Below are 72,089 nucleotides of genomic sequence, written 5' to 3' on the forward strand. Positions count from 1 at the left end.
TGTCGAGGATGTCAAAAGCTTCCTCGGGTGATTTTTCTAGTAGGGTGCCATTTGCTGAGGCATCCAGCATCATTCGAGTTGGTGCATTTACTCCATTGTAAAACGTCACCACTTGCGTCCAGTCATGAAATCCATGATTAACACATTTGTGAAGTAAACTTTTATATCTATCCCAACATTCGTACATTGATTCATCATTGCCTTGGAAAAAACTTGCAATGTCATTCCAAAGTTGTGTATTCATATTGGGCGGATTATATCGGAGTAAGAAACTCTTGCATAAATCTGCCCATGACTCCATTGATCCGGAAGAAACTCCACTGAGCCAAACTCTTGCTCTATCACGTAAGGAGTAAGGAAAAAGCTTCAGTTTGAGAACATCTTCATGTACTCCTCTTTGTCTAAATGAATCGCATACTTCAAGGAAAGCACGCACATGTTGTCTAGCGTCTTCATTGGGTGTACCACCAAATTGGCCGATAGAGTTCAGCATATTAAATATCACCGGTTTGAGTTCAAAATGAGTGGCTTGTATCTCAGGTGCCACTATGCCAGGATTGAGGTCATCGAGATTGGGTTCAAGTGATCTCGTATCTCTCTTGGTCTTGTAACTTGATCTATAACTACGTTCGACTAAATAATTATAAAGTGACACAAAGAACTTGTTATGGCTAGAAATTTCGTCATTGTCAATCCCCGACAACGGCGCCAAAACTTGATCGCTTGTGATGTATATGCTAAGGCAAGCTAATCTATGCAAGTATACACAATCGATGCAGTATATAGTAGTCTGAGTATCGTCTCCACAGGGATTATATTAGAAATTTTTTCACCACAACTAGAACTAATGCCATAAATTAATCATACTAAGTATTAAAAGCTAAGAACTATAATAGGAGCTAAGAATAATGATTCAATGATTGCAGACAAGTGTGGGTCGAGACAAAGAAAATGCAGACAGATAAAACAAAACAAACAAGTATTGGATTAAATATGCAAACAACCTCACATATTCAACGTGTCACAGAGCACTGATGCTAAACTATTATCTCGACAACAATTATTTTAAGCCCAAAATGAATTATTATGACTCACTAAACTGCCCGACAAGATTACTAGGTATTCTTAGATGGTTGCATGACAATATCTCTCGGCGTTAACTATAGACGTTGTCTTAACCTACTCTAAACCTTTATCCCTTTTAGTCGTTTGAAACTCACTCCTTATCTCTAAGGTAGACAAGTTAGAAATTCACCATATCGGATTCATTCATTTGCTCACATTGATCTCTCTTAATTCTCTCGAATTCAAGAATCACTTTCTAGACAAAAGGCTATCTCTCAATGCTCTTACAATTCCCAGACATGTTTTACTGAAACCCCAGGCGATCTCTCGATGCTCTTACAGTGTTAAGGCAAAATATTTAAACTATGAGCAAAACAGTCATAAGCAAACATAATTCATCATTCATAAACATAAAAATATTGTTCAGGCAAACAAAGTTAAACACCAAGTAAAACATTCATGGTGTTATCAAATATCATCCAAGATTAAACCGTTTAATACAACCCCAAATAGAATTAGAGTTTAGGAACAAATGAAGAATGACTCCCAAAGCCGGGGCTCTGTCGCGACAATCCTGATCAGCACCACGTCTGCCTTGGTGATCACACTCTCTCGAGGCCTAATCACTGCTCTGCTATTGTCTGGCTATGGAGGACACCAAGGAAGACTGGGGGGTAGACGGAGGGAAAGCACTGCAGCTTCTTGCTCACGCCTAAGGTAAAGCTCTTCTTTCTTCTTCCTTGCCTCCTTTTTGCGGCTACGGCTGGTAATTATAAGGAGAATCTCCTAGGGCTTTGCATGCTTTTGGAGTTTCCTTAATTAGCAGTTATTAATTTCCCAAACTTAAAAAGGAAAGGAGACTGTCAGAATAATCAAGGCTTGCTTGCACGTGAAGTAGGTCATCCAGCTGACATGTGACATAGGCGGTTTCGCCACATGTGCTTCAGACAAATCTTACCTCAACGAGATAAATCTTGCTTCTCACGTTCTCATCTGCTCCATTGGCCTTTGCAACTTTTCATTGTCATGACTGAAATGTTCTTCCTCTGTAGAGTTCCTGCATAAACACAACTCAAACAACCCCTTCTCCTCAGCAGCATCAGTTAAGCCAAATAAATCTTGCCTAGGCAAAACTTATCCACCACAAGCAAATATAACCTATATGCAACTAAATACAACTAAAAATGCAATGCATACTTTGTTTAGACGAGCAATAACTTAAGTGAAAAGACTATAAATTAAGTCTTTTTACGGAGTTATCAGTGGGACTTACCATTGACTCCGACAATGGCAACGATCACAACCGACTAAATCTCGACGAAAATGTGAGTAGTTTTCTTTTTTTCGATGAGTTTTTTTTTCTGTTTTTATTTTTCACTCCCTCTTTTCTCTATTTTTTCTATTCAATTTTCTCATTTTTTCTGTTTGTTCGAATGTCCTTTGAAAAATGGTTCCTTCATTTGCTTTATGATTTCCTTTTTTGGTTGCTCGAATCATTAGATCTATGAAGGTAGGGCTTTGATTTTTTTTTCTCTAATTTTAGGTTAAATCCCGAAATTTTGGGATTTAGGGTATTTTTTTTATTTGGGTCAATATTTTGACTGATTGGGTTACTATTTTGCAGGTTGCTGACGACGGCAACTGTCGGTGGTGGCTCAAGTTCCGGTCTGGAGGAACGCATGCATCACACGTGCTGGTGGGAGTTGAATGGACTGATGGCGGTGGCGTATGGAACCTTTAATTATAAAACCCTAGCGGGTTTGGATACTGAGCCTGGACCTGGGTCGGTTCGGGTCTGAACGGGTCGGATCTTGTAGTTGGGTTGACTTGGTGTTGGGTTTGTAATGTAATTGTGCTTGACTTGGTATGTAAAATAAAAAGAAAAATAAATTAATAATAATAATAATAATGATAAAATATTTTTTTTAGATCCGGACAAAAACGAGTGTCTACACCTTCATTGCCTTCTAAAATTGCAAGCGTTTGGGTTGCTTTATAGGATTGGCAGCGTGTTCAATTTGAATCAAACAAGGGACAGATTATTGCATTGAAGAATCAGATTAACAGCTTCCTTTGTGGGTTGATGTCACCTGCGGAACTTGTGCAGTTTACACACCTCAAGAGGGAACTTCATCAGTGTCGAATTACAACAGAAATTTATGGGAAGTATCGATCCAGAATAAACTGGCTAGCACATGGTGATCGGAATACAACGTATTTTCATACTCGATCTTCCAACCGACGCAGACGAAACTCAATTAAGGGGCTCTATTCCGACACTGGTTTGTGGATGGACACTTTGGATGATATTCATGTAACTGCTCTGAGGTATTTTTAATCTCTTTTTCAGACTTCATATCCTCCCCCTCCGGATAGTTTGCTCGCCACCGTCACACCTGTGGTTACAACCGAAATGGACGATCGCCTCCTTACCGAGTTCACAAAAGAAGAGGTTTATGCTGCTTTTTGTCAGATTCAACCCCACAAAGCACCAGGCATTGATGACGAGGTTCTTAATTTTTGTTTGGACCTCCTTAATGGCCATGTATCGATGGATGATATAAATCGCATGGTGCAATTCCTTAAGGGTTGAACGAGAATCAATGTCTCAATTATTTCCAAAGTTATTGTTAACCGTATTCGGCTTTTTTTTTACTGGTTTGCATTGACGATAACCAAGGTGCATTTGCCCTGGTTGACAAATCTCAAACAACGTCCTCATTGCACGTGAAACTATTCATTTTCTAAAGAATGGTCAAACAGGTTCTTCTCGTGGTGCGGCGTTAAAATTTGACATAGAAAAGGCCTATGATCGTGTTGAGTGGCCCTTTCTTCGAGCCATGTTACCTCGACTTGGGTTTGCTAAACAGTGGATTTCATTGGTGATTTCTTGTGTCACTTCTATTTCATACCAAGTCCGCATCAATGATTGCTTATCAGACATTTTTCGGCCAACACGTGGACTTCGACAAGGTGACCCATTATCGTCATTCTTATTTGTTTAATGTGCTCAAGGGTTTATTTTCACTTCTACATTGGGAGCAATGTCATAACCGAATTGAAGGATTGTGTGTGTCATTCGGGGCCTCTGATTACCCATCTCTTTTACGCTGATGACTGCATTCTTTTCCTTCGCAATACGGAGGTTGAATTTACGAGATTTCGCGACGCCCTAGCACTATATGAGAGCTATTCTGGACAAAAAGTTAATTTTGCAAAGTCCAGTGTCTATTTTTCTCCTTCGACACCGGAGTGGTTACAGACTAATTTAAGAGCCATTATGGGCGTGGCTCCCGTGTCGGATCAAGGTATGTATCTGGGAATGCCTCTTCTCATCGGTTGAAATAAAACTCAATCATTTGGATTTCTACGAGATAAAGTCTTCACGAGTTCGAGGCTCGACAAGGAATTTGATTTCATAAGCTGAACGTGTAATTTACATTAAATCTGTGAGACAAGCATTGCCAACTTATGTAATGGCACTATAGCAAAATAGAGTTTTAGCGGCGTTTTTTAATTCTATAGCGGCGTTTTTAAGCGCCGCTAAAAGCACTCGCGGCAATGGCGCCGCAAAAGGTCGAGATCTGTAGCGGCATTTTTGGAACAAACGCCGCAAGAAGTCAAGATCTATAGCGGTGTTTTTGCAACAAATGCCACAAAATGTCATATCTATAGCGGCGTTTTTGAATACAAACGCCGCAAAAGGTCAGATCTATAGTGGCATTTTGTATACAAATGCCACAAAAAGTCAGATCTATAGCGGTGTTTTTGTATACAAACGCTGCAAAAGGTCAGATCTATAACGGCGTTTTTGGACACAAACACCGCAAAAGGCCATATCTATAGCGGCGTTTTTTATACAAACGCCGCTAATTTCAATTCTTTAGCTAAGATTAATTGATATTTTGCATATTTCATTTTTTTCTCTACATCACCTGGATTTAATATCATGTAAAAATAACAACCATAAATTTTAGTAACAAAATAAATTAAAATTTATAAACATTAAAATGTAATGTAATGTAGTTTGACATTGTTCTCTAAAACAATAACATCACTTGTAAAACCTTTAGATACTTCATAAACATTCTACATTTTCTTTACAAACTTGAGAGAAACAATTTTATTGAAGCTGCTATTTACAGACTTATACTCCTCCAATACGGGGTTGGAATAAGATCTCTCCAGTTTGAAAGCGTTCCTTTGACAGAGTAAACCGGCCCACAGCTGGAACCTCCAGTGATGCTCGAGTATCAAGAAAGCAAAGGTAAATGATCTTGCATGAACATCAGCGTGAAGGTCTGGAGGCTCCAAAGGTCAACGAGGCATTGATTCAAAAAGGGAGCAAAAACACCAAAGTAAATTTATCAATTTTAAACACCTTTGACACTACTCAAACCATATAAAGGAAATAGCATTAACCCCAAGTTGTAGAGGATTACAACATACCTCTTTCAGTGTTCGCACAGTGTACAACGATTCAATGGCTATTACCCACAAAAATTACAGCATCAGTAAAAGGGTACTCCCACAGATTCTCCTAAAAAATCAAAGAACCGGAAAGATTTCGGAAAGAGATTACTTTCAGAGTATCGTTCCTGACCATTCCCCAAAACTCGGTGTAAAGTGGACCTAGGCACATCCAAAAACCAAGTAATTAGTCATGAAGGAGAAGAAGTTAATATAAACAATAAGGTTTTAAAGCAATATGTATCCCGAAAAATGAAATTGGAAATAAACTCCTCAAGAAGTATATTATTAGTAAATACAATTAAAAAACTAGTACAAGTAAGAGAAAATAGCAGAGAAAGACGGGGAAGAAGTTAAAACCCATTATCTTATGAACCTCAGTTTCAACCTAAGAACAAGAATAGTTAAGCAGCAAGTGAGGTACTATTAATTACAAAAGACATAAATCAATCCTTACCGGAATGAAAAAAAATATAGATGGAGACAGATCATGCAATTAGATATGAAAAAAAATAAAGGGTGGATTAGAGAGTTCATAGGGAAAACCCTATTAGGTTCAATCCTTTCAAGATTGCTTCATGTGCCTTTTGATCCTATTCATGATCAATAAAATAAACAAATGAATCAGGGAACATATATTTCCAGTTATAACTTTTTACAAAGAATTTTAGGCGATAAAAAGAACTCAAAAAGTGAACTACTTACTCTTTAGTAGTAAAGGAATGTGCCAAATATTTGGAACGTCATAGAGAGTGACAATATTTTCAGCCTGGAAAGAAGTCATATTTCTTAATAACAGTAGTTACTGATTTAGGATATGGAAGAAAAGCAGACAAATAGAATTCATGTTTCATTACCGGAACATGGCAAAACTGAGAGAGCTTTAACTTGACATTATCATCAAGTGCCTATTGCAAAAAAGAGGCAAGTGAATGAATAAGAAATGTCAAATTAGCACTGGTAAATACAGTTGAAAAAGATAAATAAGGGTAGAACCATTGTACTGCAACAAGCAAGAATATTTGGTCTCAAGCCAAGTCCTCTAAGTCCCCGAACACTGTGTTAACAAGCATGTTCCCTCATTGCTTGATTCTTCTGAATTCCTTAAAACAAAGAATTATACCATGACATCAAACCTATAAGGACTGTACATATACAGAAAACAAATAGATAACAAAGAAAATATATTATATCTGAGTTTGAGCTCCGCAGCTCCTAGAAAAGTATCAAATTATTAGAGTAAAGCTTTCAAAGAAAAACATGGACCATAAAACTTTCGAGAGTTTGGTTATATTTTCTTCTATCATTGCCAATGAAAGCTTGACCTCAGTACTGTATAATACAAACAAAAAGAAAAAAATAAAAAGAATAATATATTCAAGGACTTACCTGCATTTGTTAATAGCATGTTTATTGGCCAGGAGTTTAAAGCTTGAATTGATCATCTTACTAGAACACTTCACCATGAAGTTGTTTTGCTATAAAAAAAATTCTCTTTTAAGTATTTGCACCAAAAGCTACTCATTGCTTATACTGAATTTCTTCTCCAATTGAAGTAATTGGAAGGCTAGTAACAATCAAGGACCATGAACTCTTAAATTAGTAATTTGAAATAAAAAATTTATAAATAGAATGGGAGATTTATATTCTAGTCCAAATGAAGGTACATATACCTTAGTAAGGACTGTCAAAACCAACTAGAAAAAAATTATATAAGTATGCCAGAGCTTGTCCCTGCAGAAGAAAAGTAGTTTCATGGTTTCAAAACTTTATAAAACTCCAAACTCAGAGATTTATGATGTACCACTCCAGTCACAATTGAATGATGAATAAGCAAGAGAGAGTTCAATATGAATACATTTTATAGAATGATCTTAAGGAACAGTTCCATATTAATTAGTTCTACATGAGATTAAGACTCTTTATTTAGAAGGATCTCTTGACAATTATGCGTCCAAACTTGAACCTAAATTGTAGGCACTTTACCTGTGATAAATCTAATTTTGAATAGAATTTTAGGAACTGAGCCTGCAAATGCACTACTTGTACAGAATTAAAGAAATTTAAATATCAATCGCTTTAATGTTAAATTTGTGGACCTTGGATTTCAATGTAATTATTACTTCAATAAACCCTAATTCTATAGACATCATAAAATTTTCAACGATAATTTTATTCACTCGGCTAAAATGTAAGAAAGCATCTCAATTTCACAGTTCACAGTACCATCACCCAGTAATAGATAAGTGATTTCTTAACTTTCCAATCATAGGCAAACGACAACAAATTTAGCCAAAATTAGTTACGGTAAGCATAATCCTGAGTAACCAAGTGTAGTAAACAGAGGCAGCGGATTAAACCTGAGTAAACTCATGTAGTATGTCTCTATGTCTTGCAAGTTTCTGGGTCACCGAAGTAGTCGGTGCAGAAGATGCAGCACATCTACTCATACCATCAATCCAACAGTTTCTCAAGCAATGATTGAATTTCAATTTCCATAGAATTCTATGATCTGCTTGACCCGGCCTGTGCGACCCAGTATCTACATAATCTAAATGTAAGTAAATATTATCACAAAGAAGAAGGAAAAACGAAAGAGCAACAGATTCCTAAGGCTTTGGATTCCTAAAACATGAAAAAATAAATTCCCATTAAAAAATCTTATTTATTCAACTTTTAGAATATGTTCAGTTCTTCAACAAATTTGTTCCTAATTTCAATAATCTACCAGGAAAAAAAAAGCAACACACATTCCAGAAAATAACAATAAAAATGAGGAAAACGAGCAAACCTCCTGGGTTGAACCTAGCAACGAGCTTAGCATAAGAAGATAGTTTGACATCGAGATCGCCTTCGATCTTTCGAGCTTCTTTCCTCAATTCCTCCCAACCCGATTCTAGTTGATTCAGGTTCAGATCCATCATTTGGATCTCGGTAGTTCAACTTTGGATTCCTTGCTCTTCAATTCCAGCGATGAGTTCTTGTAAAACTGTGGATAAGAGAATTTAAATCAGAGATAGCATAGAAATGGTAGTGAAATAGATGGGTTTGGGGTTTGGTAGTGAAGAAGATGGGTTTGGGTAAACGACGGGATTGAAAAATGAATGAAAGGGAAAAAATGAAAAAAAGTTTAAAAGGGGCGACACTTAAAATTTGTAAACTTGAGGCGTTTGTAAACACAAGTGTATAGCGGCATTTGAATAAAAACGTCACTAAAGTACGAGTCTTTAGCGGCGTTTGTATAAAAACGTCACTAAAGTACGAGTCTTTAGCGGCCTTTGTATAAAAATGACACTAAATTACAAGCTTTTAGCGGCCTTTGTAAACACAAACGCCATTATAGTACAAGTGTATAACGGCGTTTGTATAAAAATGCCACTAAAGTACAATTCTATAGCGGCGTTTGTATAAAAACGCCACTAAAGTACGAGTCTAGCGGTGTTTGTATAAAAACACCACTAAAGTCCTACTCTTTTGTGGCGTTTGTTGAAAAAATGCCACTATCGATGAACCTATTGCGGCGTTTTTATAAAAACGTTGCTAAAGTTACCATTTTGTGGCGTTTGTTATGTAAATACCGCTATATGTTTAAAATTAATGGCGTTTACTCCCAAAACACCGCTAAAAATGCCATTGTATAACAATTTTGTTGTAGTGTGGGTTGTTATTTAATACCGGGGGTGTTTTATTGGACATCATAACTTTACTTCGTGCTTATTGGTGGACGGGTGAATCCTCATCTCGGGGATGGCCTCTTGTTGCATGGCAAACGCTTTGTCGACCGAAAAGATTGTGGGGTCGTGGATTTCATGATCTTCGACTTTTTAATATGACGATGCTTGGCAAGCAATTGTGGTGGATTTTACAATATCCTCAAAGTCTTATGGCATGACTATTTAAGGTGAAATATTTTCCTTCATGTCACATATTTCAGGCGTCGTTGGGTGATCGCCCCTTATATGCGTGGAGGAGCTTATTTGATGCTTTGCAAGAACTTTGACATGGGTTCCACTAGCGTATTGAGATAAACAGTCAGGTTTCGATGCATGCGGCGAATTGAGGTGGTGTTGATCTGATTCATCTTGCGACTAACTACACGGATGGGATACTACATCTTGTTTTATGTGGGGATTTTATGATTCTGGATGTCCCTCGTTGGGATGTTTCTCGTCTTCGACATGTTTTTACAACAAACGATGCAGACGTGATCTTATAACATGTTATCTCCCAAGTTCAGCCCGATGTGTTTATTTGGAGCGGTCATTCCTCCGACACTTATTATGTCCGCTCGGGTTATACCCGGTTCGTTCGAAGGAAGACACCAGCTATTAATGAATCCAGGCTTTGGTTATTCTTATCACATTTACATACACTACCTCAAGTACGTATGTTTGGTTGTTCTGTCCGCATTGCCCACGTCGGTGCTCTTGATGATAGATGTTGTTTGTGTGGATCTCCGGCAGAAACAATCACTCATGCGTTGAGGGATTGCTCTTGGGTTTCTACAATCCTTATACAGGATGGGTTCATGCGTGCATCGATTATTGGGAACTTCTCATCTTTTGTTGCTTGGTTAGAGAATATGATGCTTAATTTAACTGTTGATCGCTTCATTCAACTTTTGATCTTACATTGGAAGTTGTGGCATCGTCGGAATTTATATCTCCATGAAGGTCAGCTTATACCAGGGTGGTATTTGATCGCTTCAGCTATTGCATTACAATCAACTTTCTCATTGGCAATGGCTGCTTCATCTTCATCGTCATTCGGGCTGCAATAATGTCTGTCTATTCAATGATGGCAGAAACCTTCAGCTGGTCCATTCAAAATAAAGGCTCGGTGGAAATTAAATTATAGACGGAGAGAGGCATTAAGTTGATAGAGGCACCTAGATCGCACATAGCTTGCTTGATTTTAACCTCACCAATTTTACAAGGTATTGAAAACATACCATGGTCTTTATATTTCGGTGAAAGCGGTCTTTGGAAAACTGCTGAGACGTTTGCACCTAAATCCACTTTCTCGACTCCGGTAAGCTTCCTTTTAGTCATACAGAGATTCTTCAAAAACCGACAATACCTTGGAACTTTCCGGATAACCTCAATAAGAGATATATTAAATTCAACCTTCCGAAGAACGTCTAATATTTCCTTTTCCTCAGTTTTTCTATCCTTTTTAACTAACCTCGATGGAAATAGCGGTGGTACGTCATAGGGAGATGGCGTCAGATCGTCTATTTGTTCTTTATCATTCTCTTTCTGGGATCCTGCGTCAGCTGTTTCTTCTTCCCTTTTGGATTTTGAAGTTTCTTCTTTCTTCTGGGATCTTGCGCTTACTTCCTTTGGGTCTGGTGTTTCAACAATTGTACCGCTTCGGAGGGTGATGGCGCTAACATTCTCTAATGGATTCGGTTCATCTTGTAATGGTAGCCTCTTTTGTGACTCTAATCTCCCTACGGCTTGAGTCAGTTGGCTTATTTGTTTGTCCATCTCTTGGAAGTGGGCTCCAGATCGAGTCTGGAATTTTTCTTGGGATAGTGCTAACCTCTCGACAATCGATTCTAATGATGACTTCTGCGATTGTTGTGGTGGTGGAGGTCTCGCTTGATAGCCTTGATTCGGTCTTGGGTTCTGAGCATAACTGAAGTTCTGATGATCCCTCCATCCTGGGTTGTATGTATTACCGTAAGGATTATAAGCTCTTTGGGGAGGTCCTGGAAAGTTTCAGACTGCGTTGACTTAAGCTGCTGTGTCGTTTTGAATCAGCGGACAATCGTCTGTTGGATGATCAGGTGATGAACATATTCCACATAATCGGTTTGGTCCTATCTTTCTTGCAACAAGAGAGTTTACGACTTCAGTTAGCTTATCTATTTTATTTTCTATGGAAGATGAACTTATCTTATGAACCCTTCGATAAGGTTCATTGTTTGTGCGAAATTATTGGGAATTTGCGGCCATCGTCGATATTAAGTCTCTAGCCTCAGTAGGAGTCATATTCACCAAAGCTCTACCGCTGGCAGCATCGATCATTTTCATTTCCAGGGGAGATAATCCTTCATAAAAGTATTGAATGAGTGTTTGTTCGGTTGACCCATGTTGTGGGCAACTAGAACATAACTTCTTAAACCGCTCCCAGTAGTCGTAAAGTGACTCTCTATCAAGCTGCTTGATTCCAAGTATTCTCCTTCGTAGTTCACTTACTTTTGCCGCAGGGAAAAACCTGTCAAGAAAAAGACGAGTCATTTGAGCCCATGTAGTAACAGAATTAGGAGGAAGATAAAATAACCACTCCTTAACCGAATCGACTAAGGAAAAAGGAAAAGCTCTAAGTTTTATTTGGTCGTCGGTTACTCCCTGTGGTCTCATACTGGAGCAGACCATATGAAACTCCTTGAGATATTTCTGTGGATCTTCGTTCGGCAATCCGCGGAATGTAGGGAGGAGATGAATTAGGCCAGTTTTCAACTGGTACGGAGTTTCGCCTTGGGGAAATCAATGCTCAAAGGCACTTGTTTGGTAGGTGTCGCGGCTAACACCCGGATAGTAAGATCAGCCATCGAATTTATATTACCTGAATTTGATTCTTCTTCTGGATTTGTTTGTTGTATTCTTCTTTTCCGAAGTGTCTATGCGTGGAGTCTCCTAGCTTTGGCTTCAATCTCCGGGTCGTACTCCACTAATGCTCTCGGATTAGACCTGGTCATAAATCAAAAACAACAAAAAATTAGTAACTTTGGCGAAGTCCCCCGCAACGGCGCCAATTTAACAACTGTTGTTTCGGTTGTCAAAATAAATTCCTTTTTCTCAATCAATAAATAAAGGAAATTCGCAGTATAGAGAAATAAAGGTCGATTCCACAGGGACTTAGAAAATTTCGAATTTCTTTCTGAATTATTTATGCCAGGCGTGAATATAGAAAATGGGGAGGGGGTTTGGTGAAAAACGATTAAGTAAATAAAAGCAATTAAGGTAAAATAAGGTAATAAAGGTTGTAAATGAATATGATAAAAATAGTCTCAAGCTTTGCTTTGACTCAATTTCCTTTAGATCATCGAATGAGATTTTCTCTTCAGGATTCACGTCGGTTACTTTGTCTACAAAGGCTATCCCTGTGACACTATCTTGTATACCGAATACCCAAGGCAATCTTTGATTCCAGCTTGAGGAATTGATTCTATCAAAATCAATTGTCGTAGATCAATTACCGTTTAAGTTCATGGAGACCGACTCTGATTGTTGCTTCAATAACCGTCAATTCCGATCTCAATTCCCTCTTGGCGAAGCTATCTCGCCAAGTGTGTTCCCAGGAAGTCGAATTGCTTTCTATAAGCCAAATATTCCTCCCACACGTTTAATCGTAACAACCTCTTGACCAAATTCAATCTTTGATTTCGAAAACTGTTTTGATTTTGGAAAAAAATATGCGCAGTGTGATTGAGAGAGCTATTCCGAAGATATTAAGGGACCATTTCAATTCTTTCGTTGGAATTGAATCATCGCAACAACTCTCGTCTTATGAAAAGTTTAGCTAAGCATGACAAAATTCATACTTAGCATATTAAAAATAAAACTTGAAAATAAAGAAAAAAGGGAAAAACTTGAAAAGTAAAAAGAGAAAACTTTAATAAAACTATAGAGAAAAGAAGAATGTAATTTGAGTGATGAGTTTAGGCTTACCCCAAGTAGGTATTTATAGCCTCTCAAAGCCTAAAGGATAAACAAAGAAAACAAATAAAATAATCCTAAAGACAATTGCTTTTTAATTTAAATTCAAACTTAAACTAGTCTCCTAATGTAACCCTGCTCGTCAATCTTCCAGAAGGCGTGCAGAGGAAATCTTCTAGAAACCCTCGCTGACTGGACCTTCTAGAAACTGCCACGTCAGACCACGTCATGCCCAGAGTCGTGCATGTCTCCAACCGTGACCAAATAATAAAAAAAATGCAGAATGCGCCCGTTTTGTCACTAATTCTGGAAAGTAAGGACCTATAAGAAAACAAACATAACACGACCAATTTAGCAGCAATAATTCCACAAAACCGAATAAATAACGAGAAAAGATTGACGATTTTGAACACTCATCAAATTCCCCCTCACTTATCTCATGCTTGTCCTCAAGTATGATTAATCAAGTTAGTCAAAAATTTCATTTATCATTTTTTGTCAAGTTTCACATTCAAGGAAGTAAGGTAGAGACCACAATAACTATTCAAGTCAAGAAATCAATCAATTAAAACATCACCAATTGGAACAAGTCAAGTGTAATTGTAATATTCATTCATTCAATAATCTCGATGCTCATAACTCAATACCTTACCAGGATTCACTCAAATCACTCAATGTGTTTGGGGTAAAGAAACGCTCAATGTTAGAATCGACACGATATTACCATAAGCCTACAAGTAAATCAAATCTCCACTACTAATGAGAACACGATGCATAAATCAAAGGGTCTTTTATTGGTTGTAACGGGGTTTAGGTAAAGGTGGGAAAAAGGCTAATTAATATGGCTAAATATTCAAGGCAATGAACTAACAAATAATAATCTCAACTCCATCAAAACATTAAGCACACCAAGATAAAAAGACGACATATCAAACAACAAATATCTTTTCGAAATGCATTTTTTTTCTCTTTGTTGTTGTTTTGTTTACCATTTTCACGTCTTTTTTTTCTTTTATTTTTTTCTTTTTTTTCGAACAACTCTTTTTTTCTTTTTCCTTTCGAAATGTTGTTGTTTTTTTTTCTTCTTCTTTTTGGAGCATACATCGGATAATTGCTCACTTGCCCTGAAAAAGGTAGAAAAGTGGGATAAAACAAAAAGGCTCGAGTTTATAAATGTGGTAAAAACAAAGAAATGGAAATGGTTCAAAAGTGGGTAACTAGGAGAAAATAACATGGGTAGGCAATTTAGTGGGGAAATATAAAGGTTAATCCTAAGGTGCCCAAATCATTTTTAAGTATCATATTCATGTTTAATCTCGACAGTATTTATCATGCAGGTTCTAGAATACCAATGTCAAATTCGACACACTCAATCCAACAAAATGAGAGCGAAAATGATATGCTCGTAAAGGCTCAAATCTCACCAAATTGTTTCATGCATTGAGATAATCACATTTCAACCAACAAAGGCATGGGATATCACAAAATCACCAACTTGATCACAATTCATGCTATTCGCTATCAAGAATATCCTAACCTAAACAATTATGGGTTCCCAAACAAGCATAGCATTCCAAAAAAATTTCACAAGACAAAGACAATCAATGAAATTTTCGAAAAATCCAACCAACACATACTAACATCGAAACATAAAGACAAGCAAAAGGGAAATTCAATCCTACAATCTACTCCCCATCACTTAAAGCGTTTTGCCTCAAAACGAAAAATTAAAGTGCAAGAAAAGGAATAAAGTACTCCCCGGATTTCATGTCGGTTTTGCTAATGTGCGCCGTTTAATGAAACGGTGCGCACGGCTGAGGCATTATTTTTTTCTACTTTGTTCGACTGTTCACTGCTCAGTAGTCTCCAAAATTAGCATTCGAAATCATAATTTCGTAAATCTTCATCGTTCAAGTTTGAATAAAACAAATTTGATTACTGCAAATAAAAATTAAATAAAATAAAACATGTTCGATCGAAATGAAAATAAAGAGTGAAAATAAAAATAAAAATAAAAATTTAACGGAAAAACAATGGGTTGCCTCCCATGAAGCGCTTTTGTTTAACGTCGTTGGCTCGACGAACTGATTCAGACTACAGGTTCCGTGACAGACACTTCCACTTCATTCGTTTTTTCCAACTAAGAAATTCTTTATGAGAAATTCGAAAATTCTCATAAAGATTACTTTGGATTTTTCCCAAATTAAGAATCTTGTTGAAAAGAATGGTCGTCAAAACATCTTTTTTACCAAAAATTCATATCTTCAAATGATCCATCGATGGTTTCGACTCAATTTTTGGTGCCTGCAAAAGGGAAGGTAAATCTTTAATTTTTAAAGAAGTTAAGATCAAATTTGAATCAACAACTGAAATATTTTTCAACTCCCTTATATCGTCTTTTTTATTATCCGATTCCTTGCATAAATCATCAACAAAGTTAGATTCATCATCAACATGTTTAATAACGCAAACAAAATTAATACTATACACGTTATCCGAATATCTCATTGCTTTATAAACATCAAATTTTAAGATCTCACCGTCGAACTCCATAGTAAGAATACCGCTTCGAACGTCAATTTTTATATTTTTCGTGCTCAGAAAGGGACGACCGAGGAGGATTTCAGAACCAATTTTGCTACGATCATTTTCCATATCAATCATATAAAAATCAGCTGGGAAAATTAAGTCTTCTACCTCTACTAGAACATTTTTTATCAGTCATTCAGGATAAATAACTGATTTGTCGGCCAGCTGAAGTGTAACTCTCGTCTCTTTCAAAGGCTCGGTGGAAACTAAATTATAGACGGAGAGAGGCATTAAGTTGATAGAGGCACCTAGATCGCACATAGCTCGCTTGATTTTAACCTCACCAATTTTATAAGGTATTGAAAACATACCTTGGTCTTTATATTTCGGTGGAAGCAGCCGTTGGAAAACTGCTGAGACGTTTGCACCTAAATCTACTTTCTCGACTCCGATAAGCTTACTTTTAGTCGTACAGAGATTCTTCAAAAATTGGCAATACCTTGGAACTTTCTGAATAACCTCAAGAAGAGGTATATTAACTTCCACCTTCTGAAGAACGCCTAATATTTCCTTTTCCTCAGTTTTTCTATCCTTTTTAACTAATCTCGATGGAAATGGTAGTGGCACGTCATAGGGAGATGGCATCAAATCGTCTATTTGTTCTTCATCATTCTCTTTCTAGGATCCTGTTTCAGCTGTTTCTTCTTCCCTTTTGGAGTTCGAAGTTTCTTATTTCTTCTGGGATTTTGCACTTACTTCCTTTGGGTCTGGTTGTTCAAAAATTGTACCGCTTCGGAGGGTGATGGCGCTAACATTCGCTATTGGATTCGGCTCAGTTTGTGATGGTTGCCTCCTTTGTGACTCTAATCTCCCTACGGCTTGAGTCGGTTGGCTTATATGTTTGTCCATCTCTTGGAAGTGGGCTTCAGTTCGAGTCTGGAATTTTTCTTGGGATAGTGTTAACCTCTCGATAATCGATTCTAATGATGACTTATGATGTTGTTGTGGTGGTGGAGGTCTCGCTTAATAGCCTTGATTTGGTCTTGGGTTCTGAGCATAACTGAAGTTCTGATGATCCCTCCATCATGGGTTGTATGTATTACCGTAAGGATTATAAGCTCTTTGGGGAGGTCCCGGAAAGTTTCTGACTACGTTGACTTGAGCTGCTGCGTCGTCTTGAATCAGTGGACAACCGTCTATTGGATGATCATGTAATGCACATATTCCACATAATCGGTTTGGTCATGTCTTTCCTACAACAAGAGAGTTTATGACTTCAGTTAGCTTATCTATTTTATTTTCTATGGAAGATGAACTTATCTTATGAACCCTTCGATAAGGTTCATTGTTTGTGCAAAATTGTTGGGAATTTGCGGCCATCGTTGATATTAAGTCTCTAGCCTCAGTAAGAGTCATATTCACCAAAGCTCTACCGCTGGCAGCATCGATCATCTTCATTTCCAGGGGAGATTCATAAAAGTATTGAAGGAGTGTTTGTTCGGTTGACCCATGTTGTGGGCAACTAGAACATAACTTCTTAAACCGCTCCCAATAGTCGTAAAGTGACTCTCCATCAAGTTGCTTGATTCCAAGTATTCTCCTTCGTAGTTCACTTACTTTTGTCGTAGTGAAAAACCTGTCAAGAAAAAGACGAGTCATTTGAGCCCATGTAGTAACAGAATTAGGAGAAAGATAAAATAACCACTCCTTAGCCGAATCGACTAAGGAAAAAGGAAAAGCTCTAAGTTTTATTTGGTCCTCGGTTTCTCCTTGTGGTCTCATGCTGGAGCAGACCATATGAAATTCCTTGAGATGTTTCTGTGGATCTTCGTTCGGCAATCCGCGGAATGTAGGGAGGAGATGAATTAGGCCAGTTTTCAACTGGTACGGAGTTTCGCCTTGGGAAAAATCAATGCTCAAAGGCACTTGTTCAGTAGGTGCCGCAGCTAACTCCCGGATAGTAAGATCAGCCATAGGATTTATATTACCTGAATCCGATTCTTCTTCTAGATTTGTTTGTTTTCTTCTTCTTTCCCGAAGTGCCTGTGCGTGGAGTCTCATAGCTTTGGCTTCAATCTCCGGGTCGTACTCCACTAATGCTCCCGAATTAGATCTGGTCATAAATCAAAAGCAAACAAAAATTAGTAACTTTGGCGAAGTCCCTCGCAACGGCGCCAAATTGACATCTGTCTTTTCGGATGTCAAAATAAATTCCTTTTTCTCAATCAATAAATAAAGGAAATTCGCAGTATAGAGAAATAAGGGCTGATTCCACAGGGACGTAGAAAATTCTGAATTTATGTCTGAATTATTTATGCCAGGCGTGAATATAGAAAATGGGGGGTTTTGGTGAAAAACGATTATGTAAATAAAAGCAATTAAGGTAAAAATAAGGTAATAAAGGTTGTAAATGAATATGATAAAAATATCCTCAAGCTTTGCTTTGACTCAATTTCCTTTAGATCATCGAATGAGATTTTCTCTTCGGGATTTACGTCGGTTACTTTGTCTACAAAGGCTATCCTCGTGACACTATCTTGTATACTGAATACCCAAGGAAATCTTTGATTCCGGCTTCGGGAATTGATTCTATCAACATCAATTGTCGTAGATCAATTACCGTTTAAGTTCATGGTGACCGACTCGGATTGTTGCTTCAATAACCATCAATTTCGATCTCAATTCCCTCTTGGCGAAGCTATCTCGCCAAGTGTGTTCCCAGGAAGTCGAATTGCTTTCTATAAGCCGAATCTTCCTCCCACACATTTAATCGCAACAACCTCTTGACCAAAGTCAATCTTTGATTTTGAAAACTGTTTTGATTTTGAAAAAAATAAGCGCATAGATTAAGAGAGATATTCCGAAGATATTAAGGGACCGTTTCAATTCTCCCGTTGGAATTGAATCATCGCGACAGCTCTCGGCTTATGAAAAGTTTAGCTAAGCATGACAAAAGTCATACTTAGCATATTAAAAATAAAGCTTGAAAATAAAGAAAAAAGGGAAAAACTTGAAAAGTAAAAAGAGAACTTTAATAAAACTAGAGAGAAAAAAAGAATGTAATTTGAGTGATGAGTTTAGGCTTACCCCAAGTGGGTATTTATAACCTCTCAAAGCCTAAAGGATAAACAAAGAAAACAAATAAAATAATCCTAAAGATAATTGTTTTTTAATTTAAATTCAAACTTAAATTAGTCTCCTAATCTTCCAGAAGGCGTGCGGAGGAAGTCTTCTAGAAACTGTCGTTGACTGGACCTTCTAGAAACTGCCACGTCAGACCGCGTCATGCCCAGAGTCGTGTCCATGTCTCCAACCATGACCAAATAGTAAAAAAATGCAGAATGCGTCCGTTTTGTCACTAATTTTGAAAAGTAAGGACATGTAAGAAAACAAACATAACACGACCAATTTAGCAACAATAATTCCACAAAACCAAATAAATAACGAGCAAATATTGACTATTCTGACCACTCATCAAATACAAACCGTAAAATAGCTGACTTTCATTTGCCATACCTTTCCAAATTATGAATTCCTGAAAACCCATAATCCAAATATTGACTAATGTTTATAAGATCTGGCTTATACCATATCTGGATTTGTCAAAGGGCTGAATCAAGAGAGTACTTGAATCAGGAGCAATACCTTTTAAGCTGACTGGAGTTCCATAATATTCCACCTAAAACAAGACACCGTTAAATCGTTGTAAGAAAGCTTTTGTTTTAAACCAAATTAGTGGCTGTAAAAGATTCCATACCTCAACTAAACCAGGGTTTTTGAAAACCATTTTCCAGGATAGCTCGTTCATAATCCAATATAAACCATGTGATCCTGTAGAAGATTCCATGCCTCAACTTTGTCAAGCATGACGGGGTTTCCCCCTCCCTGTCCTTATGGAATTGAAATCAGTTCTAACCGTTTCTATCATCTTCTCCATTCTCGCTTTCTAATAAAAAGACCAAAAAAAAAAACTTAATATCAATACCCGTTTGTATAAAAACGGCATCTTTCTCCATGGAAGATTTCTCTGCTTCAGTTTCTTCAATAGTTGCACACCTCACGAGCCTCCACATTCCAAAGCAATAAACATATCTAAAAAACAGAAAAGCAAACCCCACAACTATGCTAATATTCTATCCTAGAATTTCTTCAAACACGTAAAAAGTAATTTCAGCAACCAAAACAATAAACATATCTGAAAAAACAAAAGAGAAAACCCCACAACTATACTATCCTAAAATTTCGCTGTAGCATTTCATCAAAACACATAAGAAGCATTTTCAAAAGCCAACTTGCCTCTAACGTGCCAAATCTTTAACAACCAGCTTGGACTTGGCTAGTTGGCTTGTCAACGAGTTAATAAGAAAGAGGGAAGAAAGTGTGGCACGGAATCACAACTTTCCGCTGTCGGGCTCCTCGGGTTGAGTTTTGTTTGGTTACACGTCCAAGTTAATTCTAAGCATAATACCAAAATTAGTCCCTTATATTTACCAAAATATCATTTTAGCCTCTTTTTTAAGATTTTGGTCTCTCAATGTTTAATTTTAGATAAAAAGATCTCTAATATTTGATATAACTTTGACGTTTATTTTTTTGGAATATTTTGAACATCAACGTTTCATTTTCTGATAAAACTGTAAAAGGGCTCCAATTTTATAATATTAATCGGGTGTTAACAAAGACTTTTTATCTTCAAATGAAATGTTAATAGCTAAAATATTCTAAAAAAAACTAAAATAAATATTTTAATAAACATTAGGAGTTAATTTTAATATTGCGCCTTTATTCTATTCTAAATCTGCTTTTACTCCCGTATGGGTCGATCCATCATTACTTGTTTGAATTCATTGTATAAATGATATTTGAGCTGAGCCTGCAAAGTATTTATTAGGTAGAATTGGCTCTACAAGTAAGGCGGATAAAAATTTGGCCTACTAAATCATCTCTAAAGTTATTTTGGGATCACGACAAATGTTGCATTTAGAAACTCAATACGCTCATATGATGAATTTACCTTATAATATTATTTTATTAAAATTCATCATGATGATGTGATAAATTTTTATAAATATAATTTTTTATTAAAATTTATTAAGTCAAAGTTACAAATTTTAATAAAAAAATATATATTTTATTAAAATTCATCATGTGCACGTGACGAGTTCCAAGTCAATATACTAAATGACGTAAATGCCAAATTAATTTTAAAGATGACTTAATAAGTCAATTTTCTTACCCACCCAACGGACAAATTTTACCTTATTTATTAGTTATGATTTTGTGTATTGAATTAGATAGATATCTCAAACATTATACGAGGCTAAGGCCCAGCACTAAATCAAACTCAGGAAGGTGTGGTATCCACCTCCCCTGTATCATGTCCCTTTATTATAGGTATAGTATAAATTTTGACCCTTTATTATATAGACCAGTTTAAATTAATCATCAAATTACATAGACCAAATTCATAGCTATTGCAGTTCTGGCGTATCTTAGTTTATTATCGTTGAGACAAGTAGAGAAGAGTAAAGGGTAGCTTTTCCCATTAATATTCGTAGATTAAACTTTTATTTACCACGCATGTATGTGTGTATTAATTTGATTCAATTGTACATCAAAATTTTGGACTAGTTATTCCCATGTGGAGTATCCACTTATAGAGTGAGATGAAATCATTTTTCAACGGTTTTGCCTGAGAAATTAACGGTGCATGGTTGGACAAAGTTCCCAACAATATCATTGCCGATTATTCTTCCTTCAACAACTGATTTATAGTTTGATTCATCTGTAAACAGAACGTCTGGGTTTTTATATTTTGAAGATAAGAGGCTAACTCTTACAACATAAAAAAAATGTTCATATTTACTGCAGGAGACAATGATGGTGTCTTCCCCAACGTAATTCCCAAAACCAACTGTTGGGGGCATTTATTATTATTGTTAAGCAATCTTTTACATATATGGAGAAGAAATAAATGTCCTTAATGATTACACTATAGATTTTTAAATTTCAAAGTTTTGAAATTAATCTTTGCTAACTCATTAATTTCTCTGTCTTATGATGCTTTTATCATCAACTTTGTTCATCTAATTGTTTTGGTCTAATGTTCTTTTCCCCTATCTAATTGTTGAATATATGAGTAAAATTTTAGCATCATTTATTAAGGAATAGCGTTGTACTGCTGGCATTGTCTGGTGAGAAAACTGTTCTTATACACCTCTCGACGTGAACGCCCTGATCAAGTATCGCTTCCTTCATTTATGCATCGACTGTAGACTAAGATTTACAGCGAGTCTTTAAGACCACAGTGTTAACTTCGTAATAGCCATACCATTTGGATGCGAGAATTCGTAAAGATGAAGGATGATAATGGACTTGTTCTCCGGAGACTGGCAGATGCAAAACATATTCAAGGTGGATACATACTAGCCATAAAATTCGATTTTGTTTATATTAGTTGTCTATTTTATTATCGGTGCCCATCTGAAAATTTTATTTGTCCTCACCTCATACGGAAAATTTCAATAATTAATATGTGTGTGCTACCCTAAAAAATTATTTATGTATCCGTCAGTGTCTTTGGACTTTTAGATGAAATTTATTTACTTTTTTAATAGAAGCCATTAGTTACTTAGAATTATGAAAAATGACTTAGAATTATGAAAAATGATTACAAACATAACATTTTCTATAACTATTATCTCAATAAACTAGCCATTGAGATCATACAAGGATTGTATAAGAAAAATGTTAAAAATCCAATCAAAATACTCAAATAAATATATATATGAATAGATTTGACTACATCAACAAACAAACCACAACATGAGATGAAAACTACTGAAATATCACTAGCAAATTGTATATTAGAGTCGAGCGACATAAGAAAACTATCCACATATAAGTGTCATCTTGATTAGTCAAGATGTCATCAAATCCAACTTTGAGAAAAATATAAAATCAAAAGAACTATCAAACAATAGAAACATGCCAAAACATATGGAAAATGTTTCATATGTGTTAAAAAGGTTAAAATTATTTAAAACAAATGAAATTTAAATTCTTTACTATTTGACACTGAACGCTCATAGTTCTGGCATTCTTAATACTCAAACTTAGGACTTCAATGAATAACAACAATTCTTTTACCACTAGGTCGTTCGGTTCATGCTTAAAATTTGAGTTTAATCACTCACTTATTATTTTAAGAGGTCATAAATCTTAAAAGTAAACTAGCTATTTAATCACACTTATTACTTTACTTCTGTTTTGCTCACTTAATTATTGTATTTTCTAAAATCAAACCTAATATTATAGCTTTATTTTGATCTCTATCTTTAAAATTATTTCACAAAAATATTAAAACATTAAGGCTGAAAATAATATCAATGCCCCTTCTTAGCATCGATACAAATACAAATGTATCAATATTTTCAATTAGGGTATCGATATTCCTAATAAAAATTTCATATATTATTCATTTGATTTTCAAGGGAGGGTTAATTATTTAAATGCTCCTAAAATTTTAAATGGTATATAAATTAGTCTTCACAATTAAATTATGGTTTCAAACTTCACATATATATCACATAGAGATGTTGATAATACGTTACAGGTAAGGGGTGTTACAAGCTCAATTTAACAAGTTATGAATAACATATATATCTATAAAAATAACATATATATCACATAAAATTATACGTGATCAAATTAAATTAAATTCAAATCGAATTTACACATGATATTAACATACTTCCTACTTGCTCAAGTCTCCTCATATCTTATGGATGGATTTAAGATCGACTGAAGCAATCAAAAGATATTAAAGTTTTAACTAAAAATATTGATTTAAGATCGAAACAATACATATCTACTCGTACCACTACCTCTAGAACTATACCAGCTAGCATGGATGCGATGGTTCCGCTATGCAAAACCTAAGCCAGTGGTGATCATCATTATTATATTGTTTGCTTGTTTAAGTTCTATTCAGTTAAAAATTTATGTCTCAAATTTTGAAAAAAATATCAATTTTTATAAATAATAATTCGAATATGATATTATTTTTATTTTTGAATTTGCATGGGATGTCCTCAAATTATATCATCTATTTTAGAATGGTCTCTAAACTTTGAAATATTTTATATCAATCATCAAACTGTCAATATCATTCTATTTTGATCTTTATGTTTCATTCTATTTTGATCTTTATGTTTACATGTCAGTAATTCTATGTTGAACTTATTTTGATATAACAAATTAAGGGCAAAATACTTTTAAACTTGATTGAATTTGTTCAAAGTTTTCCAAAAAAAAATTATTCAAAGTCCATTAAACAAAAATATGAACACAGAACAATTTTCTGGGTAAGTGTTAGAAGCAGTTTTGTTGTTAATAAATTATTTAGGTCGTTAGCAGTTAGTTGTGAGTTTGTTAGCTTTAAGATTATTGTATAAATGTTAGTCTTTAGCTTCATAATTTGTACATTGTATTAATCAATAATATTGAGGAATTCTTTAACTCCGAACTATTTCTTTAACATGCTATCAGTCTAAGGTTATTTCTTTGGGCCTAGTTCTTTTTGGGCTGTCATTTTTCCCCTTTTTTCTTCTAGAGCTTCGATTGTTTCTTCTCATTACTCTTCATCATTTTTTCTAAATTCTTGTTTTTCCCTCATCGTTTCTAAAATATTTTCTAAGAAGCAACAAACCAAGATCATTCATTGATTGTTCTTCATTGTTTCTAGTTCATCGATTGTTCTACATCGTTATGTTCATAGTAAGTTTGACTACACTATGTTATTAAGAAGCAAGGAACTAAGATCATTCTTCTTCTTATATATGCGGATGACTTACTGTTGACTGGAAATGATGCGGTCATGTTGCAAGAACTGAAGAATATCTTAAACAATAATTTTAAAATGAAAGATCTTGGAGAATAAGATATTTTCTTGGTTTTGAGATCTTAAGGTCAAAAGAAGAAATTTTGATAAACCAAATGAAATACGCATTAGAGTTTATTGAGGAAGTAGGATTAGGGGATGTTGTCATGGTCGTCCCTTTTATTGGGCCACAACCGGATAGGTACACCAAGGCTAACCATGTATAGAGCCTATTGACAAGGTAGAATAAGCTTGTCCTCTTTTTAAGCATTTTAATGTCAACATGTAGCATTTTTGTTATTTTGTTTTCGCATATATATAGGGGGTGGACAGCCGACAGAGTTTGGGCTGATACACTGATGTATGTGTCTGTGAACACCATCGAGACCTACCCCTACTGCCTGGTGTGGGTGAGTTCTCTGTAACCCGATGTTATTTTTCCATTAATAAAACATTTTTAACCTCGGAGAAGTCTGAGGTCGACCAGGTGCATCCGTTATTCCCCACAGTCTTGGTCTTTGGTCGAAGCGTCTTGTTGTTGCGAAGGTATAACCAGATTCATGTTTGTGTTTTATCAGATATACGAGATTAAGGCTGACTAGGTAGGGAAGTGTCCCTTTTGAGTGCCGCACGGGTTAGCAACCGAACCAACTAGGCTAAGTCCATGACACTTGGTATCAAAGCACAAAGGTGCATGATCTTTTTTTGGTTAAAAAGCACGAAGGTGCTCGTTCCGTTAATTAAAGCATGGTGATACTTGTTGCCTATATGACACACAACGGTGCATAATTGCTGAATTGTAACACAAAGGTGCTTAATCAATTTTAAAGCACAGATGTGCCAAACTTTAGATTAAGCACATATGTGCTCAATCAATTTTAAAGCACAGAGGTGCCAAACTTTAGATATAAGCACAGAGGTGCCAAACTTTAGATATAAGCACAGATGTGCTCAATCATTACAACATAAAGAGGTATTAGATTCTAGACTTAAGCACAGAGGTGCTCAGTCATTTCTAACTACACAGAGGTGTCAATTTTTTTATTGAAACACATAGGTGCTCAATCATTACCAAGCACAGAGGTTCCAGATTCTAGACTGAAGCAAAAAGGTGCAAAGTCATTTTTAACTGCATAAAGGTGTCAGTTTGTTGATTGAAATACAGAGGTGCTCAATCGTTAATTCAAGCACAGAGGTGCTATGAATTCAACACAGTGGTGCTCAATTATTTTCCTTATTTAGGCACGAGGGTGCTTATTTGTGTTGCAGAAATAGATGTGCTGACGAACAAAAGAGAATGGTTCGTAAGCGTAATGGTGGATCAGCAAGCTCTCACAGATGTAAGGAGCAAGAAGTTGCAGTTCTGGTCATACAAGAGACGAGTTATGTGGATCAATAAAAATTAGATGAGATTGAAGCTGCATTAGCAACCCTTAGAGCGCATATGATCTCTGGTGATCGAATGAGGAAAGTTGAGGAGACTCAAGAGGAATTGGTTGAGACAGTGACTAAATCAGGGAATGTGGCAAGAGATTCCATATGAGCCATACAACTTGGGTATGATGAGCTGAAGGCTCAAGTTAGTGTAAGCGGATATAGCTAGTTTGATTACAAACCCTGGTGAAAGTGGGCATTCGAGCCAATATCATCATTGATCTCAAACGTTTTGATGGGGTGAAGGATGCTAAAGAGGTTGAGAATTTTTTGTTTGACATGGAGCAGTATCTTCGGGCAATACGCACCAAGTCTGAGGAAGATAAGGTGGCGATGGCTTCGATGTATTTGGAGGTGACGCTAAGTTATGGTGGCAGTCCAAGTTCAAAGATTGAGTGTGCTCCATAAAACCTCGGGACATGTTAAAGAAAGAATTGAATAATTCTTTTATCCCTAAGAATGTAGACTATAACGCTAGTTAGAAGTTGGGAGAATTGTGTCATACATGAATCATACGGGAGTATGTGAGAGAGTTCTCAATTTTGATGCTAGTTATCAAGGATATGTCTAAAAAGGATAAATTGTTTCATTTCCTTCAAGGGCTCAAACCGTGGGCTAGACTTGAGTTGCAGAGGCAGAAGGTACAAGATCTGACAGTAACGATAACCATTGATAAGTACTTTAATGATTACAACGATCATCTTGGAAAGCGTAAGGCGCCTTCTACTAGTGAAGCTAATACCCAACAAGTGGGTGGGAATAAGCTAGCTCGATGGGAGAAGACAACGGGTTGTGGAGTGAATAGGAGATTCTCTAGAAGGGGCCCAACCCAAAATAGAGTTCATGCTGGTCCTAGATCGAGCAATAGAGGGAATAGACCCTCATTAAAGTGTTTCCTTTATAATGGGCCTCATCGAGTTACAGAGTGTCCACAACGAAGTACTTTTAATTCCATGGTGGCAACAACAAATGTCAGAGGCCAAGTGAACGCTCCCACAGAAGATAGCGAACCTGAGCCAGCTAGAATGGATTTTATCTATCACTGCCTTACAGTCTCAACTGAGTAGCTTGAGAAAAGAGCCAGAGAGATAATTGATGTATGCAAACATTTCAGTAAATGGGAAAACCTATAAAGCTCTAGTCGACACGGGAACAACAAATACATTTATCTCTCCTGATAAAGCTAATAGATGTGATTTGATTGTCACTAAAGAGGTGGGACAAATGAAAGCAGTTAACTTAGCTGCTTTAATGATATGTGGAGGCGCAAAGAGGGTGAGTATCAAACTTGGGTCTTGGGAAGGAACTGTAGATTTCACTATTTCCCACCTGGATGATTTTGATGTGGTCCTAGGGCTTGATTTTATGATGAAAGCCCAAGTGATTCATGTTCTAGCGTTAAGTTATTTAATGTTAATAGGGGAGTAACTGTGTATGGTACCAGCTACGATTCTTCTACGTCATAAAAAGAAGATATTATCGACTATCCAGTTTAATAAATGAGTGAAGAAGGGAGAGCCTTCATTCTTGGTATTTCCGATTTCCAATAAGGATGACTACTCTGGTAATGTTCCCAAGGGTGTTCGGGAAATATTGAAAGACTTTGAGGATGTAATTCCAAATGATTTGCTAAAAGAGTTACCTCATAGAAGGTCGGTGGATCATGAGATTGATTTAATCCTGCAAAGTGCCCTTATCAGATAAGTCCTCCAGAGTTGGCTGAGTTAAGGAAGCAATTGGATGGGTTGCTTCAAGTAAGATTCATTCGACCCTCGAAGTCACCTTTTGGGGCGCCTGTGTTGTTTCAGAATAAACATGATGGGAGTTTGAGATTGTCTGTGGATTGTAGGGCATTAAATAAAGTAATTGTCAGGAATAAATATCATATTCCTTTGATTGCATATTTGTTTGACCAGCTGAGTAATGCCAAGTATTTCACAAAGTTGGATCTCAGGTTGGGATACCATCAAGTGTTCCATAACTATCTCGATAAGTTCTTAGTCATTTATCTAGATGATATAATGATATTTAAAACTTCCATGGAAGAGCGTCATGAGCATCTTCGATTGGTGTTGGCGAGATTGTGAGAGAATCAGTTGTTTGTGAATAAGGAGAAATGTGCTTTCGCCTAAACCCAAGTCCAATTTTTAGGCCATATCATTGAGCAATGGTGCATTCGTATGGATAAAGATAAGGTGAAGGCTATCAATAAGTGGTCGACCCCGCAACATGTTAGTGATCTCAGATCTTTCCTCGGTTTGGCCAATTATTACAGACGTTTTGTGGAGGGTTATTCCCACAGGGTAAAATCACTCACTGATTTACTGAAGAAATGAAATGAGTGGGTTTGGTTAAAGGAATATCATGAGGCCTTTAATGATTTAAAGACAGTGGTGATTAGTGAGCCAGTTCTTGCCTTATCGGATCTTGAAAAACCTCTAGAAGTGGAAACAATGGTGATCAGTGGGTACTGGGAGGGATTCACCACGTGGGAGTGTCTCTCCAGAGAGATTCACACTTGTGCCTATCAGAACTGACATAAACAATGGTAAGGAGGAAAGAGTATGGGAATGAAGAAAATTTGAGTTTAGCATTAATGTACTAGAGGTGGATCGAGATGATAATAACAAAGATAGGAGAATTCCACAAGATCCAGATCCCCTCAGAGAAGTCAATGGCCTCAACATGATACGACCATTCAAAATCGAGTTTAGAGATGACTTGGTCAACTTTGCTGTCACTAATACAGAGTTCAAGTAAAGCAACCATGGAGGGGTTATGATCATGTCTATATTTACGAAAGACCTTGAGGAATTTCACCCCACAGCATATCTAATAGTTCCACAACATTAAGGAAAAATCCATAGAAGATTATGGGTAAGGGAACACCTTACTTGTTTGAACCAGCATCCGGGGTTGGGAACTCGACCTTTAGGTTACTGGTCGAACCTTGTTTCTGTAGGGGTGCACAATATTATTTATCGCGTTTTAACGAATTTGTTGGTTTAGGTTTACTGTCTTTGTTTATAAACGCGTAAAGCGTAGTTTTCCCTTTAGATGCGACAAAACGATGGCTAAACGTGATACTAGGAGAGTGTAGAGACTTGAGAGGTTTGAGAGCATGGTTTTCGTTAAACTTGACGGTCGTATGGGGATTGGGATTGAGAAAAGTATTATTGGTTGCCCTTTCATTCCAAGGGAATTATTGAAGAAGGTATTGGGTGATCGAAGAAAATAAAAACCCATTAAAGCTCACAAAGTTGGAAAACATTCAGCTCAGAAAACTTGTTAGAGGATGAGTGGAACGTGGGAGACAACGCTGAAGAGATATCATTCATGCACGTGTAGGTTTACAAGGCGTTTTTTTAACTCATGCATGGGTGAGAGGGATATGCACATGGGATTTTTAATAGGGTTGAGGGATTGGGCAGTAGGGTTAAGGGTTTATGTAGGCATAGAGGAACATGGGCCCACCACCATCTGATTGTCCAAAAGGGTATGAGTTGGACGGGGGATAAAATGTATGTTTATAGACAAAAGAATTAACGTGATTTTTTGTAGTTTTAGGGACTTTATTCTTGGCAATAACTTCCTCATATCATTGGGGATAAGAGATCTCAAAATCGACGGGGGAGTAGAGACAAATTAGGAAACGTTTCCCAGGAAAGGCATAACGTTAGTATTCCCCGGATTCTCTCCCCCATTTTGGACAGTGGTACCATTTTCAGATGGGGAAACAACAAGAGAATCAAAACGGGACCCTAAAGACTTTGTTGCCTTAGCAATGAGTTGTTTCCTATTATTGTTTGTTTGAGGGCGGCAGGGCGGCTCTCAATGATCATCTACAGACTGTACGGGGTCTGGTCAGACTAGTGTTAGAGTCCTCATTAGGATCCGTACTTTGCTCATTACCCTGCATGGTGACATTCGAAACCGATGTAATAGGGAACGCAACGAGACAATCTTTGTTGATAGCAATCAACGGGGACGACAGTTGTGTACAAGCATCATTCAGATGACCGAATATCCTACATGAGTAACAAACAAATGTGAGGTTTTTGTATTCGACCATTTGGATCTTATCTCCAATCACAATTCAAGAGATAAGAGGTTTTTACAAGTTGATGTACACTGCCACTCTTGCAAACCTTCTCATATTGCTGGTATCTTTCCGAAGATCTAATTTGGCAACATTACCTACAAGTTTACCAATATTTGTAAGAATTTTATTTTTGAACATATATTCATTAAAGCCTGGGAAACGAATACACATCATGATTGATGTAGGATAAGCTTAAGAAGTGTTGAAACCCATAGACCATAGTTTTACAGTTAGGCATTGGCCATAATTATTCAAGGACCATCGACAAGCATCTTCTCATAGTCAAAATCGGTTTGGAATCCCTCCAAAAAGTATCAATTCTCTAGATCCATAAGTGTGAGTGGCTTTGAAAGTTTCTAGAGGGGTAAATAGTGTTTATGAGCGCATGAATCCTGATGTTTCATCCTAACAGTTTTTGAACCATCGTTCTTGACATACTAGTCTCCATTAACTTTTAAGCTCAATCCAAAAACTGTATGGAGAGAAAACCAAAATAGGTACCTGTAATAAAGTCAATATCGGCGTGGTCCAGATCATCCTCATCCTCCGAAATATTATAGTTGTTGGTATCCTTGTCATTTGTATCGTCGACTAAGATTGGTGTAAAGGAATATGGGGAGCCATCTTGAATGCCAATGGACATTTTCGATGGTTAGTTGGGATCAGCATCGGATGATTTTTGTCAGACTTTTGTAGATTTCTCTAATGTTTCTTGGGGTTTGACGGGTTTTTTCATTGTGCTTCTCTGCAAAACTTCACAACTTTTTTTAACTATTAATAATACATCCTTACAAATATAGTTTTATAATGGTCCGAATCTCGGGTTAGAAGTGTTGGGCTAACCCGATATGGGTCATGGTTTAATTCCTTAGCTTGTAGGAAGCCTTGACCCCATATTAAAGAGGACTTGGGCTTGAGTTGAGCCTAATAGTGAAATAAAAATGGTGTTTTTAATCTGCAGTTAGAATTGGAGGGACCAAAGAAGTAATTTTACCGTTGTTCAAAATTAAGGCTGAAATCCTTAATTGCTTGGTGATATCACGTCTGATACACCCTCTTTTTCTCAACTCTCCTTTGTCTCTTCTTCATATTCAAATCTTTATCTTCATAGGTCTTTCTTTCTTTCCAAGAACCAAGTAAAGGTAGTTGTCTTGCAACCCTAGTTCAGTAACCTAAAGGTAAGAATCATGATCCTTGTATCTCAAGCCTCGTATCAAGCTCTCAAGACACTCATTTCACCATAGTTGCAAGAACGAGTTTAAAAGGGTTTAGGAACTAGATGGTTCCAACCAATTTTTCTGATATTTCTAACCTTAGGAAGTGTTTTAAAACCCTCCTTAATCCCTAGCAAACAGTTAGTAACCCTTGCATTTGGTTTTGTATAGTGCAAGAGGTTGGAGAAGGCTCCAAAGCTAAGGAGAAGTAAAAGCTTACTCTGGGCTTAGCCTTTGACGTTTCTAGTAGTATAGCATCAAAGGTAACTCACTCTCGACTCAACTATACCATATGTAAGTCATTTAGATGAAATGTAAGCAGTATAGCATCAAATGTAACTCACTCTTGACTCAACTATACCATATGTAAGTCATTTAGATTAAATGTAGTAGGTTTGTTGAAAACATTTTGATGTTTCGATATAACAAATTAAGTGTTATTGAATTTTAATATTTTACAATTATTTTTAAAGTATATTTGATTAAATTATTCGAATATCAAAATATTACTCCAAATTTTTCAAAGATCAATTTCAATCCTTATTAAAGTGTAAAATTGTGTTTTAAACTTAAAATATTTTTGAAACATTTTTCACAAAGTATTTCGAACCAAAATCGAGCCAAAAATCAATTTTATAAAGGGATGTACTGATGCACTATTTGATGTATCGATGCACACCCTATTTCGAATGCATTTTGTGTACCGATGCACAGCCATGCATCGATGCACTCTTGAATTTATTGAAACATCGAATGCATTTTACGTACCGATGCACAGACCATGCATCGATGCACTCCTGGATCTTTTGAAACATCGAATGTAATTAGTGTATCGATGCACCCCTAGTGTACTGATGCACTAAGTCTTATAACGGTCGAAAATATTTGAATTTTACACATAGTGTATCGATACACCCTGAGAGTGTACCTATGCACCCCACGCTCCCACCATATTTTTAAATGATAATTATACAATAACGGCTCTATTGACTTCACCAATGATCCTCAACGTTCAGAAGTGATCCAAGATGTATTTAAACAAGCTTAGGAGCCATTAATCAACGACAATTAAGAAGAGAAGCTAGAGAATCAAAGAGAAAGCATCAAACCTCAAGTTTGAGCATTTCAAGCCAAATTTTCATTCAATATTTATTTTGCTTTCAAGAACACTTATTGCGCTCAATTGTATCTATCTTTGAGTGTTCTTTCTTAGTTCTAGAATTGTGCAAACACATTGCCTTGTGAGAATTTTCTGTAAGTTTGTGAAATTTGTATTCTTCTCTTTGGGAGAGAGTGTTCTCAAGAATTTTGAGTATAATTATTGAGGGAGTTGTAAGGTTAGTCTTTGTCATCAAAAGAAAGAACAAATTAGTGAATTTGTTGGAAAATCTTTAGTGTGGATAGCTAAGGTAGTGGACGTAGAATTTGGTTGAGAAAGTCAAACCACTCTAAATCGCTATGCAAATATTTTCTGCAAAAGCTTCCACCAAAATTTTAATTACCAATTCACCCCCTCTTGGCCGATTCGTCGATCGATTAACTCAACAATTGGTATCAGAGCCTCACTCATTTGAAGGTTTAATCACCTCTTTAGTTGATTCGGGAAGAGTTATATCGATATTCAAGTCATCAATGGCCTCCACTTCAAACTCCGACTTTGGTCTTGATTCTATGCCCGTCAACAAGCCTCTTTTCTTCAATGGAGATAATTACGCTTATTGGAAGAATATAATGAGATACTTCATTCAAGCAACTGACATGAGAGCATGAAATATCATAGAAGATGGATACATCATACCTTTCACTCATTCAAGATTGTGGAGTGAAGGAGAGACAAGAATGTTCCAGCTCAACTCAAAGGCTATCCATATCATATTTTGTGCTCTTTGACCAGATGAATACGGGAGAGTTTCATCTTGTACAACAGCCAAGGAGATATGGGATAAACTACAAGTCACTCATGAAGGCACAAACGAGGTAAAAGAATTTAAAATTAGTCTTCTAACTCATAACTATGAAAATTTCAAGATGAAACCGGGTGAAGATATCAAAGCTATGACGGATAGATTTTCCACGATTGTCAATGGTCTCAAATCATATGGAGAGATCATTCTAAACGAGAAGCTTGTGAGGAAGTTAGTTTACTCTCTTCCAAAATCTTGGCATTCAAAGAAGACGGTGATCATCGAGGCTAAAAACATAAAATCCTTGACCCTCGATGAGCTTATTGGTTCTCTCCTCACGCAAGAAATGATGCTTCAAGATGAGGTAGACCTCGAGAAACAGGATGAGCCAAAGAATGAGACGGGGCAGAAGAAGAACGTTGGAGTTTCTCTCAAATCCACAAAAGATGAGAGTGATTATGAAGAAGATGTCGATGACGAGGAAATGACATTATTTGCCAAAAGGTTCAGAAAACTAATGAAGCCCAATAGAGGAAGAAAATTCAAACGTAATGAATGCTTCAAGAATGAACCAAAAGAGAAGGACCATATCATTTGCTACAAATGCAAAAAGCCCGGGTATGTCAAATACGATTGCCCACAATTAAAGAATAATGGTCAATCCAAGAAGAAGCATAAGGCACACGTGGCTACATGGAGCGATGATGAAGCCTCCGATGAAGAGGAACAATAAGTAGCAAACTTATTCTTGATGGCTTTTGGGGAGGATTCTAAGGTATCCTCTAGCTCATTTAATTTCGAATATTATTCTTTTGATGAGCTGTTAGAGGAATATATTGTGTTGGCTTTGGATTATGATAAATTATTTTTAAAATACAAAAATGATATTTCAAAATTGAAAAACGAAAATAATCTCATATCCAAGACCAACAATGATCTTGAAAGTAAAATCAAAGATTTGCAAATCAACTAGATGAGTTTAAAAAGAAAATATTGATTTGCATAATTTACTTTCAAGAGTAAATGATGATCATCAAAAAAATTGATGATCTTAAAGCTTCTTTTATAAAGTTGGAACAAACGTTTTGAAAATGGAGAAAGTTCAAAACCAACTTTGTTAGAAAAGTTTAAAAACTACAATCATAGAGGTCCCCAAAGAACCTCTAATGGAAAAATCATTAGTAGTATATGGTTCCTAAAGAACTCATTACTATTAAAGATAAGGATATCCTACACAAATGGATACCCAAGGGACTAGAATTTTAGAGACTAATGAATATGGACCCAAAAGAATTTGGGTACCAAAAATAAAAATTAATCTATGTTGTAGGGAAAGGAGCATTGCTACAAGGCACGAGAAACAAGGTCAAACTCATGGTACCTTGATAGTGATGCTCAAGACATATGACCGGGGACAAGAGCCAGTTCATAGAGCTTAACGATAAAATAGAGGAGACGTGACTTTTGGTGATAATTCAAAAGGTCACATAGAAGGTATAGGTACTATAGGTAATACCTCTTCCATACAAATTAAAAATGTTTTATATGTGAATGGATTAAAGCATAATCTATTGAGTATTAGTCAATTATACGATAAGGGATACAATGTCATGTTTGAAACTAATGGTTGTAAAGTCATTGACATTGCATCTAATCGGATTATACTTGTTGGTCATAGAATAGGAAATATATACATGGTGCATTTAGATACAATAAATATGACTAACTTGCGCCTAGTTTCTAAGGATTAACATGATAGTTGGTTATGGCATAGGAGACTAGGACATACTAGCATGAGTGTTTTACAACGACTAATTCAAAGAGATTTAGTAAGAGGGTTGCCAAAGCTAAAATTTGACAAAGATAAAATCTGTGATGCATGTGCTAAAGGAAAACATCAAAGAGCTTCCTTTAAGTCAATTAATGATGTATCAACTAGTAGAGTATTACAATTGATCCATATAGATCTTTTTAGACCAATTAGGACTGTTAGTTTGGGTGGAAAACAATATTGCTTTGTATTGGTAGATGACTATTCTAGATATACATGGGTTCTATTTTTAAGTACTAAAGATGAAGCATTAGAAAAATTCATCACGTTTTTAAAAATAATTCAAAACAAAAAAGGTTACTCTATAACTAGTGTTAGGAGTGATCATGGTACTGAATTTGAAAATCTTAGATTTACTGATTTTGTAATTCAAATGGTATTAACCATAATTTTTCAGTACCTAGAACCCCTTAACAAAATGGAGTTGTTGAGAGGAAAAATCGAACTTTCGAAGAAATTGTTAGAACCATGCTTTGTGAAAACAATTTGCCAAAATATTTTTGGGCTGAAGCCACAAATACCGCTTGTTATGTTATAAATCGAGTAATGATTAGGCCAATTTTAAAGAAAACTCCATATGAACTTTTCAAAAATAAAAAACCTAACATTAGTTATTTTCATCCTTTTGGATGTAATTGTTTTGTTTTAAACAACGGTAAAGACAATCTTGGCAAATTTGATGCTAAAAGTGATGAAAGAATTTTTTCAGGGTTATTCCTTAAATTCTAAAGCTTATCGAGTATTTAATAAAAGAACTTTAGTTGTAGAAGAGTCTACACATATTGTTTTCGATGATAATTCCCTTCCGAGGAAGGATTCTTGTGTGAATGATGATGTAGGTAATGTAAACACAAATGACGTTAGACATGAAATTGGAGAACCATCATCAAAGGAAGAAGTGAAAGATGAGGAAAATCATGATGCTCTATAGAATCCAACCATTGAAGAAAGGGAAGTCTCTTACCCAAGAGAATACAACTATGTCAAAGATGGTGAAATACTAGGTGATCCATCCAAAGGGGTAACAACTCGATCTTCTCTTAGAAATATATGTAATTATGTTGCATTTATTTCATGCATAAAGCCTAAGAATATCAAAGAAGCATTAGATAATGAAAATTGGAATATGGCTATGCAAGAAGAGTTAAATCAATTTGAGAGAAGTAAAGTATGAACATTATTTGAAAGGCCTAGTAATAAATCTACTGTAGGTACTAGATGGGTATTTAGGAATAAGCTTGATGAAAGTGGTAATATAGTGAGGAAAAAGGCTAGACTTGTTGCTCAAGGCTATTCTCAAGAAGAGAGCATAGACTATGATGAAACATACGCTCTCATAGCTAGGATGAAAGCAATAAGAATGTTATTAGTATTTGCATGTTCAATGAATTTAAATTATATCAAATGGATGTTAAAAGTGCATTTTAAATGGTTTTATAAAAGAACAAGTGTATATGGAACAACCTCCTGGTTTTAAAGATTCAATTTCTAGATCATGTTTTAAATTAACAAAAACGTTTTTTGGTTTAAAACAAGCTCCTAGAGCTTGGTATGAAAGATTGTCAAACTTTTTAATTGAAAAAAGTTTTTCAAAAGGGAAGGTTGACACTACATTGTTTTTAAAAGCATAAAGGTAAAGATTTATTAGTAGTTCAAATTTATGTTGATGATATAATATTTGGTTCTACTAATAATGTTCTTTGCCAAGAATTTTCTAAGCTAATGCAGAGTGAATTCGAGATGAGCATGATGGGGGAGCTCTCATTTTTCTTGGGACTCCAATCAAGCAAAGAAAAGATGGCATCTTCATCATCAAGCAAAATACGTCAGGATATGCTCAAGAAATTTGGATTGGAAAATGGAAACTTCATGCCACTCCAATGAGCTCATCAACAAAGCTTGACAAAGATGAAATAGGTAAATGTGTGGATTTTAAATTATATAGGTCAATGATTGGCTCTTTGCTTTATCTAACTACAAGTAGACTGGACATTATATTTAGTGTTTGCTTATGTGCTAGATTTCAATCAAGCCCTAAGAAATCACATCTACTAGCCATTAAGAGAATCTTTAGATACCTTAAGGACACTCTTAGTTTAGGACTTTGGTATCCTAGAGACTCTAGCTTTAGCTTGCATGCCTTCTCTGATGCGGATTATGGAGGATGCAAAATAGATAGGAAAAGCACCTCCGGTACTTGTCAATTCCTAGAAAATATGATGATTTCATGGTTTTCAAAGAAACAAAATTGTGTTGTATTATCTACCACTGAAGCGGAATACATTTCAGCTGTAGTTGTTGTGCACAAGTTTTATGGATGAAACAACAACTTTTAGATTATGGAATTGAAGTTAGTACCATACCTATCAAGTGTGATAATACTAGTGTTATTTGTCTCACTAAAAATCTCATCCAGCACTCTAGAACTAAGCACATTGAAATTAGACATCATTTCATTAGAGATCATGTCACAAAAGGAGATATAGTTCTATAATATGTTGATAATTTGCATCAATTAGCGGATATTTAACAAAACCTTTAGATAAAGAAGATTTGGATACTTAGAAGATAATTAGGTTAAACCTACTTTGTCCTAGTGTTTAAAATAATTTTTAGCACTTTTAATTATTTTTGAAAAATGCTTATAAAAATAATATTTTTGATTGCATTCTTTGCTAATAGTTAGGGGGAGTTTATGCTCTTTAGTGAAAATTAAGTATATGTTCAAATAAAATTTAAGGATAAATTTTATTTGATTGAACATTGTTAATTTTCGAGTTGCCAATACCACTAGATCTAATTAATTTAGCATTTTTAAATGTTTAAAACGGATTTTGATATTTTTGTGCAAAATGCATCGATACACTAGAAAGTGTACCGATGCATCCCTTGAATGTGCATCGATACACTATGAATGTGCACCGATGTATTCCTTGAATGTACATCGATACACTATGCAGTGCATCGTTACAGTCGTCAGGTTTTGGGTACTAAATCCCTAAAATTCTTTATTCTCTCAAAACCTAAACTAAAAATCTCGTCACGTCATCGTTCCTCCTTCTCACCATAAATTCAAAACTTGCTCAAATCCAACTTCTCAAGTTGGAATCAATTTTTCTTCAACTTTTGATACTGCTAACATCATTAAATCATTCCAAACATCTCATTTCACAAAAATCCAAATTTTCAAGATAATATTTCAAAAACCCTTGTTTTATTGATTTTTGAACTTAGGACTAGTTTTGATTAGTTCTAGGTTAAACTAAGTATTGGACATTGATTGTATAATGTTTAGAAACTAGATTTTACAACTAATTTCATCAAAAACACAATAACTTTCAAAACATTTTTTGGAATTTTCAAAATAAAAAAAATGATTTTTAAAATTGTTGTTTTTGATTTAATTATGTTGTTTTTGAAAACTCCATATTGATTTTCAAACATTATTTTCAAACATAGTTTTCAAAATTATCCATTAGGATTTATTTTAGAGAACCTTAAAATATTGAAGACTCATTTGAGTTTTGGGATTGATATTGTTACATACATATGTTTTTAAAATTGCATGTATCTATCTTATTCTGATTTCTTGAACTATGTCTCACTCTAAACGCCCTAGGATGTCATCTAGTTGTTCGAGTCAAAACCGACCTCCTATTCTCCACCCAATCCAAATCCAAATGAACTAAAAATAACAATTCTTAATTCATGCTTTAACCAACCTGGTCGTCGTCGAGAAGAACTTTATCATAGGTTCGTTAATTCTTTCCAATCATACAAAATCTTGGAAGAACGTATCCCATCTATTCAAGCAATGGTCGATATGAACTTCTAATATCTTCCTATCCTCCGTTCTTGGAAGTTTGATAAACTGTTTCAAATTCAGCCCATCGTTTATCACCAATTAGTCCGCATTTTCTACTCCAATGCGGTCTGTGTCCAAAATGAGCGTTAAACCGAAACCGTAGGAATTCAATCCTATCTCTTAGGTGAATTCATTTTTATTGACTCGGACACAATCACTACCCATTATGGACTAGATAAGGATGGTCTAGATAATGAACGAGAAATGGTGGTTACTCTCTATAAAGGTAAGGGTAGTGTAAGTACCTTAAGAACTCATCACGAGCGATTCCTTCATATGATGATCTCTTGGTGGTTTAGACCATCCGGAGGTAGGTACTCATCTCTTAGAGTCTTAGATTTATGGTGGATACATTGTATCCAACATAACAAGAAAATAAATTTGCCACATATTATTTTTGGTGAGCTGGTAGATACCGTAAACGTGTCCCATCCAAAATGTAGAAAATTTAGTTTAGGTTGTTTCCAGTAGTTAATGGTTGTCTCCTAGTAATATGTTTATCAAACTCGGGCTTAAGGTTTCACTTGATATTCCCATCCCTATCCAAAACCAATTAAATCTCACATCCTTAAAGAAATCGGGATGTAAAAAGGAAGGTGAACAATGGGTTCGAACCACTGAGAAAACATCGGGAGCTAGCTCTTCACAATCACCTCCGATACCGGCGGATGACGGTGATCCAGAGCTTCAACACCTTATGTAAGATATTGACGATCACGTACCCGAGGATGAGCTGGCATGGTAAGATGATCAAACGCCTCCATACTTTCGATCGTTTTTGGAGTCATTGATCTAAGGTTTGCATCCATAGAGTCCCATTTAACCGCTATGGGGGCTCAATAATTGGAATTTCAAATGGATGCGCGAACGTTTAGATGTGCTCACACTCGAGATACGAGCACATTATCCTACTTCTCTCGATCCTCCCTTGGATGATTAGACCTTGTCTTGCTTTAGTTTTCTTGGATCGAAATTAGGACTCATTGTTAAAACATTTTGGATGTTTTTGGATTGTTTTATTTTGGATGTTTGAATTTGTTATGGATGTTTAAACTTGAATGCTTATATTTATATATTTGGTTTGGTTGAATTTATATTGGTTTATTAATTTTTGCATCATTTAGAATATATGACCAATTACCATTACATTGTTTATGAATATTGATTTATGAAACTAATGACTAACCTTTCTCTTGATTGTGATCTTAGCAGCTTAAGCTATATCTATAAATATCAATTGGCTAATTTTTTAAAAAAATATTATTGTTTAAAAACGTTTTAGAGTCTTTTTGATTTAACAGAAATGGGGAGAATATAGTAAGGGGAAGTAATTTTCAAAATTGATTTCAAAGAAAATCTTAAAATTATTCAAATGTTTTGTTATATCAAAAAAGGGGGAGATTGTTGAAAACATTTTGATATTTCGATATAACAAATTAAGTGTTATTGAATTTTAAGATTTTACAATTATTTTTAAAGTATATTCGATTAAATTATTCGAATATCAAAATATTACTCCAAGTTTTTCAAAGATCAATTTTAATCCTTACTAAAGTGTAAAATTGTGTTTTAAACTTAAAATATTTTTGAAACAATTTTCACAAAGTATTTCGAGCCAAAATCGAGCCCAAAATCAATTTTATAAAGGGATGTACTGATGCACTATTTGATATATCGATGCACACCCTATTTCGAATGCATTTTGTGTACCGATGCACAACCATGCATCGATGCACTCTTGAATTTATTGAAACATTGAATGCATTTTATGTACCGATGCACATACCATGCATCGATGCACTCTTGGCTCTTTTGAAACATCGAATGTAATTAGTGTATCGATGCAGCCCTAGTGTATCGATGCACTAAGTCTTATAACGGTCAAAATATTTGAATTTTACACATAGTGTATCGATGCACCCTGAGAGTGTACTGATGCACCCCACGCTCCCACCAGATTTTTAAATGATAATTATACAATAATGGCTCTATTGACTTCACCAATGATCCCCAACGTTCAGAAGTGATCCAAGGTGTATTTAAACAAGCTTAGGAGTCATTGATCAACAACAATTAAGAAGAGAAGATAGAGAATCAAAGAGAAAGCATCAAACCTCAAGTTTGAGCATTTCAAGTCAAATTTTCATTCAATATTCATTTTGCTTTCAAGAACACTTATTGTGCTCAATTGTATCCATATTTGAGTGTTCTTTCTTTGTTCTAAAATTGTGCAAACACGTTGTCTTGTGAGGTTTTTCTGTAAGTTTGTGAAATTTGTATTCTTCTTTTTGGGAAATAGTGTTCTCAAGAACTTGGGGTATAATTCTTGAGAGAGTTGTAAGGTTACTCTTTGTCCTCAAAAGAAAGAAAAATTAGTGAATTTGTTGCAAAAATCCTTAGTGTGTATTGCTAAGATAGTAGACGTAGACTTTGGTTGAGAAAGTCGAACCACTCTAAATCGTTGTGCAAATATTTTCTATTTTCTGTAAAAGTTTCCACCAAAATTTTAATTGCCAATTCACCCCCCTCTTGGCCGATTCGTCGATCGATTAACTCAACAATGTTGCATAAGCTTGAAGCATTCCCATGGTAGATTTCATGTTTTAGAGTTATAAAAATGTCTAAGGCCCTATTTATACTCCTTTGTATCTTCATAAAGCATTAATAATGTTTGGGGACCTCACTAAAGTCTTTGGGCAGTAGAAGAGTTTTTACACCTATTTTATGCTCTCTATAGGTTGATTTTCAATACTAGAGGGATAGTATCGAAACTTGTTCTTCTTTTCGAGCAAACTCGTGAGTTTTTGGGCAAGATTATCGATACTTTGGGTCATGGTTTCGAAACTCCCAAAAAGTTTTGAAACTAGGCAGAACAAAATGTTTAAAAGTATTTATACTTTTATAAAGTCGATTTTGTAAGAGTTTTTAGGCTAGTATCAATACTTTTAGTCTGTTTTGGCAAAAATGTCAATTTTTAAGGGAATTAGACTCGAGGTCCCCCAACACTTCAGTATTTCCTCAAATAGGACTTCAAGTGAGAATAATAATTAATGTCATAAAAATAGATATAGAAATTACTAGGTTTACATAAAACTAGCCTTGGTTGACGCTCAGGAAATAATCAGGACATCCGAGTTACTTTTAGTAGAAATACGACAGTAAGTGGATCCAAGTCAGTGCCACGTCAATACAATAGCTGACTGGGTGCAGATGCCCCAAGACTCGATGGAGTAGGTCGGTGGGTGTATGTTCTGATGCAGAATTTTGAATCTTACCCAAGAGTACCCGATGGTGCTTCGGCAGTGCTAGAGGGGTGCATGAGCTCCGAGATGTAGAATCCCTTAGTCACTTCATGAAGCCAGCCATAAATTAGCAATCTAATAGTTGTACACTCAGACTTGTGCCACTTTTCACTTCATCTAGTGAATGCATATAATATAGTACATTTTTCAGTGAGGCACTAAGCTCGTAAGCTTAGCGTTTGGAATGTGTTTCCGTGTGCAGGTTCTTAGGGAGCATGACGTGGGGATATATTGTCATAAGATATTCCAGTGCACCAGATTCAGATTTCCATAGACCTTTCAGAGTACATCTTAAGTCATCTTTAGAAGGTATATATTGTTATGGACCATATTATGTATTCAGTCGTAACTATTTTGAAACTCCGTATTTTGTATTATTAAGCGGATGTATTTTGGGTGCTCCCCATTATTTGTAAGCCCATATTATTATTATGCTTTTATATTACTTCATGAATGTCTAAATTTCAGAGATTTACAAACAGTTTTAAAAGGAAAAAAAATTTGCACTATTTCGATAGTCTAATGTAACATTGTAATTCATGGATCTTCGGATCTAACTGAACTAGGGTGTTACAAGTTAAACTGACAACACTCCTTTAAATTACTAAGATAACTCGGTAAAATCCTTTCATATTAAATTTGAGTCCAACTCATTTTTAATAAACTATCTTTTTTATTTAAAACTATTTCCTAAACCTAATATTTTTACCTAGATATTCACTGTTTCTTTCAGCAGCGTTCGAAACTTTGAATTTGTACGAATAACAGTTTTACGTACATCACCAAACCAAAGCCTTAGCCATCCATTTTATACTTGATCTTCACGCACTCATTATTCACTCCCAGATTTAACTCTCTCGCTCGGGGTTGTCTCATGAAAGGCGAATTAATATGCAGTTAATATACGGCGTGATTGGATACATTAAAAGATATTTAATAAATTTAGTTTAGCGCTATCGAAAATGTTGAGTAATAATAATGTTGTAGGTGGAAATCATGAAGAAATATTAAAAATTTTGACAACCGGCAAACTTAGCTTGTCGGTATATATCGATACAAATAAAAATGTATCGATCCATAACAGTATAACAGGTAAAAATATGACAAAACCGGTAAAGCGCTACCGGATATGTTGAAAGTGTCGATACTTTAATATAAGTATCGACACTTTTGGAATTTAAAAGAGAATCAGTAATAGCGTCTATAAATTGTTGATACTTTATAAAAATGTATCGATCCATAATAGTATAAAAGGTAAAAATATGACAAAATCAATATGGAAATGACAAAACCGGTAAACCACTACCGGATATGTTGAAAGTGTCGAAACTTTAATATAAGTATCGACACTTTTGGAATTTAAAAGGGAATCAGTAATAGCCTCTATAAAGTGTCGATACTTTATAAAAATGTATCGATCCATAATAATATAACAGGTAAAAATATGACAAAATTAGTCTCGAAATGACAAAACCGATAAAGAGCTACTAGATATATTGAAAGTGTTGATACTTTAATATAAGTATCAACACTTTTGGAATTTAAAAGAGAAACAGTAATAGTGCCTATAAAGTGTCAATACTTTATAAAAATGTATTAATCCATAAATAAAGGCAATATATGACAAAATCGGTCTCGAAATGACAAACCGGTAAGCACTACCAGATATTTTGAAAGTGCTGATACTTTAATAAGTATGCGTAAAATATTATCGATACTTTTAAAGAAAATAGATAAATATCATATCGAAAGTATTAACACCTGACATAAAGTATCGAGACTTTGGTAGTTGTATCGATTAATATAATAACATATTCGGTTAAAATATAAAAGGCATAGCTAAATTTCCTCTGAAAATAGATAGAACATGACCGAGTTTTTGAGAAATCGAAGTGTAATTGTTGCTACATTTCAGAAGGAGTTTTTAAAGCGAAGTTTGTTTGTTGTTGCAATTAAATCGAAAAGTATGTTGTTGAAACCCTAGTTTTTTATTATTACAGTAATCGGAAATAAGGTATTATGTGTTGTTTGGGGTTTTGGAAGTAAAGAAGCATTGGGACGATTACATGTAGAAAGTGATATTCTAGATAGATGATAATATCGATACTTTATTAAATATTATAGGTAGAAAATGATATTATAGGTGTATAATGTGCCGATACTTAGAGTATTGAGTGTTCTCATTCGTTTGAAAGAAATAGAGATTAGGGTTTTTGGGTTTGGTTTGGAGATTTCAAATCGAAACCAAGAAGGATTTGGAACCAATTATATAATATTATAGGTAGAAAATGATATTGTAGGTTGTATAAATGTGACAATACTTATAGTAGTGGCCATTCAAATCTTTTGAAGGAAATCGTTTTACTACAAGAGTAGTTATCGATATTTGCATATTGATAAAGTGTATGTAACCAGTATTTGATTTGATTTGCGTAAACTGATATGAGGAAAAATGTCAACGGATCTTGAAATTGTTAGTGGCGAAGATGACTTTAAAATTGAGGCCGAGAGTCGAAAGCAACCAAAGGGTGGATATATACTTCTAGTAAGTATCAATGTATTTTTGTTATATTGTTGAAAGGTAATTGGATTAAAGTATTTAAGAACTTTAAATTGATAACAAATTTAAATGTTAACAGTATGACCGAATGCTAAAGGATGAAGGAATGGCAATCACATCGTTCGGTATGTAAAATGAAATTGACATTGAGTATTATTCAGCGTTATGTATTGATAAGAAACGTTTATGCTTAATTTAGGTGAGAGATGATGTGTTGGAGAAATGGAAGTCGATGAGTGATTCTGAGAAGGAACCTTACTTGACACGGTTAAAGATAGACAAGAATATAAAGCTTGGAGAAAAGCACATGAAAAGAAGGTTCATTAAACTTGTAAATACTTTGATACAAGATATATAAGACCAATTCGAGGGAAATGTGTCGATCCTGATGGATCAATTTGATGTCCAACAGTGTATGGTGATTATTCATTTCCTCTGGGGGGCCCATGTGCTGCAGCCGTATTGGGGGTTTCAATAAAGGTAAAAGTGTTGTAGAGGTCAGTAAGAATAAGAGCTAGAAATCACTTGCCTCCAAATATGATTGAAGCACAAGTGACATATGCTGAACTTGAAGAGAAATCAAAAGATCTTACGAGGGGGATGACCTGAAGACCCGAGTTCTATTGTACCTTGTCAGGATCTTTCTTTGTCCAACGGGTGATACATCAACGAGCAAGGACAATATGAAGCTGATTTGCGATGAAGGCCTGAAGGTGAATTCAATTGCGTCGAATATGTCCATTTGAGATTGATTGAATCAATAATCAGCTTTCAAAAGGGCTCTCAGAGATACTCAAAGGGTGCATAGTAATCTTAGAGGTAAATGAGTTGAAGAACATTTTGTTTTATATATAAAATGATAGTTAGTTATTATATAAAATGATAAATTTAATTATAAATGCAGGTTGCACTGTTCGATTTTTGGTCGGTCCTTAATAGTGTGCCGACATATGAAAGAACCGGAGTGGCACGCATTCATCCATGGGGGAAGTAATAGGTGGTTAGAGTGATAGAGAAGTTTAAGTTGGATAGACCGACGAAGCAAGAAAGGGTAATAAATGTAATTAAATAATATTAAGAATATAATCAATGTCTTAATATTGTAATTTAATTTTGAAGGTTATTGGCACGGAGGTAGAGGCGGCAGAGGAGGAAGTGGAGGCAGTGGATGCAGTGGAGGCAGTGGAGGAAGAGGAGAAGGAAGAAGAGATGGTAGTAGGGGGATGACGGTGAGGGAAAACAGAGTAAAATCGACATTTTGATGTCTGAATTGGTGGATGTAAAAAAATACTTTTTGATATTTCGCAAAGACAATTAAGAGTCGAAGAGGCAATTGAGAGACTTAAGGGGGAAGTGAGTGGAAAAATAGATGGAGTGGTGAAAGAAGTTGTGGAGTTGAGGGATGAAGTTAAGATGATGATGGGTGGAAAAATTGATGGATTGGTGAAGGAAGTTGTGGGTTTGAGGGTGAACTTACGGGGTGAAAGGAGTGTTGAGAAAGCTTGGATGAAGGGGAAAAATGAAGGTGAAATAAAGAGATGAAGAATTGACCTATTAGTATGTACAATAACTACAAAATTCAACTTTTATTATTTTAAAGTATTAGGTAAATTTACAATGTAAGTGGTAAAAATACACTTTTTTAAATGACAAAATTAGTAAACATAATGTGTCGATATTTTTTAAAATTGTATCGATCCCAACAACATAGGAACCGATAATTATAATGTAATAGGTAAATTTACAATGTAACCGGTAGAAATATACCAGTTTAATTAGAAAATAGGTCAACATAAAGTGTCAATACATTTATTAAAAGTATCGATCACAAAAACATTGAAACCGATAATTAGTATGTAATACGTAAATTTACAATGTAACGGGTATAAAAATACATGTTTTATGAGAAAATATGTCTACATAATGTATCGACATATTTTAAATTTGTCTCGATACTTTTTGTCCAGAATAAATGACAAACTAGGTGCACGCATAAAGTGTCGATACATTTATTAAAAGAATCAATCCTAAAAATATCAAAACCGATAATTATAATGTAATAGGTAAATTTACAATGTAACTGGTATAAATATACCGGTTTTATGAGAGAATAGGTCTACATAATGTATCGAAACTTTCTAAATATGTGTCGATACATTTTGTCCAAAATGAATGCCAAACTAGGTGCACGCATAAAGTGTCGATACATTTTAAATTATATCGATCCCAAAAACATCAAAACCGATAATTACAATGTAACAGGTAAATTTACAATGTAACCGGTAGAAATATACCGGTTTTATGAGAAAATAAGTCTACATAAAGTATCGACACAAATTTAAAAAGTGTCGATACTTTTTGTCCAGAATGAATGTCAAACTAGGTGCACGCATAAAGTGTCGATACATTTAAAATTGTATCAATCCCAAAAATATTAAAACCGATAATTACAATGTAATGGGTAAATTTACAATGTACCCGGTAGAAATATATTGGTTTTATGAGAAAATAGGTCTACATAAAGTATTAACACAAATTTAAAATGTGTCGGTACGTTTTGACCAGAATGAATGTCAAACTAGGTACACGCATAAAGTGTTGATACATTTAAAATTGTATCGATCTCAAAAACATCGAAACCGTAATTACAATGTATAGGTAAATTTAGAATCTAACTGGTAGAAATATACCATTTATAAGAAAATAGGTCTACATAAAGTATCGACACAAATTTAAAAAGTGTCGATACTTTTTGACCAGAATGAATGCCAAACTAGGTGTACGCATAAAGTGTCGATACATTTAAAATTGTATCGATCCCAAAAATATTGAAACCGATAATTACAATGTAATAGGTAAATTTACAATGTAACCAGTAGAAATATACCGGTTTTATGAGAAAATAGGTCTACATAAAGTATCGACACTTTCTAAATTTGTGTCGATACTTTTTGTCCAGAATGAATGCCAAACTAGGTGCACGCATAAAATGTCGATACATTTTAAATTGTATCGATCCCAAAAACATTGAAACCGATAATTACAATGTAATAGGTAAATTTACAATGTAACCGGTATACGTATACCGGTTTTATGAGAAAATAGGTCTACATAATGTATCAACGCTTTCTATATTTGTGTCGATACGTTTTGTCCAGAATAAATGCCAAACTAGGTGCACGCATGAAGTGTCGATACATTTAAAATTTTATCGATCCCAAAACCATCGAAACTGATAATTACAATGTAATAGGTAAATTTACAATGTAACCGTTATAAATATATCGGTTTTATGAGAAAATAGGTCTACATATTGTATCAACACTTTCTAAATTTGTGTCGATACCTTTTTTAAATTGCGCGTGTTTTTTATTCATTATTTATATGTTAAAAGAATCGATACAAACTCAAAATCAAAAAACCCTAAACCTAAAGGCATAAGAGAACTCTTGAACTCCGACAAATACCAGCGTTCATAACAGTTACGATCAGATATTCTGGTAAATTTATCGATATTTTGCCATAAGTTAGGGTTTGATTGATTTCCATATTGGACTGTTTTTTTCCTTAATGTGTTTATGTTTCAATGTAACAGTATCCACACCCAAATGGCTCCAAAATGTCAGAGGCACGGTGTTGTTCAAACTTCTTCTCAACCAAGCTCTTCTCAATGACAACCTTCTTCTCAACCAATCGCTTCTTCTGAGCAAATCAGATTGTTCGAAACTCTGAACTTTAGAACCGATGAGGAGAAAGAAAGATGACAGAGAAGTTTCGAAGTAAGGAAGATTCGTCCCGAACATGTTATTAACATGGGTCTTATTCGATGATAAATATGATTTTAGTTTTAAATCCATAATTACATCTTGGGGTTGGCTTGAATTCCTTGGTGTAGAACCAAAATATTACCCCAACTTAGTTAGAGTCTTCTACAATATGAATTAATACTCATGTCATGGGGAATGATATATATATATATATATATATCTCCAAATACTATTGCTTCGGGCATATGTGTCGAGAATAAAGGGGATTCAGATGAAAATAATTTAGATACTACAATACAACGGGTCGCTAGAAATAGCCCAATTCACTTAGATGTAGAGTCGAGGCGTTTCACAAAATGCTCACTTGGTTTATTCGTCCTACTGGGGAAAATATTCAATGATTCAAGACAATGATTATTGGTGGTTAGCAAAGTATAGATCCAAAGCGGCTCCAAACATTGCTAAAATGATATTTAAGACAATTGTATATATTGTCACAAAGGGAGCATCAATTTCAACTTCAGTACCATATGGATGTGTCATCACCCATCTGTTGAATAAGGAATAAGTTGATTTTTCGCTTGACTCCCCTGTTCGATTAACCTGCAAGATTGACATGTTATTTATTACCAGAGTGGGATATGATTTTGTTGAAAATGTCGGTCGGAAGCTTGTCAAGGATGTCGGATTAGTTCAAGAGAAGGAGGACATTGACCTCATTGGCCATGAAGACGACCAACCAATGGGAGACACAATGATGGAAGAAGCTCCAGTTGGAGAGGATGTCACAATTAAGACAGTAATGGAGTACATGATCAATTTTCGGGAGCATATTGATTCCCTTGTGAGCGAAATGCGAGCCGATATTGCATCATTGCACGATGAAGTCTCCATATTGCATGACGAATTATGTCAACGACATCAAACGAGTTATGTAATTAATTATTTATGTTTCTAAACATTTACACGTTGTAAAATGTATTTTATTTTCTTTTAACAGATGTGGACAACCAAGCGCTCAATGAAGATGCCGATGAAGATGAAGATGATGATGATGATCCAAACAAGTATATCATGTCTGCAATGCTGCCTGCAAGAAAACTTGTAATTTTTTATGTCAATGGTGTTCTTGTCTACTTCTCAAGACATTCAAAATGTTTTAATTCTGTTCATTTGTATCCATTATTTTAACATATAAGTGTACAACTTTAATCTCATTTTCTTCATGTTGTAGATTTTATCCTCACAACAAGAGTATATGAATTTATGCATTTTTGTGTACAAAATTTTGTTGTTGCCATTTGGTCTTCCAAGATAAGGTTAGAACTGTTGAGTAATTGAATTATTATAGCCAAAATCGTTAATATACAATTAAATGTTAACATTCAAACTTGATTACAATCTCAGGCATAACATCGATCATGTACTTCAAAAACTACCTTTGTTGTTTGACCAGTTTCTATTCATTTGGGTAAGATGAATGTCATTACACTTTGCTGATTTTATTTGTCTATGATTCCTACATATTTATGTTCGACTGTTTGTGAACAGGATCAAGGAAATTGCAAAAAAATAAGATAATGTTGGTTGATTGGTCGGGCTCTTATATCCATATTTGCTTCTTTGTATACCGATACATTTGAGGATTGTTGAAATATCAATACTAGTTATTAATGTATTTTATATCTACATGCAAATGTATCGAAACACATTATTAAAGTAATAGGTAAATTTACAATGTAAGTGGTAAAAATACATTTTTTTTAAATGACAAAATTAGTAAACACAAACTTTGCTCAATATCTGCCAAATGAGATGCACACAAAAAGTGTCGATATATTTATTGTCAGTATCGATCTTAAAAATATCGAAACCGATTATTATAAAGTAATAGGTAAAATATACCAGTTTAATCATAGAATAGGTAAACATAAAGTATCTATAATTTTTAAAATTGTATCGATCCTAAAAACATCGAAACCTATAATTATAATGTAATAGGTAAATTTATAATATAACTGGTAGAAATATACCGCCTATGAGAAAACAGGTCTACATAATGTATCGTCACTTTCTAAATTTGTATCGATACTTTTTGTCCAGAATGAATGCCCAACGAGGTGCATGCATAAAGTGTCGATACATTTAAAATTGTATCGATCCCAAAAACATCGAAACCTATAATTATAATGTAATAGGTAAATTTACAATGTAACGGTAGAAATATACCAGTATTATGAGAAAATAGGCCTACATAATGTATCGACACTTTATAAATTTGTGTCGATACTTTTTTTTCCAGAATGAATACCCAACGAGGTACACGCATAAAGTATTGATACATTTAAAATTTTATCGATCTCAAAAACATCAAAACCTATAATTATAATGTAATAGGTAAATTTACAATGTAACCGGTAAAAATATATTGATTTTAGGAGAAAATAGGTCTACATAATGTATCGACACTTTATAAATTTGTGTCGATACTTTTTATCCAGAATGAATTCCCAATAAGGTGCACGCATAAAGTGTCGATACATTTAAAATTATATCGATCCCAAAAGCATCGAAACCTATAATTATAATGTAATAGGTAAATTTACAATATAACCGGTAGAAATATACCAGTTTTATGAGAAAATAGGTATACATAATGTATCGATACTTTCTAAATTTGTGTCGATACTTTTTGTCCAGAATGAATGTCCAACGAGGTGCACACATAAAGTGTCGATACATTTAAAATTGTATCGGTCACAAAAACATTGAAACCTATAATTATAATGTAATAGGTAAATTTAAAATATAACCGGTAGAAATATACCAATTTTATGAGAAAATAGGCCTACATAATGTATCGACACTTTCTAAATTTGTGGCGATACTTTTTGTCCAGAATGAATGCCCAACGAGGTGTACGCATAAAGTGTCGATACATTTAAAATTGTATCGATCCCAAAAATATCGAAACCTATAATTATAATGTAATAGGTAAATTTACAATGTAACCGGTAAATTTACAATGTAATCGGTAGAAATATACCGGTTTTAGGAGAAAATAAGTCTATATAATGTATCGACACTTTATAAATTTGTGTCAATACTTTTTTTCCAGAATGAATGCCCAACGAGGTGCACGCATAAAGTGTCGATACATTTAAAATTGTATCGATCACAAAAGCATCGAAACCTATAATTATAATGTAATAGGTAAATTTACAATATAACCGGTAAAATATACCGGTTTTATGAGAAAATAAGTCTACATATTGTATCGACACTTTTTAAATTTTTGTCGATATTGTCCAAAATGAATGCCCAACAAAGTGCACGCATAAAATGTCAATACATTTAAAATTGTATCGATCCCAAAAATATCGAAACCGATAATTATAATGTAATATGTAACATTACAATGTAACCGGTAGAAATATACCAGTTAATTAGAAAATAAATCAACATAATGTATCGATACTTTTTAAATTGTGTCGATATTTTTTGTCCAGAATGAATGTCAAACGAGATCCACGCGTAAACTATCGATACATTTATTAAAAGTATCGATCCCAAAAACATCAAAACTCATAATTATGTTATATAAGCGCTACCTAATATGTTATTGTGCTTAATAATATTTCTAGTAAATAACTAGTTATGTTATCATTTGTAACATTTTAGGCGTTTACCTAATATGTTGAAATAACAAATTAAGTAATTAACATATTTTATTATATAAACGCTAACTATTACGTTATATAAGCGTTACTTAATATGTTATTGTGCTTAATAATGTTTCATGTAATTAACTTATTTTATTATATAAATGCTATCTATTTCATTATATAAATGATATCTAATATGTTATTGTACTTATAATATTTTCAATTAAATGATATAACATAATCAATTTAAATTTTAAACAATCATTTATTTAACCGATCACGGCGATTTTTAACCGCTCACAACAGAACTTCTCCTCTAGCTGTCTTTCTCTCTCTCTCTCTCACACTCCAGTAGCCCACAGAGAAAATCGAAAACCTCACTCTCTCGACAGGCTACATAGATATTAATTCGAAACAGCTCTGCAAATATTATTCTCTTGCTTGCAGCCTCCATTAAGGCTTTATCACCAACATACTGTGAATAGAGGCCAAGCTCTCTCTTTGCTTTTGTTTTCACGGACTTTCAAGAAGCCAGCAACCAAACCAAAAATACTCCTAACATTTTCTTCGTTAACTGTCGAAAATGGACCTGAGTAAAGTAACTTTGGAGATCTTTGCAAAACTTGAGCAGAAATGGCTATCTCACTGTGAAACCACCAAAAAGGTTCGGATCCTCAGCATTGACGGTGGTGGAACCACCGGCATTGTCGCTGGTGCAGCACTTATACACCTTGAAGACCAGATCCGCTTCAAAACTGGTGATCCTCGAGCTCAAATTGCTGATTTCTTTGACATGATAGCGGGCACTGGCGTCGGTGCTATTATTGCTGCCATGCTCTCTGCCGACGATGGAACTGGCCATCCGCTTTTTACGGCTAGAGAAGCTGTCAAGTTTATCACTCAGAATAACTCCAAGCTCTTCAAAGTTAATAAGCTCGCCGGAGTTCTTCACCGTCAGAAGAGATTCTCTTGTAAGAGCATGGATAAGGTGCTGAAGGAAACGTTCAAGAGAGAAGACAAAACGGTTTTGACACTGAAGGACACGTGTAAGCCTTTCCTGGTTCCTTGTTTCGACCTCAAGAGTTCCGCTCCCTTTGTTTTCTCTCGTGCCGACGCTTCCGAATCACCAAGCTTCAACTTCGAGCTTTGGAAAGTATGTTGCGCCACGTCAGCCACTCCAAGCCTCTTCAAACCTTTCCCATTGACATCCGTCGACGGCAAGACCTCTTGCTCGGCCGTGGACGGCGGTTTGGTCATGAAAAATCCTACCGCCGCTGCAATCACGCACGTGCTCCATAACAAGAGGGATTTCCCGTCGGTCAATGGCGTGGAGGATCTGCTGGTTTTGTCGTTAGGAAACGGTCCATGGCATGGAAGGTCAAAGGTTGGCAGCAATGGCAAATGCTCAACTTCTTCAGTCGTTGACATTGTGCTCGACGGAGTGTCGGAGACCGTAGACCAGATGTTGGGGAACGCTTTCTGTTGGAACCGTGCAGACTACTTTAGAATCCAGGTATCCACATCATTATATTTAATCCATGGTTAAATAAGTTGGACTGCATTAAAGCATTTTTTTTATTAAAATCTTTCCTTGGAATTTCTCAAAAGCCAAAATCATATTTAAACGTGTTTAATATTTTTCGGATTACGTGATCGACATTCGGCGGTGCAGGCAAACGAACTGGGGAGTGAAACGATGGATGGGCCGAGAATAGAGGAAGTACTGAATGAGAGAGGAGTGGAGTCGTTACCGTTTGGCGGGAAGCAGTTACTGGCGGAAACTAACAGACAGAGAATTGAGAGCTTTGTGCAACGCCTTGTTGCCTCCGGGAAAACCAGCCTTCCTCCAAGTCCCCACAAAGAATCAGCCGTTAGTCCGCTTGCCAAAGACCGTTAAACAACTTTGGGTCCCCCCCCCCTTTTGTCTAACCCCTCTTAACCCGTTGTAAGTTGTAACCAACCGAATGGACCGACTCCTCGTTTTTTATTTTTAACTGTCCCCTCTTTAGAGTGAAAAGAAAGTGTGGTAATTAGTAGTAGAATAATAATGTCTCCGTTGTGGCCGAATGAATTAATGTAGATTAATTAGTACTAAGTATTATTAGAAAAATTAACTTTTGTCTGGTGGACGCTATGCCAAAATCTATGAATCTGTTTTTGGGTTGTTCCCTTTGAAAGAAAAGAACGTCAGGCGCTACTATTTGATCGACTTATTACGCATTTTCAAAGTTTGCTAGCCCATTTGTTTAACATTAATATATGCATTAGTGCTAAAAGTTGGATCAATCAATGAATAAATTTCTTGGCATTGAGGTAAGTACCAGAAGAAGAGAGCTCAACAACCATGACGATTAGTAGTAGTATGATAAGTTTAAACACAAGCAGGCAGCGGCAAACAAGGCCACGGGATCCGAGTAGGTGAATGGGGTGGGGGCACCGTACTAGTCGAGCATTAAATAGAACCAAGCCCCTTCCCTTCCCTTTTGTAAACGTTGTAGCTGTGGATGCAAACCGAAGAATAGACGTGGATAGGGAATCAAATCCTCTTCATGCATACCCACACTTGTCAAAGCGAAATAATTTCATAAAAAGAAGAAGAAAAAACAGTAACCCTTGTGAAGATCAGCCATAAAAAGTTGGGAGAAAGAGAAACCGACTTTTTCACTAACTGATTTTATTTTATTTTTTATTTATAGACGTTCCTCTGGATTTTCTCTGCTCCTCTTTCGGTAGGTAAGTTTGGTGGAAGATTGCAACATGTACTTTTCTCTCCTTTCCACACACACTATTTATGTTGGCATGGTGAGGTAATCCCTCTCTTCACTTACATGCATTGATAACTATATGGCAGTAGTTATGTTTTTACTGATGAACCAAAAATAAAATAATAAATAATTCGATATGAAATCTTTTTAATTGTCATGTGTTATATTCAATTTTTCTTTTTAGAAATTCTGATCATCTTAATTAATTTTACTGTTCAAATGGATCCGGAATAAGCTCATCTCTTACGGACCTGCCCCTAGCTTAACCCCTACGTCTTTAGGGTACGTAAAAAATTTGTGAAGAAGACATGCGCAGGGCACGCTGGTAAAAAAAAAGTTGGGGATTATATGATGCCCTTTGGCATGTAGTATTTTAACTTTTAACTTTTAACTTTTAACCTTGCTTGGAATTAACAATATGGTTGAATAAGCTACAAGCAGTGTTTTGAAAACCTGACCGGATCAATAGATTCAATCGGTTCAACCGGGAATCGTTGTCTAATCCGGTTTAATCTACACCGGTTCAATCTTTACTAGTGAATAGGCCGACACCGTTGAACCGTTCGAACCGGACCGGCTGAAAACCGGAAAAAACCAAGAAAAACAACCAATTTTGTATTTATTTTTTAAAAAAAATTAAACCAAACGACATCGTTTGTTAAACGAGCCAAGTCGAACTCGAGTATTGCTGAGCTCGACTCGAACTTGAAAACTTTAAAGGTAAGCTCAACTTAACTCAGACTCACGAGCTAAAAATTATCAAGTTCAACTCGAACTCGAAATATAATATTGAAACTTGAACTCGAAAAGGCTTGAACTCAAAAAAAATTTAGAAGCTCGATTGAAGTCTAAAATTTGAGCTTGATTAAAGTGAAAGAATAGTTCACTCAATGCTCACCAAAAGGCTCCATGATTTTGAATGTCAAATTACCTCTATTATTTATAGAAGTTAGTTAGGATGCTCTTCTATGTTTCTTAGTCATGTGGTATTGTTTTGTTCTCATATTTTTACTCTTTAGACTTTTGGGATGCTCTTCTATGTTTCTTAGCCATGTGAGATTGTTTTTAAAAAAAATTAAACCAAACAATATCATTTTGTTATGATTTTTTAGTCCTAAATTTATTTTTTAATTATAGTTATATAATTATATTTATTATTTAATATGTTTTACCTTAAATATTATGTTATAGTTAATTTGAATCATTTTGTTTCACTTGATTTTATGATTTTTAGCTTATATATGTTATGACTTGTTTTGAATATGACTTGTGATATAAAAATTATTTTTTATTAAATATTAAAAATTATTTTTTATTAAATATTTTTAGTATTTTTATTTAATTTTTTAAATAATTATAACGTCATCAGGTTTTTTCGATATGTCGAATCGATTCGATCGACTGAACCAATAAACCGATAGCATAACCGATTCGTTAACCGATCCGGTTTTGAAAACCATGGCTACAAGTAGCCATTGTTACTATATTTATTAAAAAAACATAATTTCTCTTAAATTATAAAAAAATACTCAAATCCCTAAAATTCTCAAATCTTAACCTTAACTCTTCGCCGTTGCCTTTTCCGGCCACGACCACCACTGCCGACGTAGTCCCTGCCATCCTCCTAGTCATACAACGTCGTAGTTGTCGTCGATTGACTGTCGGGATCATAATTTTCATCTTAGGGTTTGCGGGGTATAAAACGTCAATTTGCATCAATTGGTCACAATTTCAAAGGGTTTTGGTCGTCAGGGGATATAAGGTCGGGTGGAACTTCGTAGATGGCAAAGGGTGGTGTTTGGTGTGGGTTTAAGGGTTGAAATGGAGGTTTTAAAAGTTTGGGATTATTTCAAAATTTGTTTTCTTTTTTTTTAAATATATCATATGAATTTTTAATTTTAAATAAAAATTTAAAAAATTACCCGATTGTGACATGTGTCACTTAACAGGTGAAATTAACAACGTTGACGGCCTGGACCTCTATAATGATAACGTTTGTAACGTTAGACACCGGGATAAGTCAAAAAATACTTTAGACACCTATTTAAAAAAAGTGGTATAATTTAGGCACTTATTTTTTTATATTAAGCCTTATTAAAATAAAAAATAAATCTAGAATTTACTTTTAATAATTCGTGACTTATTACTTCTAATTATTAGCGTGCATAGCATGCTTGGGAAATACTTCAGTGGCTTGTTTACGTTATACACTTAATGAAGGAATTGGTCAATTATAATTGTAACAAACAGGCGTTTAATTATGTATACCATGCACGCTAGGTTCACTTACAAGTCAGGACCATGTTCAACTCTTTGGTGCCATCCACAACGTTCTTCTAGCGTTAGCTGTTGTTAGAAGTTTAATAAGTCATAACTACTTTTTAACGATTTTTAAACATAAATTATAAAAATAAATAAATAAAATATCTTCGGATAGAGTTTAGGGTTTAACCTATTTCTTAATTGATAAATTATTCAGTTGGAAATCTATTTATAATTTTGTTATACTTTAATCACTCAAATTTTAAAATTTATAAAATAATTAGTAAAGTTACATTTCTTTCTCAATTTAGTCAGCAAAAGTACATTTTATTAGTGACATGTGTTGTTATCTGATTAGTCTAATGGTTAGATGAAAATAAAAAAAAGACTCAAGGGGTAATTTTATCTTTATAATAAATATAAATTAACAATTTTATCTTACTTTTTTAATTGCATCAGTTTTATCATTTAATAAATATTGATAGTTTTAGTATTGATACGATAATTAATAGTATTGATGTAACGTTGTGCTAATATGATAATTTATGATGTTTTTAGGGATTGATTGAGAGTGGGCGGGTGAGGACAATCACTCTTTGAAGTTTTAAAATTAGCATATATTTTATTTTATTCAATGTATTTTATATCGATAATTTATTTTCACCCCCTATAATTTTATAAGTTCACCCCTCCTAAAGTTTTAGAAATTCGTCCCCTAACATAAAATTTTACGTCCGTCCCTAAATTGATTAATATTTTTAGTCGAGTTGTTTATTTTATAAAATTTAATTGTTTAAAATATTTACAATTAAATTTTTGAAAAATTTATCTATAAAAAAATTTAATAAAAGAACAACTTTAATGGGATAAAAAGAATATAACTTTAGTGGCTATTTTATACATCATTTAAATTAGATGAACAAAAAAAGAATTTTAATAGTTGAAAGACCAACTGTATAATTTACGCCAATTAAAAGTATCAATAATAAGTTTGGCTAGTCTTTGTCAACTTCTTTGAATCAATCTCATGAATCTCAATGTACGAATGACAACTAAACTAATTTATTGGGGTTGAATGTTGTTCGTTGACCACATTAAATCCTTGTAAGTCGATTAAGTTTTTATAATAGTAAACAAATTTATATAAATAAATCTATTTTAATAGTTAAATAAATGATTGTTATCTTTAGATGTCTTAGATTTCGGCATCAATCTTAGTTGTTATTTATTTATTTTTATTAATTTGAGACAAGTACAATGCATTATCTATTAAAAAATCACTCTAAATCTTTTGATATTAAACGCACATATTAAGATCTATAATGCTCGAACTTAAATTCTTAAAGAATAATAATAATTTCACTACAGCAAAAGTGTTCTATAGCGGCGTTTTTTAGCGACGTTTTTAGGGTAAATGCCACAAAATTTAAGCATTTAGTGGCGTTTACTATCCAAACATCGCAAAATTATACTTTAGCGACGTTTTCCCAACAAACACAGCAATAAATTGGTAATTTAGCGGCGTTTATAGATAAAACGCCGGAATATACTTGTTTACAGTGGCGTTTTTTTAATAAACGCCGTAATAGAGTAATAATTTAGTGGCGTTTGTATAAAAACGCCGCAAAAGGATTGTTTGTAGTGGCGTTTGTCCAACAAATGACATTATAGAGAATTAATTTAGCGGCGTTTATCAAACAAACGCCGCAATATGGTTGTTTATAGCGCATTTGTGCAAAAAACGCCGCTATATACCTGACTTTTGCAGCGTTTTTATACAAACACCGCAATATGTGTAATATATAGTGGCGTTTTTTAACAAACGCCGCAAAATATTTATACTTTAGTGGCGTTTTTGTACAAACGCCGCAATAGGTGTAAACTACAGTGGCGTTTTTTAACAAACGCCGCAAAATATTTGTAGTTTAACGACGTTTCTTTTTAAAAACGCCGCGAAAGAGTCATACGTATAGAACCCCCAAATTAACAGTTTTTAAACACAAACGCTACAACAAAAATACCTATAGAGGCGTTTTCATTATAAACGCCGTAAATTTATATAAAACCCCCAAATTAACAGTTTACGAGCCCTAACATCATTTGCAGCAAATCGCCCTCTCCCTCGCATCATTTTCATCGGCGATATAGTAGTCCATCTATTGCTCGTCGGTGGTCGAAGCCGTTGACACCTCCAAGGTAACGCCTCTCTCGACCCTTTGCTATCAGCAGTGGCATCAACATAACATGTTCTTATTCTTCTGCTTTTCCTTTTTTTCATTACCGTGAGCCATAGACAGAAAAAAGAAGGAAATTTTCTATTTCTAAATAAGCTGTTATGTATTCAATTTCTTAATCTCAATCGGTGCTGTTAATTTTTGAATCTTCCTTGATATTTTTCGGTTTTTATATGGAAATTATACATCCCTTTCTCTATTTTTCTGTGAATAATTTTTTCCATTGAATGCTTTCGATTGATGTTTGTTTCCTTTTTAAAATGAAGTTTTTTTTTTCTAATGCTGTTATGATTACATGCAATAAAGCTTTTCGAGATTCGTTTGGATTTTAAAAAATAATAATTAAATTTCAGCCACAAGTTAATTTTTTTCTAGCGACAGTTCATTTTCTTTGATTAGCTTAATAATAGAGGTTTCGTTGCTTCTTTTTTATTCTAGAAATATGCTATTTATTTTATTTTTAATTTGAAATTTAAGCATGTGTTTGGAACTGTTATTTATTGGGTTAAACCCTGCAATAGCTTGAGATTGGTCTTATGTGTTATGATCTAATGATCCAGAAATGTTTCTAGCATTAGTTTCCTTGTGAGGAGTATTTATTGATGTTTTCAAACAAATACGGTAACTATTGTGCTAGTCCTTGGTAAATTCTCTTCTTAAAACACGTTTTTTGAGAGGCACCTTAAAGTATCCTTTTAACTTATCCTCCTAGTGAATTTTTTTTCTTTTTGATGATTAAAATGACCATTAGCTTTGAATAATATAATGCTAATAAAGCAATTATATTTATATTTGTTATGTAGTAGATAGATTACAATGTAGTAGGAAAGTGGATTGTCACATCGTATGAAATAGTGTTGCATATGGTTTTCAATCCTTGGCAAAATTGTATGGACCATAGCTTTAGGGATTCTCTACTTGTTTGCTTTCACCTTTAATAAGGTTGTGTTCTACATCTTTTGTTACACTAGTGTACAACTTCTTTTACTTAATTGGTCTTGCCTTTTGCCCATTCCTGCCCAAACATATGGCCTGTCTTTGGTCATTCTGGAAATTCAATCAATCCATTACAAATTTACAATTTGTATAGCTTTGTAGTTACCAAATCTTCCCCTTTCATTAAGATGACTAATAAAAATACCACAAGTTACTAATGTTGTGAGTTCGGTTTTATACTTTTTCATCTGTATGAAGAGAGATGTATATGCGTGTTTTGGTTGACATGGAACTTACATTGTAGCTATACATTCTTCCCTTGAAACTTCATTAGTTAATGGGGAGGTAACTACTGTTTTTATATTTTTAATAGACCTTGGTATCATGAAATAGCTTAATATCTTGCTTTTGAGAAACACCCTACATACTTCTTCCCAAGGTTCTGTTTTTTAACCATAAATAAGAAAGAAGGAAAAGTATCTCATTTGGTGATATATCTGATGATAAGAGTTTACCGTCTTTTCGTTTTCCCTTTTTAAAGTTTATCATCATCTTTCCCCATAATGTTTTAGTTAAATGTAATTATTGTATTTTGTGTTCATATATGTTTTATTTAGATATAGATTTTCTCTTACTCTTATTTACTCATATTTGTAAGATTATCGTAATTTTCTATTTATTTGTTTAGCTGGCAGAACTAAGATTTGTGTTCAGTAAGGTTGTCAAACCATTGTTTGAGAATCGCCCAAAGTAGTTCGATATCGGTGGGTCTTTACCTGCAAAGAAGGCATCTCCAAAGAAGGATTTGCATCGGTTTGTGAAGTGGCCTAAGGTTGTTCACATTCAAAGGAAAAAGAGGATTCTTAAGCAGAGGCCGAAGGTCCCACCACCAGTTTACTAAGACTCTTGATAAGAACCTTGGTATGCTATAAAATCTTCACTTCTTTTTACAAATTACATTCTCAAGTTTTAGTTTGATTGAATTATGGGTTTTCAGATTAAATGCAAAGTCAACTTTGTACATATCTTTGCAAAGTCAGTTCTGAAGCCCTTGAATATTTTATAGAGGTAATTGGTTATGGCTTTTTTAACATTCAATGTAACTCTCTACCTAACAAGAGTTGTGACTATGAAAAGAAGCTGTAATGAGTAGAATTTCTTTTGAATATTGATTTCCTCGCTTCCTGATAATATTATATTATTATTTTCTATACATGTGAAAAGATAATAGCTTCTTTTATCATCAATGCAGAATTGTATTGAAGGTTTGGTCAAAACTCTGAGGGATATCGCAAACAGTCCCTATTCACCTGAGTATGACATACAATGTTTGAATCTTTATTTGGCACCTGTATGTATGATGATCAACCATTTATACTCGCAACTTGATGTGAAATGTAACTTAAACATGTATGTTAGAGTTTCGTAGACTTGTATCACGTTGTTTCATAAAATGGAAGGTCAATTTGAACATATTGATAGAAGGAAATTATTTCTCTTTGCAATATTTTATTAATAATCCCCCTTTATTTTGTATTTTGCATTCTTTATATTTCAGCCTGCAAAGTGGTCTTTCAATTCACATACAGTTTTAAAGAACAATTAGAAGGCACCAAGGTACGCTGCATCACTTTTCCTGTCAAACTGAATTATTATTTCTTGAAAACAAGATATTTTATTTGCATCTCTCCATCTTGTTGGTTTTCCGCAATGTTAAGACTTGGAGTCTAAGTGAGATCATTAGTCTATTTATGTTTCTTAACATCAATTTTGTTTTTTATACTATCAATATTACTTGTTACTTTAAGTGATTAGCCTTAACTAAGGATATATAACCTCTGAGTTACTTTATTTCCTTTGTTTACTTCATTTGAAATGCGCGTTTTTTGTGCTGCTCTTTAACTGAAACAATGAGGTATATAAGAGAACATTTATAAACTCGATCACCCATATGTATGGACAGAGTAAGAGAAATTGATTGTGGATAAAACTTTAGAAAATGTAATCCACAATCCCTAAGCAAAATCGTCAGAATGTCCACGTGGCATATTTGCTCTAACGCCGGATCAAATTATCGTTGGGAGGATTCCGGTCCGTTCTTGCCGTCGAAACCCTATGATGACCCGAAAGGAACTCCTATTGCTCCATACCCTTCCATGGTCGATCTCCTACTTCAAGGTAATAATCTCTGAATTTTTCCGCCACTATATTTTTATTTTGTACTCTCAAATTTTATAGATCGTACGGAGGATGTTCAAAGATTATTGAGAACGATGATAGAGAAGTGGATAAATACCCAATGTTTAGAACCGGATTGGGGAAATCTATGGCGTTGAAAGAATCTTCTATTGCAAAAGTATTATCTATCCTCGATGAAGAAGACGGTGCCTCTACTGTTACTCCAAGTAAACGCTTCTCTTTTTTACTTTGATTTTTTTGTTTACTGTTTGATTCAATTCCCAAGCCACCTCCAATCAAGTTATATATTGTAGGTGGAAGGTCGTTATCTGTTTCAAGTGAAGCATTTAAACGTGCAAGGAGTCTTCTTGGTGAACCGGGGCTAGGGGATTTATTTGGTGAAATGGATGAAGATGTTCTCCATATACAGTTTACAGGGAGGAAAAACCTAACGATGCTTCATCAAACAAGGAAAACTATTTTTTTTAATTTAAAGTGAAAGAACCTTGATTAAATTTTAGAGAACAATGTCAAACTACATTACATTTAATTTTAGTGTTTATAAATTTTAATTTATTTTGTTGTTAAGTATTTTTCGACATAATTTGTATCTTAATTAAAATTTATGGTTGTTGTTAATTAGATTACATGATATTGATGTATAGCAAAAATGGAATATGCAAAATCAATTAATATTACCTAAAGAACGGTCATTAGCAGTGTTTGTATAAAAAAAACGCCGCTATAGATCTCGACCTATTGCGGCGTTTGTTCCAAAAACGTCGCTATAAATCTCAACCTATTGCGGCGTTTGTTCCAAAAACGTCGCTATAGATCTCGACCTATTGCGGCGTTTGTCCCAAAAACGCCGCTATATATCTCGACCTATTGAGGCATTTGTCCCAAAAACGCCGCTATAGATCTCAACCTATTGAGGCGTTTGTCCCAAAAACGCCGCTATAGATCTCGACCTATTGCGGCATTTCTCCCAAAAACGCCGCTATAGATCTCGACCTATTGCGGTGTTTGTCCCTAAAACGCCGCTATAGATCTCGAACTATTGCGGCGTTTGTCCCAAAAACGCCGCTATAGATCTCAACCTATTGCGGCGTTTTTGTTCACAAACGCCGTTAACTTTAGCGGCGCTGATTTCATCGGCGTTTCTTACGACATTTTTACTATCGTCGTGATTGCTTTTAGCGGCGCTTAAAAACGCCGCTATAAGACTAAAAAAATGTCGCAATAGGTCAATATTGCTGTAGTGTTTTTTATTACATAGATCACCGGTTGCTATTAATTAACGTCAAACATAGTGACATAACAGCCTACTAGTGTTGGTAAAGTGGTTGGGGCGAGAGAGCAGGACCAGACATCTAAAATTCAGGCTAGTTATGAATAGGTAAAAGCAAAGGGAAATTGTGTATGTATACAATGAAAAAAGTGGAGGTACGTACGGATGCCACTTATAAATGAAATCTGCTAGCGGTAGGTACAGATAAGTTAGGTGATTTGCTGACTCACTGAGCTCCTAGCTCAGGCTCTCTCTTTCTTTCTCTGGTTGGTTTCATCGCTAGAGAGAGATATTTTCAGTGTCCTTCTCCGGACGGACCATGCCCTTACACGTACGTACGGTTTCGATACAGATGCCCTCTTGTTCTCAAATAAATAAAATCCCACTTCCTAGGCCAGTGGCTAATGCAATCTAAATTTAACTTGTTTAAAATTGATTTACTTGGTACGTATGAATGGTGATAAAATATGAAGTTAAAATTGTGTTTATGTAGTTCATGATAAGATTAATTTTCTCCTTTTACTGCCACTCACTAATTTGCCTTGTTTCTTCTTACAATAACGTCAAAATTAAACCTAAATTACGTGTATGCTCCTCTTCACCGACCAACCTACCCTACGTCTACAAACTATATATATAATGTTCAATGGGTTGGATATCGTATAATAAAATAGACAATATAATATGCAACTTTGTTCATGGACGATTAATTGTATCGTTTAGTCTAAACGGTCGATTAATCGTTATAATGATTATGAGATTTTTTTTAATCGTAATTTAACTGTTAGGAAATGATTAACCGTTAACAGTTAACCATTATTAACGGTTCAGTTACAGTTTAACCTATTATTGTTATTTGTAAAGAAAAAATAATTCATAGTGTAACACTTAACACTTACTTACACTGATGCAAGTGAATAAAATAAAAAATGTATCGCTTAATATATACTTACGCCAATGTAAGTATGTATATCTCCTAATATCTTGTTATCTAAAAATAAACAGATAATTATATTGGCGTAAGTATAAATAAATAAATATATATATATTATTAATTAAGTTACTTGTGTATAAATTTTATTAAAAAATATATAAATTAAAACTAATAGAAAATTATATTAAGTTATTTGTGTAAAAATATAATAAATTATAAAATTAATTTATTAACAGTTAACCAACCATTTATCAAAATTCATAATGTAACCTTAACCGTTTAATATTAACGACTCAATTAATTAACTTGTTAAATGTAACGGTTATACCGGTAATAGTTACGGTTAACAATTACAGACTTTTTTGAACACCCCTAATAATATATGTATTTTAATATAATATTTAATATGTAGAAATACTTTTGAAATATTCAATGTGATATTTGTATTTTATCAAAATATTTAATATGAATATTTGAGCTATCATTTTGAGAATTATTGTGATATTTGGATTGACACTCTTAGATATCACTGCATCAAAATATCATTTTATGTATTATTATTATATATATGATTAATATTATTAAGAAGTATAATTTTTTAACAAACATTAATAAGTATTAATTTGATTCATGAATCATGATACTATAATAACACACAAAATTATAGCTCAAATATAACATTATGATAATGACATCCGAGAATAAAGTTATAATTTTTTAAAACTTTACAATATAATTATATTTTAAATAACATATTAAATGTATTGGCTGTATTAAACTTTTAAAATTTTCTATTTTAATATCTATATTTTCTTTTAATTTGATCTAAAAATATATAAAAAGTAGTGTAAAATCGTTAACAACTATTAATAGCACAGGAGGTTACTCACTCTATAAAATAGAAACAGGGTCAAGTTGGTTGGATGACAATTAAAGTGGATTTAGAGAAGGCGTGTGACTGATTGGAATTGTGTACTATTGGGATTGTGTGTACTATGCGTAGCGTTGTAAAATCAAATAATCGAACAGTTTTCAGTCAGATTTTAGCAGGTCGGGTAAAATTAGGTACATGTCAATTTAGGTTGATTTGACACCATATCCAGATCGGGTTCATGTCAGGTCAAATCTGTTCGGGTTACTTTCAAGTCGATTTGAAACCATATCCAGATCAGGTCATTTTCAGTTCGGATCGATATCAGTTTAGGTAAAAATAATTTAGGTCCGAAGCAGATAAAGACCATGCTAATTTAGGTCCGGGTTGACTTCAGTCGGATCTCGTTCAGATCGGGTTGCATCATTGACAGATAAAATTCAGGCTGGATGTTTATCGAATACAGATTGAGTTCAGGTCGGGTCGTTTTTATTTTTTTTTGGATTAATTATTTTGTCATATTTCGTGATTGTTTAATTGGAAGTTGTAATTGTATATGATTTCGAGTAAAATAAGAGAAAAATAAATACTCATGGATCAATTTTGTAAAAAATATAAATTTAATGAAAAAATTATAGAAATTTAAAATTACAAATAAAACCTTAAAATATAAATTAAACAGCACACATAGGTAAGGGACTAAATCGAAATAACTTTAAAATGTGAGGTTTAAATTAATATAAAAAAGGACTAAATTAAACACATGTAAAATATTATGGGTCAGTTACAAAAATATAAATAAATAACAACTAACAATGGAATATGAAAATATAATTTTAAGGACTAAATTGAATACATATAAAAGACTTAAAATTGAAATAAATTAAAAAACACAAAAGGGTTAAATCGAAATAAATACAAAATGTGAAGAAATAATGAAAAATATACTAACTTGCATTCATTCAAAAAATTGAAAAAATATAATATATATAATATAAAATTATATCTAAACTATATTTATATTATAAACTATATAATTATTATAAACTATATATATAAATTATATTTATGTGCACTATATATAAACTATGTATATAAAATTATAAAATATATATTTATATTATAAACTATATAATTATTATAAGCTATATATATAAATTATGTTTATGTGAACTATATATAAACTATGTATATAAATTATATATGTATAAACTATAAAAAGTATATAGTTTATAAAATATTATTTATATTAATATAGTATATATATGTATAACTAATATAAGTAATATATAGAATATATATATATATTAAAGAAATACTATGCATAAACTATATAAAGTAATAAATTATATAGTTTATAAAAATCCTAAACCTTATACCCTAAAACATAAACCCTAAATCCTAAACTTTATAAACTATATATGTATAGATACATTTGATAATTCATATATAATTTATATAAACAATAGTGTCGCGACCGTCTTTCGGTTGGGCTCCGGAATTGGGCTTCGACTTGGATTAAACAAATTGGTTGGGTTAGAGTCGCCACCGAACATTTTAAAATAAATTTAGGTGGGTCAGACACCATCTTTACTTGATCTACGTTTTACCAGAAACGTGTCGGGTTCGGAAGTCGGTTACGGTCAAGGAAGGATTAGCACCCTTGAGCATTCCCTTCGGTACCAATTAATTTACCGGTTGTCTTTAATTGCGAAAATTACAAATTTTAATTTTAATTTATTTATTCGATTCTAATTACTTACCTTTGATTAAAAAAAACTGAAAATGTTAGATACAAAATAGCAAATAAATATTATATAAATAAAAATCATAAAAAACAAAAAACAAAACAAAACAAAATATTTAAAACAGAAAATATGATATTTAAAGGACTAAATAATAAAACCAATAACTTAAAGAACTGATTTAACAAACCAGATATTAAAAAAACAATTATTAAATCAGATGCAAAATGATGGCTAAAATAAACAATCGTGGCAAACTAAGGGGTTCTAAAGCTAATTCACCAAATAAGTTAATATATATAATACATTTGGCCATTTTAAGTAAATTGTAACCTAAACCCATATTTTTGCTGCCTCCTCTCTTTGTATCCTCTCTCAATCCCTCTGCCTGGCCAATGATCGAAGCCACCAAGCCTTACGAAGCTCTCCCATTTTGAAATCAAAATCGTGAAGTAAGTGTTCTAAGGACCATAAAAGCTTCACCTCCCCGACTACAAAGCCCTAAAGGCTTCGATTTTCACAACTTTTTCGACAAAATCCTATACTCCGACGAGAGGCCTCCTTCAACCGAGGTAAAAAAACTAAACCCTATTTATTTCGAATGAAGTATATGCAAAATTAAAAAATTGTTGCTGTGATTTGGGTTTTTGAAAATCCGGAAAAATACTTTAAAAATGCTTTATGTTCCTTCAATGGTTCAATTTTCTCCTCTCTTTTCATGTTCGAATCCCTCTCTGTTCCCCTCATTTTTTTCTGAGTATACTTCGTGTCTGCTAGTGGGATCTTCGTGCGTAATCTCTCAGTGATTTCCTTTTCGAGTTTTTGCAGAGAAAAAAAAAACTTCGAATGATAAGAATATTTTGGGATTTTGGTCGTATATTTTTTGTATTTCCACTGTAAAATCGTGTACAACCCTCTGTGTATTCCCTCGGTATTTCACATGTAATCTCTGTATCCCCAATTCGTATAGTTACATGTTTATTTATATTGAAACAAAAATATTATTTTTAGAATCCTATTCTGAGTAAAACTCTCGGTTTGTTGAGAGTCTAATGGTTGTTTGCTTTGTTGGTGTTCACACATCGACGTGGTGTCGAGGAGTTCGGCATTGGTTGCGTGAGAAGCGGAGATTTGACCAAGCTGGGTGAGAAACGACGTTGGGGAGTCTTCGGGGGTGAAAAGCTTGGTCTATTGGGCCTCACACATTTCTGTTGGGCTTTGTTGTGATGGATCTGTAAAGAGAAAAAAAAGAAATTTATTAATTTAAGTAAATATATATATATAATATACTATATGCATATGGACAAAATTTGGTGTCCACAGCTGCCCCTCTTTGTCATTTTTCGTGGAACGAAAAATAGGACAAAGATAAAAGGACACAAATTTTCATTCGGTGGAGTTGAAAATTGATTCAATTAAGAATAACTCCCTGTCGAATTGAGTTACGGATGACTCCTCCGTCGCGAAGTCGAGTCTATCTTGAAATAGAACTGAAGTCGTAGTTCAGAACTTGAATTGGAATATGGCTTCTTGTTGCCAAATTGTAGTCAACTTCGGTCTTCTTCTCGGTTTAAAGACCTTAGTTTAAAAATATGACTGGAAATTAATTCTTTGACCCCATAATGGGGTTGATAAGCCATCGAGCTGAATGAGATCGAACTCAAAAAGTCTTCGTTGACAAATAGCTTTTCTTGATTTAAGTTATGCTGCAGGAAAAACGGTTTTTTGTCACTAAGGCACGGCTAACTCATGTCTTCTTCTTGACTTGAAAACCCCGACTGCAGCCGGACAGTAGTGTGATTGAGGTGTCATCGAGTTGAATGGAATCGAACTCAACAATTTATTGACAGATAGCCCTTCTTGCCTTGAGTTATGTTGTAAATTTGGTTTGCCTCTGAGCTAAATGTAATCGAACTCGGAGGTCTTCGGTTAGTAGATAGCCCTTCTCAACTTAAGCTATACTGCAAATGATGTGCCTTGGAGTTGAGCGTAGTCGAACTCGAAGGTCTCTGGCGACAGACAACCCTTTCAGTCTTGAGTTATGCTATAAATGATATGCCTTAGAGTTGAGCGTAATCAAACTCAAAGGTCTTTTGCAGATAGCCCTTCTCGACTTAAACTATGCTGCAAATGATGTGCCGTTGAGCTGAGCGTAGTCGAACTCAAAGGTCTTTTGTTGGCAGACAACCCTTCTAGACTTAAGTTGTGCTGCAAATGATATGCCTTGGAGCTGAGCGTAGTCGAACTCGAAGGTCTTTGGTGACATATAACCCTTCTAGCATTGAGTTATGTTGTAAATGATATGCCCTCGAAGCTGAGTGTAATCGAACTCGGGGGTCTTTGGCAGATAGCCCTTCTCGACTTAAGCTATGTTGCAAATGATGTGCCTTGGAGCTGAGCGTAGTCGAACTCGAAGGTCTTTGGCAGATAGCCCTTCTCGACTTAAGTTATGCTACAAATGATGTGCCGTTGAGCTGAGCATAGTCGAACTCGAAGGTCTTTGGCAGATAACCCTTCTCGACTTAAGCTATGCTACAAATGATGGCCGTTGAGCTGAGCGTAGTTGAACTCAAAGGTTTTTTGTTGGCAGACAACCCTTCTAGACTTAAGTTGTGCTACAAATGATATGCCTTGGAGCTGAGCGTAGTCGAACTCGAAGGTATTTGGTGACAAATAACCCTTCTAGCCTTGAGTTATGCTGTAAATGATATACCCTCGAAGCTGAGTGTAATCGAACTCGGGGGTATTTGGCAGATAGCCCTTCTCGACTTAAGCTATGCTGCAAATAATGTGCCTTGGAGCTGAGCGTAATCGAACTCGAAGGTCTTTGGTAGATAGCCCTTCTCAAATTAAGTTATGTTGCAAATGATGTGCCATTGAGCTGAGCATAGTCAAACTTAAAGGTCTTTTGTTGGCAGACAACCCTTCTAGACTTAAGTTGTGCTGCAAATGATATGCCTTGGAGCTGAGCGTAGTCGAACTCAAAGGTCTTTGGTGACAGATAACCCTTCTAGCCTTGAGTTATGCTGTAAATGATATGCCCTCGAAGTTGAGTGTAATCAAACTCGGGGGTCTTTGGCAGATAGCCCTTCTCGACTTAAGCTATGCTGCAAATGATGTGCCTTGGAGCTGAGTGTAGTCGAACTCGAAGGTCTTTGGTTGGCAAATAACCATTCTTGTCTTGAGCTATATTGCAAATTTTGTCTTAAAAAATGGCTTCTCTTCACAGGTTTAAGCATGTCGTAGTTCTTTAGGTGGTTCCTCTGAGCGAGTCTGAACCAAATAAGACGATCTTTGAATGACTCCCCTTTTACGGGAAAGCCCACTAATGAATTCTATTAGCCGGATATCTTCCGTCGTAGAATTGAAATATGGCTTGAAGACATTAACTTGAAATATGTTGTTCGTTGTTGAGTTGAGCCGAACTGGATTTGTTCTGAACTGGTTCTCAAACTCATCTGAAGTTGACATTAAGATCTGTAGATATGTCAAGTCGGTCACCACTGAGTAAAGCAACCACCATCGTTCTTTAAAGGTGCTTGTGAATCGAGTATCCTTCATCCTGAAGTCGAAACTTGACTCTAAAAGCTGCAAAAAATCATGTATACTAAATTGATGAATGTGATGCACCTAGGTATGTCTAAGATGCATGCAATATGAATGAATTATGTTTTATCTCTTGGACTAGAGTCTCATGTTTTGTCTGCCAATCTGGTCCATGGAATCGATCATGCCCCATTATCTTTTCGAGCTTTGGCTTTACAGACCTTTCAAATATGAGATTATTCTGTTTGAAAATGCTTTTCTCCTTTTTCTTGTTTTGGGAGTGAAAAGGATAAAAAAATGTTGTAAAATATTGCTCTTTAATTCATGCTCGCAATTGAATCAAATTATAAACATTAGTTTAAAGTATATCAAAGGAACTAATGGCTCTTTTAATGCTTTCAGAGATATAGTTCTTTGACAAATGTTCGAATGGATGAGTTGTCTTTAGGTTGACCTCATTTCCAAGGTTTTGGTAACCCAAAATGCAATTTTTTTGAAATATCGCAACATGCTTTGGCATTTCAATTGGGTGCGGACAAAATGACGCAACTAGCATGATCAATTACTAGACCTTTTATTTCGGTCCTCTGAAATCTTCCATTTGTTCAAGCTTTGTAGGCTCCTCTAATAAAGGCAGTGAAAAAAATATCGGTCTAAAAATGAAATTCTTGAGTGCTCGTGTGAATTTGACTATAACAGGTGTTCCTTAACTCCCTTAGTCCATCATTACCGAAAATTTCTTGCTTAGATAAATTTGATTTAACTTGCCGTTATCTGGCTAGCTGAATCCATAAAGTCGGGGCATTTAACCAATTGCTTTAGAGGGATAGCTTAATATTATAATCACTTTTATCAAGTTAACTGAAGGGTTCATCTCATCATAAAGTCTTCGGCCTGACAAGAGCAGTGGAGCAAACACTGAATTGCCAAGTGTCCGAACAATGTCATGGTTTGAACGTAATATACTCATAAGGCCAGGGCTTTCAAGTTTCCTCTATAACCAATTGCCTTAGTGGAATAGCTCAGCTTTACGGATTTAATTTCTTAAGATCGTCAAGAAGAACCTGTTAT

At 34.6% G+C, this 72,089-nt stretch overlaps 2 protein-coding genes, 1 long non-coding RNA gene and 1 pseudogene across 3 annotated transcripts; 2 read left to right on the forward strand and 2 right to left on the reverse strand.

Annotated features, from left to right (window-relative positions):
• Positions 1-6,009: 6,009 nt before the first annotated feature.
• On the reverse strand, positions 6,010-6,536 carry LOC120177251. The gene is made up of 3 exons (XR_005521396.1): positions 6,393-6,536; positions 6,241-6,304; positions 6,010-6,128 (listed from the first exon to the last, which is right to left on the reverse strand). It is a non-coding gene; the product is annotated as an uncharacterized LOC120177251 (long non-coding RNA).
• A 78-nt stretch (positions 6,537-6,614) lies between these two features.
• Positions 6,615-8,459, reverse strand: LOC120177315 (annotated as a pseudogene).
• A 19,767-nt stretch (positions 8,460-28,226) lies between these two features.
• LOC120177316 (uncharacterized mitochondrial protein AtMg00860-like) lies at positions 28,227-28,583 on the forward strand. Its single transcript, XM_039183502.1, has 2 exons — positions 28,227-28,349; positions 28,434-28,583. Exons 1-2 carry the CDS (start codon positions 28,227-28,229, stop codon positions 28,581-28,583), a joined length of 273 nt encoding a protein of 90 aa, XP_039039433.1.
• Positions 28,584-52,664: 24,081 nt separating this feature from the next.
• Positions 52,665-54,323, forward strand: LOC120177259 (probable inactive patatin-like protein 9). The gene is made up of 2 exons (XM_039183476.1): positions 52,665-53,769; positions 53,929-54,323. Exons 1-2 carry the CDS (start codon positions 52,840-52,842, stop codon positions 54,151-54,153), a joined length of 1,155 nt encoding a protein of 384 aa, XP_039039407.1. The 5' UTR covers positions 52,665-52,839; the 3' UTR covers positions 54,154-54,323.
• The last annotated feature ends 17,766 nt before the right edge of the window (positions 54,324-72,089 follow it).

Source organism: Hibiscus syriacus, unplaced genomic scaffold (assembly GCF_006381635.1).
Source record: "Hibiscus syriacus cultivar Baekdansim isolate YM2019G1 unplaced genomic scaffold, ASM638163v2 tig00112285_pilon, whole genome shotgun sequence".
Lineage (NCBI taxonomy): Eukaryota > Viridiplantae > Streptophyta > Magnoliopsida > Malvales > Malvaceae > Hibiscus > Hibiscus syriacus.

Coding starts and splice junctions, on each gene's coding strand:
- LOC120177316 (XM_039183502.1), top strand. CDS start 28,227: ATGGATAAAGATAAGGTGAAGGCTATCAATAAGTGGTCGACCCCGCAA. Junction 28,350..28,433: donor TGGAGGGTTATTCCCACAGG/GTAAAATCACTC, acceptor AATGATTTAAAG/ACAGTGGTGATTAGTGAGCC.
- LOC120177259 (XM_039183476.1), top strand. CDS start 52,840: ATGGACCTGAGTAAAGTAACTTTGGAGATCTTTGCAAAACTTGAGCAG. Junction 53,770..53,928: donor CAGACTACTTTAGAATCCAG/GTATCCACATCA, acceptor TCGGCGGTGCAG/GCAAACGAACTGGGGAGTGA.